General features: G+C 37.6%; 1 long non-coding RNA gene across 3 annotated transcripts; it reads right to left on the reverse strand.

The window, feature by feature from the left end:
• Positions 1-1595: 1595 nt before the first annotated feature.
• On the reverse strand, positions 1596-15655 carry LOC103667702. Of its 3 annotated transcripts, XR_569840.2 has the most exons (6): positions 15185-15655; positions 13665-13768; positions 8675-8761; positions 6766-6895; positions 6230-6357; positions 1596-4226 (listed from the first exon to the last, which is right to left on the reverse strand). It is a non-coding gene; the product is annotated as an uncharacterized LOC103667702 (long non-coding RNA). The 3 variants fall into 3 exon arrangements; XR_569839.2 differs by lacking the exon at positions 6230-6357; XR_569841.2 differs by lacking the exons at positions 6230-6357; positions 8675-8761 and having other exon boundaries at positions 1597-4226.
• Positions 15656-72089: the final 56434 nt, after the last annotated feature.

Consider the following 72089-nt stretch of genomic DNA (forward strand, 5'->3'; position numbering starts at 1 on the left):
AATCTTTTGAGGGGGATGCCGATTACAATTGATACATGAAAATTTTGCTCTTATCTCTCTCCAGCTGAAGAAGTTTTAATGTGGCAACATGAGATGTAAAGTCAAGTTTTATCAAAGGCAATCAGGACTCCATGAAGGGTGGAGTTTCAAATTTATGCCAATAGGTGCCAGTCAGAGAACTTAAATGAGTGGCGTCAACACAGTATAGGACCAACCCGGAAGGAGGAAGAGTTCAGGAATCGAAAGAATGGATACCTCATTGAAAGCACAGCTGCTATGAAACCCACTTACTTGCTGTCAAGTAAAAATGTGTGTTCACTGTTGCCAGCTCTTAAGACTTTTTTTCCCCTGGAAATTTAGATTTTTTTTAATAATGTGAAATCTTTCCATTTTTAAATGTTTGTAATCATTTCAATATTTTTTGAAACACTACAGTTAACAAATGCCCCATTGCTGTGGTCATATCTGGCACACAGGCATCTAGTCAATAAATTTGTTTGGAGACAATCTCATTTATAAGATCGAGTCACAGCATAGGGTCTAGCAAAAGTTCCACGTGTTTGTAATTGAAAAGCTCTCTGCTTACAGGTTCTCCACCCCTTACATCAAATAACGTCAAATTCTCTGAGGATATCACACAGGAAAATAAACGTATTTTAAAAACTGCTTGTGTCTATGATTTCAAACTTAAATATTTTCTTCTATTGACTCCCTCTTCGCATAATTTCCTAATGAGAACTGGCCCCTTTAAAGATTTCACTTGTTATATTTGTCTCTTCTTATCCATATTAAATGCTTCACTGAGCTGCAAAAAGAAAGCATTTTTCCTTCCTTCCTGCTTTACCTCTTACTATTTTCAAGATGTATGCCACATCAAAGATGAATTAAAAGACTTTAGGTTGAAAATGCGACATGCCAGACCCATAATCAAGGACTACACTCAGATATATGTCAGCCATAGTGAGAAGTGCCCAAACAACCAGACTATAGGTTCAAAATTACAGTTGGTCACCTCTCTTTCAACCGGCACACAAAAGTTTAGCCTGCAATTACCACACATAACGTCCTATTGATGAGTCTGGTAACAGAAGCCATACAGGCAGACTGGATGCTTTTCAGATTACTATATATTTTTTTTCAACCTTGCAGTCCTAGAGCCCTGAATGAATTTGTTTGGGCAATTTAGCTCATTTGTCCCCTCCTCTTTTCCTATCAATTCTCCAGCTTTGGAAAACATCCTTTTACTTTCTCTGTACCTCCCTTCTCTGGCTTTCTTTCATGTTTAGATTTTACTTAGGATATTTCTTTGTCTGGAGTAACATAATTTCTTTCAAAGCTTAAATTCTGCCTTCTTTGAGAAAAGTTCAGTATGTTGTTGGCTCACTGCTTCGTTTACCATTAAAAAAAAAAAAAGACTGTTATCGTGGGAACATTCCAATCATTAGTACTCTTACCAGATTTTCCATAGTTATTCAATATCTTAAGCTTAAAATTATTCATTTCCCTTCTGAGTGCATTTTTTGGACTAAAGTAAAAGATTTGATATAAATATTTACTTTCCCATTAAATTAGCAATCATTTATAAACAAAGTAAAGCCAATGCATACCTACATTTCCATTTCTTACAACGCAACTAGTATTTCAGATTTTTTTCTCCTTTCAGACAATTAATAATGCTTCACATTTGTCTGGTACTTTCAAAGACAGCCATACCCATGTCCTTACTTATAGTCCCCAACTATTGTTGGTAGAACAAGAAATCCTCACCACCACTTTTCTGAAGGGAAGCTGAGGAGCAGTGGATGGACGCTGTAGTAACAGAGACTGTGAATGTTCCAGGTGAACAATCAGCCACACACATACTCAAGGACAAGATACTTGGATGTTAAAACAACCTCAGAAAATTTCACACGTCCGGCTGAATGAGGGCATTTACACGGCAACTTACAGTGGTAACAGCTGCAAGAATGCTGGGTTCCCAAGCCAGAGACATGGTTCTCCACTAACTTTTCAGGTCTGCTTTAGTTTCTTCTAGAATTGACGTGCTCCCCCTTTAGCCTCTGCGACACCATGGCACAATCCTCCCAAAACAGAACTGCCATATGTTTACCTTATATTTCATACTTCTTTTTTTGGATTAAGACCTGTATCTACCATATTAAATTCGAACTCTTCCATTGTCTACCAAAGATACAGGACATTTGCACCACCATATGTTCCCATTTCAGATTGTTTATTCATGTACTCATTCATAAAACTTCCTACTGATAACTGTAAGCCAGAAATTATTTGAGTAACAGGAATGGAAAATATAAATAATAACCATCCCATAACTGTCAAAATTACCACTTCTAGGGATTTAGACATGTCAATAATATGTTACGATACAAAGTGAGTCTCCTAAAAAATATTAACTGGTTGCAAAGGGAATAAAAGAAGGAGAATTATCTGTGTCTTGAAATAAAATGAGAAAAGTTTTACAAAGCAGTGAATTTTCTTTGGGTTTCCCAGGATGAAAAGGGACTAAAAGCATGAGAAAAAGACATTTCTAGGAAAGAGAACAATGGGGCAAAAGACTCTGTTCGAAAGAACAGGCCATAACCAGGTATTAATGAGAATGGCCTAAGGTATAGGAAAATGAAGTGTAAGCTGAAGTTGGAGTTTAATGCTGAGACATTTATATTTTCTCCTAAGGACAATGGGTAGCCTGTGAAGGCTACCAAGAAAAGGGGGGAATGAACCATTCTGTACTAGGTCATACAGCAAAGAGGCAGCAAAGAAGATAGAGAAGAAGAGGAAAAAGCATCCAAGGACACCAGTTCGGGAAGATGTTGCAAGAAATTACCCCAGTCCTTACCAGCTTGATTTCCAAGGTCTGTCAGTGGAATAATTCCCTTGTTTCCAATCCCAATTCCCTTGCCCCACTTGCTGCTTTTTGTACTCTCTGGCAAAAACCACAATGGTGGGTCAATTTAACTCACTTCCTGCTCTATTCCTGCCCATGGTTGGATAAAAAACACAAACCACTCCTGCAACTTGTTCTTGCTTTAAATTCATAAACAAAAACCTTAATATTGTCAGACAAACATGCTATGTTTTTCTCATCTCACTTTGCTAGATTACTGCATCCATTTCTCCACCCCATCTCAATCCTACATTCAACTACATTACCAGGCTTCCCACTCCGCTGAGAAACATGAAGTGGTAAAAAGAAAATTTTCTCAAACTCCAAAATACTACATCTACCCACCTACCAGCAACGGAACCACATAGTTCCATTATTAATAATATGTGTGTGATGGATGTCACGTGTGGATACATAGAGCAACATAGATAGAGACATAGGCTTAGCTATAGATATAACAGTGTTTCTATCTGAAGTCAACCCCTCCATCCGTACACCAGACCCAATCTCTCTCACCCAATATACCACACCATCAATTCTCTCTTACAGGCATCAGTTTTGCCTCTCTACATACTTCCACCATTACACAAACCGGCTGTATTTATTCCGTCTTAATCTCTTTCTAAACCCTACTTCCCTTTCCAGTTACTACTCCAGTTACTACCTTGCTACCCTTTACGGGAAATTTTCTCTTAAGTGTTGTTGAAATTTGCTTCCACCAGTTGTCCTACTCCCATTCTCTCTGAAGCCCACTTGAATAAGGTATTTTATTAGAAACACCATACACACTGTTTTGTCAAGTTCATAGATCATCTCCACATTGCTGTGTCCAATGCCTAGTACTCAGTTTCTGTCATGCTTCATCTAGAAGTTCTTTCTTCACTTGGTGGCTTCCAAGATGCCACACTCCCTTGATTTTCCTCCTCCTTCACTGTTTCCTTCTTCTCGGACTCTCATGATTTTCTCTTCTCCTCGACTTCAGAATGCGGGATGCCGTAGGACTTGTTCATAGTTATCTGTTCTCCTTGTGACCTATACTCACTCCCTTGAAGGTCTCCTTCAGGTTCATGGCTTTAACTATCATCTATAGGCCAATGACTCTCAAGTGTTCCTCCTGAAATTGAGATTCTATGTTTCAGAGACTTAATTTCAGCCTTTTACACCTACAGATGTCCATGTAAATAAAAGTTGGGGGTAGTTTGAAATGACTATAAACTCAAATGCCTACTAAATATTCTCAATACATAACAAGTAATTCCTAGTACACCAAATTTTCACACCAAAGTCGTTATCCTATGTTTTTCTCTCCTCCAGATTCCAGCTACAAAGGAGAGAAGAGGTAGGAAAAAGAAAGGGTTAAATTTCCAAGGGGAGAAAACAACTTCTTTCATATGATGCACTATTTTCCCCATTCCTGAAAGACTTGCACAGGAAATGGAGTTCGAGCTCTGCACAAACCAACTTAGAAAAAAAGAACTATTCTCACAAGATACTTAGCTGCTGACAATCAAAAAGGAAAAAAAAAAAAGAATTAATTGAATGGTCGAGAATTCTTTGGTGCAACATACATAAAGCATGATAAATTTGCATACTTGCTATTTGAAAAGGCTAGATAATAACATTTTCTAAGAAAATAAATGAAGAAGAAAAAGCCTTTTTAACCCTACGGCTGCATATACTTATATAATCTTCAAACTGCAAATCAACTATGAATTACTCATTATTTCAGTATCTATATATTCCAGCAGATATTTTCTATGGCCCAAATGTCTTTTTCATACAGTTGAAGTTCAACTGTATTTGTATTTCATACAGTTTTGCTGTCCACATGGATACCCATTGAAAAGTGATGACTATTTAGAAATTAAAAGGAAAATTTTTTCCTAATTTGGCTGACCAAGTTAACAGATGTCTCATATAAGACTTTTTATACTAATTTGTCCTGATGTTAGCAACATTTCAAGTTAAAGACAAAATTATGTTCTGCCACCTCTCAGCATGACAAAGCTGCTAATCCCTTTTTACTCACTTTCTGCATTTGAAATTATTTAGATCTCCATCACCTTCTCTGTTTCCTTATTAAGAAATGTCTGATCTGTTGTCAATTTTAACTAATTCAATATTGTTGACTTGATCTACACTTTAATAGATAAGAGTCAAACAATACATAACTTAAGCTGTTGATCTTAGTATTGTGTAATTTCTAATAAATTAACTGTGGGTATGTATATGAAGAGAGATGGAGGCTTCTAGATTATTTAAGTGTTGTCTTCTGAGTTTGTAGATAATAAAACCTAATAAGGTCTTTTTGTCCCTCCTTTTATCCTCATTTTCTGTCACCTTTTGTTAATTTCAGTTATACAACTAATCAAAGAAAAAAATGTATGTAATAAAGTTACCATTTCCATGGGGCTATTTACTAGCGGCTGATAAAAAAGCTTCACAATAGGAAAGAGGTGAGAGTTCCTAAATGAAATGTTTGGACTGGAAGACATTTTAAGTACATACACTTAAAAATTTCTGTTCAGAATTATCCGTTAAAATTTCTGTTCAGAAGTCTTCTGCCTCTCTTGAATTTAGGTCTGCTCTGTGCTTTCATAGAATTCCCTCATTCCCTTAAGGTCTCATTTCAACAATAACGAACCAAGAGATAAAGTGTTAAATACTTGATCAACCAAGTGTTTTAATTTAGGCACAGTGCCAGGTTACCAATTTCTTACTCTTATCCCCACTTAATTGACAGATGGAGCCGCAATGGACTAGTTGATCCAATCTCAATTAAATATTATTTGAGGTAGGACAGGCACCATCATTTCCATGTTCTCAATAAAGCAAGCCAATAATGTAAGAAATTATTGTGGCCTAATCCTACCAAAAAATCACTGCAGCCTTCAACTCTGGAACTCAAAGAGCACCCATTCATCTGTACTAGAGAAATAGTTCATTAGCCTTTTGGAAGGCTACCTACGATTTTCAGAAGTTCTGAACAAGAAAAAGACAAAACAAAGAACAGAACAAACACTAGATGATTAGTAAATGAAAACAAACCCATAAAGCAATATCCTCAGTGTCAGGAAGGAAAGATGCAAGCAAATCCTAGGAGATGCTGCTGCAAATCTGTCCATATCAAGCCCCTATGTTGAGATGTTCTTAGTACAGACGCCAATGGGGTTCCATGCTGGCTAGCATAAGGCTTACCACAGAATCAAGCTTTGACCTCAAGAATTTTTATCAGAACCTCCTTATGGAAGAGAAAATTAAACTTACTAAGATTATGAAAGATTAAGGGGCTGACCAAGATGATAGGGAATGAGGCATAGTTACCAGGAGGGCCTCTGGAATTGGACTGCTGGGTTAAGATCCTGGGTCCTCATTCAATAGCTGTGTAACTTCAGGAAGTTTCCACATACACAAAATTGGAATGACAATAGTAAAATATATATCAAGTTTTCCTGAGGATTAAATGAGATCTAGTTTATAAAGCATGTATCACAGTGCCTGGCATACACTACGCTATCAATAAATATTGCTGATATCATTATTATTGAGTCAAGACTAAACAAATATTTGAGTTTCAACTCTATGTCAATCAGCTCTACCCTTTAATCATGGGTACAGAATGTTAAATAAGACTCTGTTCTGACCTCAAAAAAAGACAAGTAAACAGACAATTATAATGCAACAAGTTAATTGCTATGTTAGAGGTTAGCACAGACTCTTCTGGGAACAGAAGGGTATAGGGAATTTTTTCTGGATAAAATGAAAACGATGCCCCAAACACAGTATTAGATTTTGTGGATAGACATCAAAAATATGGCTCTGCCCCTTGAGGACATGGTGGAGCCTAGGTCAGCTCAAACCTCAACTCAGGCCTTCTGGTTCCAAGGTCACTGGTGTTTGGTGAAAATATGCTTAAATCACACTCAATTGTCTTCAATTCTCTCGTCCATTCCTTTTGTCTAAATTCTTTAATAGCCATAAAACAGTATCCTATGGAGAAAAAAAAATCAAAATAAGTAATTAAAGTAAAAGTAGTTATTCGAACTCCTCATTTTTCAATAGGATCTCCTTTATGTACACGTAAATAATAGTTAAAATGTGGACCCAATAACGTCTGGAAGGAAATTCCAGGCATATACTTTACTCTCTGGCTCTAAAATTATTCTCTCTATATTTCTGATATCATTAATATATTAACCATAATTAAATTCTTACGGGTGTAAAGTAGGTTTTTACACCTTAGTCCCTTTCAAAACTATATTTGATGAGTAATGTGAAAAATATATCCCCCCAACACCTGCTGAGTTCCAAATATAAAATAAGACCGGTAGTAGCAATTTTAGATTAGCATTCAACAATTACCTTACATTTATTAGTTCTCTTAAATGTTTTATTGGAATTGAAACAACCAATATTTGCTCATGTTTCATTAAATCCCATTTTCAATGTTCGGCTCAAACCTAGTGATAAAAGAGGGTCCTTTGAGCTTAGTGGTAATATCATCTAAGCCTGAAAATAACAGAAAAGACTTCAGAGTCAACATCTCTTTGGTCTAAGGTAACAAGAATACCTGAATAATTACTCAAAATTATAATACTAATAAAACATGAATAAAGAACCACTTACAGTTCATCCAGTATGAATTATTTTAAGCATGTCTAATAAAAGAAAGCTTTAAAAGAGCATTAGCAGAATTTATTTAATTGCAATGTGTGCAGGGCAGTGTTATATTATGTACCTGTGGCTTTTCAGAATCACACACGGTCTTGTACTTAATGTGTATAATCAAACAAGAAAATAATAAAACGGGAAACTATTCTTCAATGGGAAATTTTTGCCCACTGAGCTGTCAATTGTGGATGGATTCATGATTGATCAGAATAATACACAATGGCACGGTGTAATTCTTTAGTGTGATGTTGTAAAATGGAGTATTGCTTCTGTTATTTTATCCAGTTTGCTTTTATATGACAGGGTTTATTGTGCGTTATGTTGTAGCTCATTCCTCTGTTCACAATGCCTACTGATGTGTAATTATGACTTGTCTGAACTGTAAGAAGGAGCAGTAAGTGAAAGGAAATCTGCAAGCACGCTTGATTTATGAGTCCTGATACTATATTACAGTCCTAATCTGCCAGCTTAACTTCGCTTCAGGCTAACTTACTGTATAACATGCTTACGATTAGCACTGTAGCAAGTTGTGGAAGATTTACTCTGAAAGAGCTACTAGACTTTTTTTTTTTTTTTAATGATTTAGTCATTATTACAGTTACAGGTAAGGCAATAAATTATTTCTTTTATAAAGACTTCATGTCAAGGAATGACCATTATAAAGGCATTTTTATGTGGTAACAAAAAGCAGCGTGTGGAATGTTTTCTCCATGCTAAATATCATAATGTTTTTGGTTATGTTTTATGATGAAACCAGCCATAATCCTCTTCCTCTTCTTCTTCTTCCTTTTTTTTTCCCCCCCGTATACTATAGCTTTTGCCTGGTGTTACAAATGCACTAGGAGAATATCTATTTTGATCCAGGACATCTGATTTTTTGCAAGAGTAGCCAAAAATAGAAATTACTATGGATGAGCAAATGAAAGCAAACCCATAAAGCAATGACCTCAGTGTCAGCAAGGAAAGATGTAAGCAAATTTGCCTTTTTAATCACCATTCACAAAGACAGATACAGCTGGAGTTAAGCATCACAGTAGCATTATTGAATCCTAGCATATTCAATTCACATGCTTTTAGAAAATTAAAGTTATAAATTACCCTTTGTTTCCTCAGATCCAATCTAAATCACCAATAAGAAAAATCGTCTGCTCCAAAGCTTATTTGTGACCAGGTTTTGCTAAATGTCTAGGAGGAAAAAAAAAACTTGAAAAATCATCTGTAGCTCATAATTTGGTATGAAATAAACAGCTTTGTGCATAAGGACATGCAAGCGTCTCTGAGTCACTACAGAAATATCCTTAAACAATATCAATGAGATGGAGATTCCAGATTTTTTAAAAAATCCTATCGTTTATAGCATCTTAGTTTTTCAAGTGGCTGTTTGTTCAGATTGAATTCTATTTCCCTATCTGCTATTTCTCCTGAATATTGCTTCTATAATCAGCCAAACATTGGTTTTGGGATCCAATGAACTGAAATATAAATTATTAACTGATTACTTCATGATAAAAAACAAAGTTCCAGAACAGTAACATAGAACTAAGCTCATGGTGGACAACAGAAGCTGTGACTGTGAACACAAGTAGCCTCAAGCTTATACAACTTTGGAAAAGTTCGTCAGAACAATGATCTTTTATAATGAACAATACACCCCATTACATTCTGGAATTGCAAGAAATGCTTTTGCAATATTTTTGGTCATTCCATGCTGAATAATTAGTTCATTTTCTATTTCTCGGCACAAAAAGTCAGTCTAATTTTAGGCTTCTTGAGGTGAATTCATGCTAAGAACCCTTTAACTTCTCTAATATCATTTAGTAAATGTATAACTGACGAGGGGGATTTTTCTCATTGGGGCATCATTGCACATAGTGTCTGCCAGAATGTGCCGATGATAATTACCGAACTAAAGGTCTACGTTGTGGGAGATAGCCTCAGATATGCACTTCCTTTACCAATCATCAAATTAAACCTGATTCTTAGCCTTCTGAACGGATTATAGTTGGAAATCAGAATGGTTTATATGCGCCGTGGATTCAAGTCGACTTCTTTTAATTTGGTACTTGTGAACTGTTTCTTTAATGGTTTAACTATCAATGGAAAATGAGGAATGGAACTGCATACCATTAGAGTGAACCCATAAACCATGTACTGTTCTCGCTACACCAAATATTTCAAGGCTGGCACAGCTCACACTCAGAATAGACAACAACAAATCTCCTCTATGCAACCATCCTAATCAGTAAGAACATCATTCTCTTGAATGGATGGGTCCAAAAGCACAGTTATCAGTTATTCTGATGATAAAATCATGAACTAAAAATAGAAGTAAAAGTGTTCTGGGTAGGAACCGTTGGTTAGCATATTTTTAATGACAATTTCTCCTCTCTTACACCCAGAGTGGCTACATAGAGATAGTCTCAAGTGACCATATATTTGACTACAACTCAAGGCATACCTTATTAATTGACTTGAAATGGTGATATATTTAGGACTCTGAAACCATCGATATTTCCCTGCCTTTCATGCACTAAAATGTCCAATTGTAGTCTCTGTACAAGCTTGGGTCTGATTCTCTAGTCTTCACTCAGGCAAACTTGCCATTGGAATCAATGCTTAACACAATTAGGTTGTCGTTATACTGTTCAGGAGGCTTTCCTTGGTGAAAATTCATACAATGTGCACATTTGCAATAATCCTTATACCAATAGGCAAAACAACAACCACCACAACAACAACAACTTCATGAGGTAAAAACTTTAATATTTGCCCTGAGTTTTTCTTCCAGAAGATAATTAAAATATTCCTTGGTTTTCTTTTGGCCAGATTTCTAAATAGACAAATTTGAAGTATCAAGAAGCCTAACAGGCAGCAACACGTTCTCTGGTTGATAATGACATTATACAGGAATAAATGAATCGCCAACCTTAGCAAAGTCATCTTACCCAGCTGCTAGATTAGCAAGCATTGCTATTTTCTCTCCAAAAGAGCCTTGAATCAGATGTTAGAAAATCTGGGTTCAGTTCCCTTCTCTATTACATATTTCTGAATTTTTGACATAAGCCGTTCCATATGTATCTATCTTTTAAAAGGTCTTAATAATTGCCTTAAATAGTGGATTTTCTGAAAATTAAAAAGAAAAAAAGAAGTGGGAGAATTTTATAAACCGAGACCCATATAATGTGTGTGTATGTGTCACCGTCACCAACACGATCATTGCCGCAACACTGACTCATTTTATCATCTCGTTGGGTTTTCCATTACAAATTGCTCCCCTTATATAATTGCCATCACAGCAGCCACCCGGTTGCCCAAACCCTAACCAAATCCATCGTTGGTCACAGCTCGTACATAGTAATCTTGCTTACAGGCTTCAGGGCCTCCCACTACACTCCCAAAGTGCATTTCCTCTCCAAAATGCCTCATTTTTGTTTCTTGTTCCTTTATGGAAACAAGCTAACACCTGGAAAAGTCTCTTCCCCAATATTCTTACTCAACTCCTTCAGAGAGGAATTTAAAATCAACATCCTTTGAGAAATCTTTCCCAATTAATAGAGATTTGTTAGGCCATTTGCATCATCCCGTGCCGCCTAATCAAGTCTAAGCCCTGTGTATAAACAACGATAGCAGAGCAGCTTATAAATCCAATATTATTTATGTTTCTTCTTACTCAATTTGTTATTTGATGTGTATTATAGTCACGCCTGCATTTTTGCTAAGTCTCGAAGACTAAATAAAGAACTAAGACTAACCACGCTCAGGGAGCTGGTCATATTACACTGGAGCTCTGCGTTTCCAGTAGATGCTGGTTTTCCTTTTCCTGGTAATTACTTGATGAAAAGACACACTTACTAGAAAATAATGAGATAACCAACATGTATTGACCATTTACTTGAATGACCTCTACAAATAAAAAAAAAGTTCTTGATATCAGAAACCTACAATTTAAGCAACAAGTTGTACAGGTGAAAATCTTTATAAAATTATATGCCGTAGACTTTCAAATTTTATTTTTCAATAACCATTGAAAGTAACATATTACAAACTGAAGACGTAAGTTTTGGCAACACAAAGTAAAAGTCAAGCTACTCTAGGATGATGAATACAATAAAATAAATCTAGTCACATTCAAAGCAAACACTCTGCCATAATGGTATACGTGTACCGTTCTATACAGAAGTAAGAGAATCATGGCTTTACACTAAGGAAACATATAGTATTTACGGTGAAACATGTATTTGTCATATTGTCTTTATTAAGGATGGTGATCTTTAGCATCTGTGTCTATTTGAGAATAATACTGTGCTAAGTACTGACCTTAGTGGCTTGCAACACAATAGGCATTCATTATCTGTCATTCAGGTTCTCTGTACCTGCTCCTGGGAAAGGCTCTCTGCACCTATATCTATGCATCTGAACATCTCACCTGTGTCCTCAGCTCCCCTGCTGTTAAGAAAAAAAAAGGATATGCCCCCTCTTATTTGACGGGGGTATGTTCCAAGACCCCCAGGAGATGCCTGAAACCTCATATAGTGCCAAATCCCTAGATACACTATGTTTTTCACATACATACATATAAATGATAAAGTGCAACTTATAAATTAGGCACAGAAGAGGTTAATGTCCATAACTAATAATAAAATATAACCATCATAACAATATACTGAATAAAAGTTGTGTGAATGTGGTTTCTGTCTCTCAAAATATCTTATTGTATTATATTCACTCTTCTTATGATGATGATGTAAGATAATAAAATACCCACATGATGGGGTGAAGTGAGGTGAGTGACACAAGCATTGTGACATAGCATTAGGCTACTATTGACTTGTGACAACATATCAGAAGGAGGATCATCTGCTTCCGGGCCACAGTCAACCATGACAACTGAGACAGTGGAAAGCAAAACAGCGACTAGAGGGACTACAGTATAGTCCTAAAAGGAAAGGGGAAAAAAAAAAAAGAGAGAGACTTTTGCAGTATCATTTTTTTTCTTTTTTTTTTACTTTTTACTCCCCAAATAACTATGTCCTTCTTCTGGTCATCACTTTATGACCAAAGTGGGAGAAAAATCTTTGCTAGATGGTGTGTATGTCTGCACACATGCATGTGTGTGTGTGTTTGCGTGTAACAAAAATTCTTTGAAGATAGGAACTGAGTCTTACTCAGTTATAAATCCACAAGGCCAGGGGTGCCCGGGTGGCTCAGTAGTTAAGCAATAAACTCTTCATAATTTCTTTCTATTCTATATTACGTGAAATCTGTTCCACACTAACAGTGTAAGAAATCAATGATTGACAGAACTTTTACCAGTTCCGTGCTAGTGGTGTTAAATGCTTCCTGGCTTTTCTGTATACAGGAAAACTTCAACATGAAAATTCCTACAAAATATCTTCCATTTTCTCATTTTAATTTCTTTATGGAAACTTATGAATCAAAAAACTCTTCCAAAAAGATTTAGAGTGAACTAAAAATCCGTATGTCTTAAAAAATAATATGCCTATCCACTTATAGATATATGGATATGGATTTATGTGCGATGGTTATGTGAAAACTGTAATTTAATTACACATCTTTTATCATATGTCTCAGCATTATCTTTAACCAAGAAGGGCATGTTTTTCAATAGCATCTCTTTGGTCTATTGGTTTCAATAATAAGAATGCTGAAAGAATCTTTATATGTTATGCCATCCAAAATCTTCCCAAAGTCTCCCTTGATCAAAATATAATGCTGCTTAAATATGTTAGGCAACATGTATTCTACCTATTTGCATTTTGTCAAATGAACTGGATCATTCCAATATGGTATCACATGTGCATGGAAGCCTGTAGCATTTTATAACAGGTGTTGAGGAAATGTACTTGACAGAGATATTGACAGTAAGGTCATCTGTAAGCATAAACACTGAAAATATCAAGAAAAGTATATATTCATTAGTGACACAAGAGGGGAAAAAAAGTAATATATAGTAGGAATCAGCTATGGTTTCTCCCAAAACAAAAACAACAACAAAACACACACACATACGCAAATATATATACGTGTATATATTTGTTTGTTTTTAAAAACATTTATTTTGACTCACAATGCCATCTCTCTGTCTCTGTCTCTGTATCTCTCTTCTTCTTTTCAAATACCGAGAGAGAAGTCTGGGACAGAAGGAGGTCATTATATGGCAAAAAGTAAAGCCTACGAAGACAAAGGAAATACATGAAGCAATATAAAAAATTGTTTTCTTAACATTGTCATCACCCACTCACCTCCATGAGAACATTTAGAACATTCTGCGGAACATTTTGGTTATTGATAAATCTCTCCCTCACTGGATAATATACTCCCTCTAATTTATTTCTGAATTCTTCAAAGACCTAAAATAATGCCATTGAACATAGTATGTGTTCAATAAATATATTTTCCAGCTGAATCCTAAATTGTAATTCTGTTTAGTTTCTCAAGAACACTGATTGCCTAATGTTTTATTGATAACTAACTAAAGATAGGTTAGGAGGAAAGATTTTAATTGTGACAATTGCATGACAGTTAACCTACAAATCAGTATGACAGTTGTATTCCAGCATTTACAATCTAAAACTTTCGCCTTTCTATAAGATTTCAATTATATAGTCATAAAATGCAAACGAAAAGTTCGTGAGATTAAAAAAAAAAAAACCTTAGCTCTATTGTGTACACATAAATTTTAAAATATAGTTGCAAAGTATAACAGCACACTGTCATAAAATAATTATACATATGTATCTATAAAAGTCTTTTCCATTGTTCTAAATAAACTTTAGAAATGTTTCCAATTCTCAGTGAGGCAAGCATTCCAATTTTCTGCAATATTAGCAGGGGTAACTAATGATGGCTAATTTTCGCCTGTAGTATTTCCTTCAATCTGCTTGTACATTTCCAGCTTCTCTGGCAGCAGCAGCATTTGTAAATTTTCTGGTCACTAAGCACTCAAGTACAATTGTAAGTGATCAGTTTGCAACTGGCCAACAAGGAGAAAATATAGAAAAAAGAATGTTTGTATATATTTATAAATAAATGTCCATAAAAATCTTGGAAGCTCTACGTGCACAACATTTTTCTGTCTACCACATTATTTTATTTTAAAAGCTAAATAAGAGAGAATATATTTCTTTAGGTTGGGAGGATAAAACCATACATTTTGAATGAGCTTTATTATATTCTGTGTTTGAGAAATGTTGTGCTTTCAATGATTACCCTATTTCCATTTATATTTATTTATTTTTAATACAAAGTGCTACTTATATTACAGTAATATACAGAATGGCATCTTCTCATTACCTGCCTTACAAGTCAAATATTTCACATAATACACATCAGAGATTAAAATAATCTTTCCAAAACCTGATATTTTTATAATACATTTATCCAACAGCAGAGATGATAGTAAAGTGCAATTTTAATGAGAATATGTCCAACATTTAGAAATTCAAGAAATTAAATGTTTACACAGAGAGTATTTAGAAAAAGTAAAACTGTGCCATATTTTTAACTCAAGGAAAGCTGATACCGAACCAGTTTAATCATCACAGAGTCAGACCTAATTAAATCATTGCCCAGTAACTTTCACAGTACCTTCTGGTTAGGCCACATGGGAAAAGCTCAGCTCCACCGAGAGACCCATGTCACAGGACGCCCGCAGGCACCCTTTCACAGAAACGAGCCTCTGCTGCCCTGAGAACGGCCATCCTCGTTCCACGCCCTGCAGACCCGGCGCTGAAGGAAGTCGATTCATTGTTGCAGAAAGCATGGGGACTCTGGTACCTCAAAGTCCAGTGTACCCTAGGACAGTCGCGGGGACCATGCTGTGAGTGAAGGAGTGAAGGAGAGGTGTTCAGTTTCCAGATAATTCACAGATAAGCTTCTCTTCAAACTCCTTAACGCTTTTCAAATATGACATTTTGTATATATACTTAAACTGTCCGTCTTTGTCACCGGCCTTTGAATTTTGTGCAACGGATAAGTCCTCGAGGGTCCATTATTTGTCTGAGAGGAACTCTAAACGCATTGGGCTTTGGTGCAACCGAGATGCCAAATTAGCTTTAAAAATATCTTACGTTATGGCTTAATTTCGTGTTTTCATCGAAGCCCAATCATGTTGGCGGCCATTCAACAGGCTACAGAAATCTGATAGCTGATGAACACAGGGATATTACAAGTGAAGGAAAACTTGCCAACCAAAGGGAAGCACAGCGGTTATTTTTACCGAAGCAGAATGCGAACGTCCCCTTTAGCCTCCTATCCATAAAAAGCGCATATCCTGATCCAAAAACTCTTTCCGTTTGTTTGAAGGAATTCTGTCCTAGTGCATATTTTTGGGATATTATAAATGATCATCCTAGTGTAACAGAGCCAAAAGCAGAGCCGCAGAGAGCATAGAATGCCCTTGGCGCTCTCTAGAAAGAGGATCGCCTCCGGGCAGCACAGGGAGCGCTCCGGGAGCACAAGCTGGCCAGCAGAAGGTGTCTTAAGAAGAACCTACGCCTTCTCGACTCAAGGGCTGCCCTGCTCCAGCGCCTGGCAGGTGGAGAGCAGTTTAACCCTCAGTTGCGCCTTCTTTCTGGAGATCTTTCTGCCACACAAACTCTGCACCCCCTTAAAAGGTGGCCCTAGATGAAAATAAGAATAGCTTTGCAACTGCTTGCTCATTGCTGCCTTCTAAGTAAGACTCCTTGCCGTGCTCAATTCTGGGACCTGAATCAAAATCCTAGAGGAGAACATAGACAGCAACCTCTACGACATCGGCCAAAGCAACCTTTTTCATGACACATCTCCAAAGGCAAGAGAAACAAAAGTAAAATGAACTTATGGGACTTCATCAAGATAAAAAGCTTCTGCACAGCCAAGGAAACAGTCAAAAAAACTAAGAGGCAGCCCACGGAATGGGAGAATATATTTGCAAAGGACACTACAGATAAAGGACTGGTATCCAAGATCTACAAAGAACTTCTCAAACTCAATACACGAGAAACAAATAAATCAAAAAATGGGCAGAAGATATGAACAGACACTTTTCCAATGAAGACATACAAATGGCTAACAGACACATGAAAAAATGCTCAAAATCACTAGCCATCAAGGAAATTCAAATCAAAACCACACTGAGATACCACCTTATGCCAGTTAGAACGGCAAAAATAGACAAGGCAAGAAACAACAATTGTTGGAGGATGTGGAGAAAGGGATCCCTCACATTGTTGGGGAATGCGAGATTGGTACAGCCACTCTGGAAAACAGTGAGGAGTCCTTTAAAAGTTAAAAATTGAGCTACCATATGGTCAGCCATTGCAATCTGGGTATTTACCCCAAAGATACAGACGTAGTGAAGAGAAGGGCCATATGCACAATGTTTCATAGCTGCATTGTCACAATAAGCTAAATCGTGGAAGGAGCCGAGATGCTTTTCTTCCAAAACAGACTGAATGAGCCATAAGAGCTGAAATGTCATATATACAATAGGAATATTTACGCCCTTATTTCAGAAAGAACCGAATTTTCAACATTTTTGCCTGCAATATGGATCGCACCTGGAGGAAAATGGCTAAGAATAAGTCAGCAGAGAGAAAGTACAATTATCATATGATTTCTCCATCTATGGAATTCATAAAACTAGGATGATCAGTAGGGGAAAGAAGGGATAAAGCAGGTGAGGGGTAATAAGAGGGGAATGAAACATGAGAGACTATGGACTTATGAAAACAAACTGGGGCCTCAGAGGGTGGTGGGGATTTGGGAATAGACCGGTGATGGGTAGCTATGGGGCACGTAGCAGGTGCACTGGCTGTTATACGCCCAACTAATGAAGCATCGAACTGCGTCGGAATCCGGGGATGTACTGTATGGTGACTAACACAATATAATAAAAAATCATTAAAAAAAAAAAAGAAAATTGGGGAAACCAAATCGATTAACATTAGAACACCACGGTAAAGCCAGGGAAAAGCAAAGGTGAAACAGGTCTTTTGGTGGAAGGGAAGGGGCCAAAGGTAGAAAAAGGGGAGTCAGATGGAAACACCAATGAGTCTCACTAAAGAGCAGACGGCATTACGAAGGTGGGATGCTTGGCCAGTGACTTGACAGAGGTGTGGGCTCGGAGCGGAGTGCAAGCACAGGGCTAGTGCAAGAACTCAGCCCTGACAGCGCCAGAGATATGACTCGCCCCTGGCCCTGAGCGGAGCAGAACAGAAGAGGGAGAGTCCGGAGTCCAGGCCCCCAGGCTGCTCCATCCATATGGCCTGTTCGAGGTGACCTTTCAGGAAGGGAGCCAAAAAATAGGACCCTAACTTCACTCTCCCCCTTCCCTCCAATCTCCTGAGACTGTTTCCCACGGAACCAACCCCCAAAAACCAAGGAGCAGGGGAGCCCCACCTGTCAGCCTTGCGGGCTAAAAGCAGGATGGTGTAGGGTTGGAGCAGACAGAGTACACTCCCATGGGGCTGCTGCTTGCTTGTTTGTGTTTACAGGTGCGGCTGAAGAGAAGAGGGAGAATGGGGGCCCTGCCATCCTGTCAGACACTGTGAAAACCTAATGAAGACAACTTCTAGGATCTGTCACTCTCAGTTGTGTGATTCTTCCCTTCGTTATCCTCTACTGCCTAACAGATTACCCCAAAACTCAGCCGCTTTAAACAGCAATTGTTCAGTGTCTCACAGTTCCTGCGGCCATGAACCCTGACTCGGCTTATCCGGGTCCCTCAGCTCAGGGTCACTCATAAGGCCGCGTTCAGGAAATGGCCATGGGCTGCAGTCACCCCGAAATTTGACGGAGGGAGCTTCTTCGGTCAAGCTCATTCCCATGGCTGTTGGCAGACCTCTGAAGATCTATTTCTAAAATGACTTATGGAGCTGTTCGTGGGACACTGGCTCTTGCTGGCTGTTGGCTGGAGACGTACATTTTTGATGTATGTGCTTTCACATAGGACTACTCACAACACAGCAGCTGGTGTCCCCCAGAACGAGGGCTAAGAGAGACAGACAGAGACAGAGATAAAGAGAGACAGCAAGAAACAGAGAGAAGTAACAGGTCTTTTTGTAAGCTGATCTTAAAGGTGACATCCCATCAGTTTTTTAATTGAAATTTGTATTGTAGAATGACATGCAGTTTGTAAGCGATTCCGCAGAGAGATCTCGTGTACCCTTTATCCAGTTTCCCCAGTGCAAAACTACAATGAAATGTCACATCCAGATTATGGACATTGACATAATCTGTTAATCTCATTCAGAGTTCTCCAGTTTCACTTATACTTTATTGCCTGTGTGTGGAATTCATCACAATTTTATCATCCGGGTAAATTTTTGTATCCACCACCACATTCAAGATAACAAATGGTTTTATCAACACAATTATCTCTTATGTTGTCCTTTTATAATCAGACCCACTTTTTTCTCCCCATCTTACTGTCCCCCTTATCCCTAGCATCCACTACTCTGTTTACTTCTGTAATTTTGTCATTTCAAAATTTTGTCATATCATACAGTATGCAGCCTTTTGTGGTTGACTTTTTTACTCATCATAATTTTCTGGATATTCTTCCAAATTGTTTATGTCAACAGTTTGTTTCTGATTATTGCTGACTTATATTCCATAGTACCTCTTGACACTGCTCGTGTCACCATCCACCTGTGGGAGGACATCTGGATTGATGCCAGTTTTTTAGTATTATGATTAAAGTTGTTCTGCACATTTGCGTACAGGTTTTTGATCAGAAGTTGCAATTTCTCTGTAATAAATGCCCAGTGGTGCAATTGCTGGCTAATTGCATGTTTGATCTTATGAGAAACATCCCAACATCTTTGCAATATTCTTTTTCTTAGAAGTGAGTCACTAGGTCTACCCACACTCAGAGGGAGTTCATTACGAAAGGGCACACACAACATGAGACGAGGATCACTGGGGGTCATTTTGAAGGCTGGAGGCTGCCTAACCCCTCTTTTTTTTTTTTTTTCTTTAACCTAACCCTTCTTGCTACCCCTTCAAGGAGAGGTTTGGAGTGGTGTCTGTGTTTCTCTCCGATACGAAAGCTTATATAAAATAACCTTTTTATTAGGTTATATAAATTAGTTATATAAATAACCTAAAATAACCAAAGAGGCCCAGATTGATTCAAATTTGTGGAAATGTTTTGATGAATTCTCCACTATTCCTAAATTTGGTATTTGAGCTCACTCATCCGCCTTCTGATTAGAAAAAGACTTAAGTTGAGTCTATTCAAATATGGAACAGGTCTGTGCAGGCTAAAATGATCACACATAGCAAGTAACCATGAAGTCTTCAAGATGAGAGCTGAGCTTTGATCAGAGACAAACTTATTCTCCCTCCTTAATATGCCTCTTATTCTAGCCTCCAACTCTTTCTGTCCACGTTAATGATTTGAATCACACTGTTGTTCTGCAACTCCCATCCGCTCCAGGCGGCATCCTCTGTCTCGCCCCGGAAATCCTGGAGAAGACCTGAAAGAGTAACTCCACCCTTGCTTCCCACACCTACTTCTCTGCTGGTTTGAAGAACTTAAGGGCGTAAGCACCGAGTGACATTGTGCACTTACTAGCTCCCGCTTCCGACCAAGGAAAATGAGTGACAAGGAGTCCCATTGCTATCACCCGTAATATGTACAACATAAGGATTCATCTAAATATCACAATCAGAAAGGCCCAGACAACACTACATGATTGAGCTCCACATTTTAATGACATTCTTAACTTTTAAAGAAACGTGAAAAAATATGTTAAGAATAAATTTAGAAACACATATTAAACTTAAATGTGAACATTCTGTTTCAAACAAAGATATGACTGGAAACAGTTATTTTTGTCTATTCATTCCTCTGATTGCTTCAGCTTGACAAGGTCTAACCTCACTAATGGTGAGTTCTCTTAAGTCCTCAGCATTGCCCACTCTATCCCTCACAGTGAGGGTCTCCGGCTATTCTTTTTTATAGAACATTTCCCACTGCAAACCTAATCCACTGACGTACTGCTAACTCAGAACACCTAATTTAGCTTCTCACCACACTCTGCTTTTGATTCCTGTTTCTTTGCTGATTACCCTCAAAGATACCTTATATTCATACCATGGCCTCAGATAACAATGTAATAGGAACAGTGGAATGGACATAAGTGGAAATAAAGCAGGGCAGGTAATCATGGCAAGTTCCTGGGCAATAAAAAAAAAAAAAATCAAACAGGTACAGCCCCATTTACAGTTCAGCCATCATGATTTTTATTTTTCTCTAATCCACCGTATTTTTGATCTTTATATACGTGTCTGTTTCTGCTTAAATGTTCTTCTGCACATTTCACTTAGCAAATTCCTATTTCTGGTCTCTGCTTAAACATTGTTTCACCAGAAGCCATTCCTGAATCTTCCAGATTAGGGTAGGTATCTGGACATACACATCCATAACCCTATGTCATGGCCCTTTGCAGCATCCAACGCTATACTCATCACATATCTAACGCCAGCCTTGCGCACTAGCTTGTAAGCCCCAGGGAGGTAGATAGCACATTCTGTTTTATCACTACTATATCCCTACATTTTAGCACAGATCCTGGAACCCACTGAGGATTCAAATAATAAATTTTAGGTAATCATATCTGAGTGATTCAATGATAAAAACCAATGAATTTCTCATGAAATTGGCAAAATTCCAAGCAGAGATCTTGTCAGGAACAGTAGATCCAAGAATGAGTAGCAGGAATCCAGCCACAAGCACTAAGGTTCAAAACCATATCTCTAAACACTAAGAGAATTGCATCAAGGGGAGAACGATTTCTGTCACAGAGGGAATGGCAGTGGGTATTCTTGTGTGACAAGTACTGAGCTCCTAAAATGTGGAATATAAGCCACAGATTTAATTTCAAGGAACTCTTAAGCATAGTTATGGGAGGCATATATTCCAAATAAAAATATTTGTTTGATGCTGAGACACTGTATTTTTCCAAAGGCCAGGACGGTTTTGTTTCAAAGACCAGGACAGTTTTGTGACTGAAGTTGAGAGTTTAGTGAGCCAACCCTGGGGATTGAAAGATTGTGTGTGAAGACATCTAAGCTCACCAGGATCTTTTCTATTAATCAGTCATTCTTCAAGTCCCTCACTGCACAGAGGGATAGCTAGGGATAACCTCTTAGGGAAATCTCAAAACTCATCCTCCCTTTGCTTTCAACTTCTACAGTTCCTTTTTTACGATATCTCCAAAATTTTCCAGTGATATATGCATCATACATAACCTTTAATTGGTGCATTTTTTTTTCCATTTTGGAGTATAAATATTCATCAGAGTTACCTATTTTTAGCTGGTCAATCTCTCAAATAGGTGTGTACAGCTATTCTTGTGTGAGACAGTGGTGCCAGATGAATTATGCTATTGTGTGTAGAAGGAGAGCTTTCTGGAGATGCCAAAGACAATACAAAACAAACACTATTTCCCTAACCTTGGGAGAAGAGTGCCCCCATTATAATTGGCATGAAACATTTAAGCTCTCCAGGGAAGCCTCATTGACATTCTCCCACTAATCTACTTTAACTTCAAAATTTTCTTGTTGTTACAATCAACTACAATATTATTTTGATAACTTAAAGTTTAATTTCCATTTCCAAAACATCTTAAGTTAAGAGAACAAGAAGGGGACGTAATTTTCCATCTACAAGACTAGACCAATAGAGACTAGATAGGAGTTCAATAAAACCATTATAGTTTTGTAATAAGATTAAATCAGCTCTTGATTGAAGTACACAAGGCACTTTTTGCCAAATTATATTAGGCCCTTGGCAATTGCCACCATTTTAAAGGAAGGATTATTTTTGAAGGCTATTTTCCCATATTACAAATGCTACAATTTGATGAATCTTAAGTGCCTGCAAAGTATCTCAATGGGCATCTTCGAGAAATGAGTCACTTTTCTTGTGGTAGGATAGTTGGTTGTCAATTTTCCTGTAAGTTTTATATAGGGTTGTTAAGTTTTTAAACTGAAACACTAATAAACTAACCCTGTGCTAGTTCCAGTAATTTCCTAAATATCAGGCAGTCCCTTCTCCCTCAGGGTCCCCCATTAGTCAGGCATTACTCTTTTTTCCAAGCTATCTATATTGTATGGAAACTAGATTTTTCCCCAAACCAAGAGAACTGTAATATGTCATTAATATTTATTAAATCACATAACATAAATCTCCTTGCATATGGAACATATACATTTTATCTGTTAGTGTCTATTCTTATTTCTATAGATGAATCAATGTCTTTTAAAATTGTTAACCCTTACATTCAGATCACCTGCTATATGATAAATAAAAAATAAAATCCAGGTTTATTGAAAACTCCATATATGCCCATAGTATTATGACTTTAACTAGCCAGTATTGTATTTTAAAAAATCACTTTTATTTCTGGGAAAAAATGATCCTAATTGACTTTTGAATTAGTACCCCTTTATTGAATAGTTACTTTACAAACAATACTCCTTCATTACCTGTAATTACAATTTGCATAGGGAACCACATTTGTCAGTGGCAAAAATGTTATCTCATTTTAAGAGAAAAGATTTTGAAAAACTGGTTATAATAAAAATTTTATTTTTGTTTAAATGTAAGCTTACTCTGTGTACCAAAAAATCTTCAGATAAAAGAATTGAACTGAAAACAAATGCTGGTATAAATGGTTTTTAAAGCCGTACTGTATTTTTAATGTTTCAGTTATTTTAATTGTTTGTTAGAAATAGCACCAATTTATGAAGATCATCTCTATTTGGGAGAGAGAACTTGGAACACAGATAGCTGTGGAGCTTGAGGGGCAGTTTTGATTTTTGACGTAAGTTGAGAGTCCAGAGCTTTCTAATAGACCTCGCACTCCTCTGTAACCTGGTATTTCTCTTTTTCTGTGTTAAAGATCTCGTCTTTTTGGTGGCTGGGCTTATTGCAGCTTCTTTTGAAGGAGGCATCAATGAGATCTTCAGGGATTTTTACATCAGTTTGGCGGAGGTGACAATGACGAATTTCTTTTGGATTCAACACAAAGAAACTAACCTGAGGACCAGACACCAATTCACATGTAGCAAGCCCATTCAGCTGCTTCAGGAAAACCATCTTTTTGCCTCTGTGGTGATAAGTGGGAATGAACAGCATGGTCCTGGCGGGAGCACTATCTTTTAGGTTTCTCACCTGCTGACGAAGAAAGTGTTGTTTTTTTGTTTGTTTGTTTGTTTGTTTGTTTGCAGTGGTTCAACAACTTTTGAGGCGCATTTTCAATCGGATAATAACTAGGCATATTGCCAAATTTGAACATCTGGGTGCCACCATTCTTGTCACTAACCAACTGGCTTGTGACCATAGAATAAACATCTCCTTTCTTTCTTCAATCCTAGATTTAACTGCTGAACATTTCCTCATGGACATGGCTTTCCTTGGATTGGGAATACCTGCTGATTCCCCCCACAAACACAGGGTTTCGTCTGTAATGGGACTTCCCTTTCTTGGGCATTTTTGGCCCTGATTTTTATTCTTAACCTTTCCTCTGGCATCAGCCTTTCTTTGTTTCTGGTCTCTCCTCCTTAACATCTGGTTTGGGGACTTATTAACCACTATATTTCAAGACAGGGAAGCACAATACACTTTTTGACAGTCTTCTTAAAATTTTTCATAATTAGAATTTTAAGTAGTATAATATTAGTAAAACGGTTTCCATTTAGTTTTCTTTTTCTTAGTAAAAACTATGTCAAGCACATTTTATTTAGTTAAATCTTGACTCTTAGATCCATTCGCTTTATTTTATGTTGCTGCTACCCAATCAACCTCATTATTTCCCCATACGACTATACCTATCCATATGACAAAATCCAATATAAAGACAGGAGATGGGAGATGCCAGGGTGGTTCAGTTGGTTAAGCATCTGCCTTCAGCGCAGGTCATGATTCCAGAGTCCTGGGATGGAGTCCCACATTGGGCTCCTTCCTCAGTGGGGAGCCTGCTTCTCCCTTTGCCTCCCACTCTCGCTGCTTATGCTCTCTCTCGACAAATATAAAAATAAAATCTTAAAAAAAAAAAAAAAGGTAGGAGAGGATTTACAAATTAGAACCAGAGATTTTCACCACCTTTAGTGGTGCTAAATGCTAAATGCATTTCTTACAATTCATATCATTATAATTCTTCACAGTGTTTTTTGGAACAAACAGTTGTGACTATACTGTCAGCATTGTAAGAACCTTTCAAAGTGAGTTTCTATTTTAATAAAATCTTGATATGCTCAGGGCACCTGGGTGGCTCAGTCAGTTGTGTCTGCCTTCAGCTTAGGTCATGATCCCAGGATCCTTGGGATCAAGTCCTACATCAGGCTCCCTGATCTGCGGGGAGCCTGCTTCTCCCTCTCCCTCTGCCTGCCACTGCCCCTGCTTATGCTCTCTCTCTCTCTCTCTCACTCTCTGTCAAATAAATAAATGCATTCTATAAAAACAAAAATCTTGATTTGCTCTCCATCATATACATGCTACATAAAATAAATGGGCTCTACTAGGTTTCTTTTTTTCTTTGTATTTATAAGGAGTAGGATTACCAATAAACGATGGAGTTCAATTTACTGTTATTTATTTCACATGGGAGTTTGCAGAAAGCATAGAAAGAACATCAAAAATAACTGATGTTTATAGTACTTGGAAAGTTTGTGATGAAATTACAGATTGTCCAATCAGTTAATTGACAAAGTTGTTATAACACCAAGTTTGAATTTTATTTTTTAAGTACACATATGCAAAAGAAACTCCATATATGAGGTAGTCATGAGATTGATATTTGCACCTGCTATTTAATGTAACTGTGAGATTTTATCTCCGTATGTGTTATTTTCAATGCTCTATACTACTGTGTATCCAAAAGGTATACAGAACTATATAATTAATATTTTTGTTGGCTGGGAAATATCACACAGGTACTTTATGAATCATTATAAGCAAATTGAGGAGAAGACGTGTCATTCTGTTGTTGTATGTATACTATTCCTTTACACACTTTGTTGAATGAATTTCAAATAATTAAACTTAATGCTAAAAGTACTCTTTACACTAAAGATATAAAAAATAAGGCTGGATTTATCTCATGATTCAGAAGATTCTACTAAATTTCAACTTTGGACAATTGCAGGCAATCCGAATGGATTCCTTGATACCATGGAAAAGGTACTTCAAAAAATCTCTGCTATCAAAGTTGGTTTTTTTTAATATGGTATTTGCTTTTTTCCTGAGAACCTAGAATTCAAAAATGATTCCAGTTTTAATTTTGTTTCAGAATCATGAGGGAAATGGCAACCATTTTTATTTTGAATTCCCAGTTCTATAAACCCTGCCTCCAATACAAGTTAAAAAATCCTCAAAAGTATCAATGTGGGTTATTTATTAATAAGGCTTTTAAATCACAGAGGCCTATCACCCATAGAGCCTAGAGAAAAAACAGCATGGCACAATAGAAAGAGCTGGGGCATTTTTAAGCATAAGTGCAAATTGTTGCCCTGACACTTAACAGGCATGTGAATGCGTGTGTTAGTCAACCACAGGATTACAAAGTCAGCCTCATCCCTGACCCATTTTGTTCCAGATGGCTCTACATAATGATAGAGGGTATGCAAATCATGTTTCCGTTTAGAGCTAATCCATTGTTGCCAAGTTCAACTCTTATTTATGTTTCTATAAACCATATTTCTTCCTCAAGGGATGTGTCAATATTACAAAAAAAAAAAAAAAAACAAAAAAACATGATGTGGAATTCACCAATTGTAAAAGGAGATCAATGTAGAAAAACAACAATAAAGAAAGGAGTGTAGATAATATCTAGACAACTTCACGAAGAGCAAACTACCCAGAAAACGGGCTAGTGGTACTGGTGTTATAGTCCCCCTGGGGCAAGTGAATCACACCCTTATGAGATAGATTTCTCCCTGGGATACGTTTTCTATGACACACTGTGCTCCACCTAAAATTTATTCTGTTAAAAAAAAAAACCACATCTAACATGGTTTAACTACTTACTTAGTTAACTTGGTTTAATGTTTGAGTTCCGTGGTGAATATTTCAAACAGAGGAAGTTGAAGTCCTTGCACAGTTTTCATTATTAAAAAAGACATCTTCTGGAAAGTTATAATAATGGTAGCAGTAGCCCTAGCTGTTCTCTGCCAAGTAAATACCGATAATATTTTAAAAGCAGTCTCCTGAAGATAGTTCTAATCCATGATGATTTACATGGCAAAAATTTCTTTGAGTAAAATTTCAGTTTTGGGTATAGAGGCAGAACTAAGAAAAGAACAAAGCACTACAATATGAAGTTATATAGACCTGACATCTCAGAAAGAGTGGCTGACGGTGGCATAAGCTTGACTTAAGGGTATTGCTGTGTGCCTTCTTCTTTCCAAATGCTTCAAACAAGGCAAACAGTTTTTATCAGTAAAATACAGCAGAAACCAAAAGTTTATACAAAGTTTTTCATTTCATTAGCTGGGAAGCTGAAGGAATAGTCAGATATGATGATTAAAACAACAAAAAATAACCTTCTAGGATTTGTTCATCTTCTTATATGTGAGCTCAAGCTAAGTTAGGTCTAATCACAATTAAATCAGCATACACTTCCTATCTTGAAAATACTCTAGCAAGTTGAAACCAATAAAAATGTACATTGGGTTTGTATTCGGATTCTGCCCATGATGGAGTTATAAGACAGAGTTATATACTTAAGCCATTAATAAATGGGCTATCAATAAGGAAATCACTACATCGAAAGCACAGTCATATTTGGCAGAAATGTGTTCTTAAATCTTAAATGCATTGTTTTTCAGGTCACTTGGTCCCTTTTTGGGAAACTGCAATTTATTGCCAGCATGTTTAACAATCAAGTGAATTGTCACATTTCTAAATAATGTACATATTTGAGAAAGTCATTTCACTTGGGAAGAGAGTTACTATTTTTCATTCCTCACAGTTTGCATCTAAGGGTCATTTCAATTTCTTTTAATTGTACTTAAGTGGTTCTCCCTCCACCCCCCTCAGTGTTTGTTACTTGCTTTTAATGTGATTTCAGAATTATAAATGGCTCAGCATATTGGTAAGTGAATTTTTGAGGTTTTTCCATATAGATAAGTGAAGGAAACAGGGTGAAGTGGTGAGTGGCATTTCTTTCTAACAGGTTTTCATGAAACGGGGTACTGAGTTAATGCAAATTTTTCCTGAGAGCATAGTTTACAGAATATGCATTTCATCAATACTATTAACTTGTTTGTGCTTTAACTAATATTTTCTTAAGATCCATGAAGCTTTATCAGCATGATGCTTTTACTACTATTATTTGCACTGCTATTAGGAGTAAGGAACGCTGGCTAAAGATTTTCATAACCATTTTATGGGAGGCAAACTCAAATGTTAACAGGGGCTAGGCAGATAATGTAAGGGGTGAAATGGCTCATTGTAAAAGAATAAGAAATAATGGGGACTGAGAGAGGAATTCTCTTCCAAGGGGATCAGCTGTCACTCAGTCTTGACCCATAATAGTCACCCATCAGGTTGAACAAAATACGTCTCTGGGCCGACTTCAGCCTGCAGGCTCTCAGCCTGCAATCTTGGTTTTGGAGATCGATTTGTCGAGGGTTGGTTAAGTAACATAAACCAAACTAGACTAGTGTTTGTGGTGAGGTTGAAGTGTAGGAAGATAAACTATCCCATCAAGGGTGTACAAGGCTGAGTAGTCGCGAGAGTCCCCACACTAAGAAGGGCCCCTCACTTGGTTTAATGGTCTGCTGTTGTTGTCTTGAAATTCTTAATTATTTTTGAACAAGAGGCACCACAGATTCGTTTAACACAGTGTGCAGTAAATTACATAGCTGGTCCTGATTCCATTCAAAGTAACATTTGAAGTATTTTTCTCCTGAGTGAGTTAATATACCTCTCGGCAAACTTAATTAACTACTGGGAAGCGTTAAAAATGGAGGGATTCCTGTGTTGTCAATTCGCTCAACTTGTTTCCTTTGCAGATTTTGAATATACTCCTTCCCTCTCCCTTCCACTCCCCGCATTACCTCTCTGTATTACCTGCCCTCAAAAGAAAAGGCGAATGGCCTGATTCATCAAACAGAGACTAAGGTAAAAAGTCAGTAGTTTTGGCTTCAAAATTACCTGCTTGGTTTGATGAAAAGATTTACAGGTTTCCCAAAGATAGACCAGAGACTTCCATTCTTCCTTTGAATTAAATATAAAAATAAGATTTCATTAAGAAAAATAGTTCAATGATCAATGATATTGACAAACACGGCTGTTTCCCTTCTTGGTTGTTACTTATTTGTATGAGAAATAAATTATCATTTAAATTTGTCATTAGAATTGGCCATAGCAAGTGATTTACACTCAATAACCTGGTTTCAGAGTCATCTCTCTGCAGTGTTGGCATAAAGTACAGCACAGACTTCTCTGGTGTTCACTAAAAAGCCATCTAACCTTTTTGTAGATCCCTAGACACCTGTAATCCACCAATTTCCAGCTCATAGAAAAAAGTACGAGCATTTAACTTTGAATCTTGGGAGCAGAACTCTTAGCTGGATTAATTTATTTTTCTTACCTATCAGTGGTTTAGATTTATATGCACTTTCCTGTTACAGTTGATGCCAGCCCGCATTCCGTCGCTGTTGTGCAGGTATGACTAAGTACTGTCTCATTCCATTGAATAGGGCATCGTTTGTCTTGGGTTCTACAGGCTGGCTGCATACATGACAGCACACAGTGACAGTAATTTGCACTGATCTGCCCCCACTGCTAGTCCTGCTGCTACAAATAGCAATTGATTATTATGCTGTAGTGTTATTGACTGTCACTATGAACACAAGCTTTATTTCATTTTTAAAGTAACATGCTGCAGATTTGTTTAGTATAAGAGCAAAACAGGGAAATATTCATTTCTAAGAATTATTTGCAGTCTCAAATGTAACTTTAAATCCTGGTCATAAAACATTTACTTTACTTTAAATCATAGTAAACAAAAACTTTATTGTGGTATTTATTTTAGTGTAATGTAAATAAATAATTTCCAAAAGCCATAAGAAAATCAGTATAAAACTGAAATATTTTTCCTACTCCCAATTTCAGGAGAGATATGCGCAGAAAATGACTAGATACCTTTTCATCTTTGTTTCTTCCATCTGTAACTGCTTTCTCTGTTTAAAAAAAATTGGAATCCTATTTTGTGCATATGTGTTTATTGACTTGTCTGGTATTCTAAAAGTCTCAGTTCTTTTGGGATCCTATTGTATCTCATACTTTGTACTTATTTACCCCTACAAACTGACCAGAAGGGTTCTTGGGTTTAAAACTACAGTTATGCAAACTTGCAGTGTTAATATTTATTAATATTATGTTGGTGGAAGATAGATCTTAATTTATAAACCTGTGCTTTCTTAAACTGCAAGTTTAACTTTCTAAATCCTTTAAAGCATAACATTACTAGGTAGCAAAATTGATTTATTTTATTATGGTACGCCATCGTGAGTTTTAACGTGCTTGACTACTGCAGTAAGTATACTATTTCTGACACAAACTAAAAATTTGAACTATATATAAGATAGAGTTCGGAAAATAAAAATAAAAACAAAATTACACAGAACCTCAAAGACCTTATTTTGAACAACTCTGCCTTCTGATGGCCATGTTGGGACCAGCAGAATCCATGATGGAATGGTAGAACAAGCCACTGGACTCTTCAACATCATTCCTGAATGGCACAGCCAATGGGTGGGTTCTTGTAGTTTGGGAAAATAGAAGAGTCTTAGAGATCCCAGTTTGCTATTTATTTTGTATTCCTTTGGTACTTTTTTATTCAAGTATTTTATTTTATTAAAAAATGAATAGAAATTTTTTATGTAATCAGAGGTAACTAAAAAAACAAAATAAATTCCATATATATTTTTGAAAGGAAATCTATTCCCTGGTCTGAAGTATACTGTCAAAAGGATGGCTCAGCTATCTGTGGTTAGAAAGTGAATTTCATCTTCTCTCCCTTTCACTTTGAGACCTCCCAACATTTAAATATCTGCCAAATGCAAATTTCAAAGCATACTTGTGTTAAAATTACTATTATCTATAGAAGATTTAACTTTCTTCAGTATAACAGAGGAAAAACATGTAGAGGAATTACAGAACAGAAGCGGGGGTGGTCAGTCTTATGCTTTGTGTTAGATTTTAGCATTTGTCCCTGTTAGACGATACTCAAAATCTGTTAAGAAATAGGCAGGAGTAAACTATAAATGAATAATACAAATAGTCATGTATTTTGGATAAACCAAGGTTGTCAGATATTAGTAAAAGGGACTTCCACCAATATTGTAAGAATTGGAACTATCAGTGGTCTAAAGAAAATGGGTAGCATTTCCAAGACAGCCACTAAGACAATACGAAGTACAACGTCCAGGAAGTTATCTTTCAAAAGGTGTGTGTGTGTGTGTGTGTGTGTGTGTGTGTGTACGTATATCTATATATACACATGTGAAAAGAAAATAACAGGTATTATTCATTTCACAGCCATGACATAATTCACATTAATGCTAAACAGCTATGTATTTATCAATTAGCATTACTTTTCCATCTCTCTCTGACTCTCTGTATTGTTGTAATTCCATCAAATAGTCATTTGCTTTTTTTATGCTAATAATCCCTTCACATTCCTTCCTTTCATCTGTATCCTTGTGTGCTATTTGTTGTTCTGCTAAATCCCTATTATAGAGGCCCATGAGTTCCAAGAGCTTGATGAATAATTGGAAATGTTTTATCCCTGAGCTTCAAAAAAGTGCTAGAAATAATTATAAGCAAACATCTTCTGTAGTGTCCCATATCAATCCAATCCCTGCTTTATGCTGTTTGTACTTTAGATAGAGAAGGAGACAGTGAGATCTTGGCTACCAGCTCTTGCAGCATAAAGGGGACAGATGTTTCGGTTTCTATCGCTTTTTCTTCTGTCTTCTCTGTTCTTTCTGGCAGCTTGGGCTGTTCACTACAATACGTTCCACAGTTAGTCAAGCCTGTAATTTCACAAGGTACAGTTAATTATTGATCAATCAAAATGAACTTCGTAATCCTTTTGGCAACTTGTGTTGTACTTGAACTTCTCTCTTGCCCATAAAATAGCTTAATGGTCTACAGTATAATGAACATGAAGGATATGAACTGATGTTCAAAGAAGCAGGCAAATCCTACCTTTCTTGCTCATGCCAATTCAGGATTTTTCTTCACATCATACTACAGACTCCTTATTTTTCTTCAGGAAATCACTTAAAGATTCAAGCCTCCCCCCTAACCCATCCTGACCCCAGATGCGGAGCTCTCACATCTTCTCCAAGAATTCGATTCAATTTAAGATAGTTATTTAATATTTGACAATATATATTTTTATCCTTTCATTTCTTCTCCATAAATCAATTCAGTCAAATCATTAAGTAGTTCTCATGAGCCATATGGCTGTGTTTTCAATACAGTTATGTGTTGTTGTTGTTGTTGTTGTTGTTGTTGTTGTTTGAACAGGCAGTATACCTATATAAGAAAGAAGAATGTCATGCATCAAAGAATACCGACCCCCCCCTTCTCCTAGTGAAAAACAAACTAAAGGCGAAATAATTGCCCAGACCCTAGTAGCTTACATATAGTGTGTATAAAGATAGTACAGCTATCTTCTAGCCACCTATTCATTCAGTCCTTATTGAGAGCCTACTATGTGCCAAGAGTCTTGTTCTGAGGGAAACATAGAGACTGAGATGAAAATTGGAATATGAAAGTCTGGAAACTAAGCCTTGGCATAATACATAATGACAAAGTGTTCAGTGGAAAGATTGCAGTTCTGGAGAACAGAGGAACTATCAGAATGGCATCTTCCTCGAAGAGACACATTGACTCTACAACCCTGGAGACCTTTGATCCATCCGTGTACCACGTGGTTAATGCTCCCTGACCACTGTGTTTGCAGTTCTAGCTCGCTACTGTATGATGAATGAGTCGTGGTTCCTTTCTGCAGGGTTTGTATGATATCAGGCTCAACCAGTTCATGAAGATGACTGCCAAACCCACAGCTGTATAAGTTCAGATACTTCTCAACTTCGTTTCCATCTGGGAAGCTCAGTTCTAAGGCTGCCCCTGCCTCCCATGAGATTTCAGTGTGCCCTTTTGCCTTTTACAAGTACTAATAAGCAAACAGAAACCCACAAGATTTGGGATAACCTGAGTGATTTCGTAATCCTTAAAGTGAAAGAAGCTAATCTCAATGTGCACAAAGTAGCCACACTGCTAAGTGACAGTGGCGGGTCATAAAAAGAGGTAAAGACAAAATGCTCCAGAAAAGAAAGACCATTTATGTATGATTGGGGGAATCAGTGAAGGTTTTCAGTTTATGGCCAGTTGAGCTGGATCTCATAGAACAGATCAATTTCATCAAATGCAGATAGATTACAGAAGAGCAGATGGTGAGCAAAAAGAAAGGAACTCAGGAGCAAAGCCTCAGTGATACGAAACGTAGTGATGTGTATTTAGTGTTTATTTGCTTTGACTGTATGTATACCAGGTATCAACAACCTGTTCCTAAAAATCTTGATGCATTTGATAAGTACACAAATTCGAGGGAGTGTGAGACCCAACAGAAACTTATTTCCCCTTCAAATGGTCCACAGTTATTTTCTGCAAAATGCCATCTCCTCTCCGCTCAGGATTAGGTTCCTCCTGTACTTTGACTCTGGCCAAAGCGTCTTATTCCTGCCTCTGTGGTCCATGGGCCTCTGAGGGTGCTGCTGCTCCAACGATTACCACTTCACAATGCCTCCCGTTACCACCCATCCTAAGTGCAAAGCAGGCTCTCCCCTGGATTCTTCACAGAAGAGCAGAAGTTAATCTGCCACTCATCTAAGCATTCCTCAAGTTTGAAGATAATGACAGAAAAGATCCCCCCGAGTCACCATTGTTTTCTTTGCAACAGCTCTCAGAGCTGGAGGTTTAGATTCAGCCTTGGGGTCTCTATGTGGCACTAGCCTGCTTAGATCCCAGTCTTTGTCCAAGTGACAAAACTCAGCCCAGCTCCATGGCCAGGTGGCTTCTAATGCATCTGAAGTTTGGCATCTGGACCAGCCTCCAGAGATCTGAGAGAGAAGGCAGATTTCCTCTCTCAAACAGCCTAGGATACAACTTCAGTTTTACCTCTTTCCAGGACGGCTGACAGTCAGGCTCCTGGAGATACTGTTCATTTACCTGCCAGGGCATTCGGTCGCAACAGGAAAATTAGGTTACAGTGTTCAGCCAGAAGCAGATTTCCTATGAAACTGAGGAAACCTAAGATTTAAGGCCTCATCCAAGACTCTGTCCCTAATTTTCTGTTTTTAGTTTTGTGTCTTTTTTTTTCTTAGAGGCCCCCCAAAGTGTGCGAGTTTCAGGTACCACTGAACCTGGATCTGACTCTCCTGTCAATACCAGGACATTTTAGGGTTTTTCATCTGAAATCAGACCATCCCAGTCCCAGGCTAGAGCAAGCTCCCAACTATAGCCAGCTCCCTTTTTACGTCCTACCTCTACCCTATAGTGAGGATCTTTTCTCATAACCTTTCTGCTATACTCTGTCTTCAGGTCCTCGTCACCTGCAGGATCTGATCAACAAGAACTTAGACAAACACACACACGCACATAGACCCCATATATGCATGACCTCTCTGATATATTATAAAGACTGCTTATATGCACAGAGAACATATTCTCCAGAAGAAGATAGAACCAGTGGAGAAGTAATTCTGCCTATCCACCTTTACTATTAATCATGCAGATATTTGGGAAGAGTGAGATTATTTTGATTCAGCCTGAAAAAAAAATGGCTCTGTCAGAAAGATTTAAAACTTAACCAACAAACTAAAAATGAAGACCAAACCATGATCCACACCGCTAGTAGTCTTTAGGTGACAACTTCTGCCATCCCACTTCAAACCTCTTGACTTTCAGGCAATGTCCCTCTCCCCTTCTAGAAGGAAGACAAGTTGGGAAGGATATAGCCAATGAGATGTTTGCCTGAGAGCACTAGGCATCATAACTTTATTCCTTGTTTTTGGAAAGTTGATAAGGAAGGAAGTGACCTGGTCAAAATCAAGTTTTAGCAAAATTAACCACAAGCATAACTTTCACCAGGAAGGCAGATGAAGAATGAATGCCCCATTTTTTTTCAGTCCAGATTCCTTTGGGCCCCATAAGAACAAGCTTCCATGACTTGCATCCCCACTGATGATTTCAGCCCTTGGCCATGGAAGGGTAAGCACTCTGACCCTGGATTCTGGAAAATAAAAGCTTCACTTGGGGTCCTGCTTGTTTCTCATGAATTGCATAGGACACATATCCCAAGGTTCCAAACCCCAATGACCTATGGCAAAGCAAATGAAGATTTTTTTCCCCCAATTTGTACTAATTAAATTTTCAATGGAATAATCAAAGCTCCTAGGGCTCTTCTAAAAGAGTGTTGGTCTCTCTGTCCTTCAATCCCTAGCCCTAGTGAAACGGGTCTCTAAGAGTCATTTAAAATCTGCATGACACAGATATCTGCCCTCAGTTAGGACCACTTGGTTGTGTGGAAGGACCTTGAGCTACAGAATCAACAGACCTGCCTAGATTCTCTAGTAACTTCAATTCTGAGACTTTGCCTCCTTAAATCCAACCTCCTCACAGAATTGACAGGGAGAGTAACTGAAATGTTGTACCTAAAACCTTGATGCTTAATAAGTACTCAGTAAATAGTTTGGGAAAGGTCATGCCTGAGAATTATTGCTTTAGTTAAATTAAGTTATAATTTTCTTGCCTATTTTCATTGATTCTAAATGCGGAAAAGCTTAAATATATATTTATGTAAGAATTACTGTGTTACAAACTGACTTTTAGATGTTATCATATTTTGCTAAATGTAGAAAAGTCTATACTTGGTTTAATATATTGACCAGGATCTGGAATAAACGCTTTGGAAAAGATTAATTTTAGAATGTGTATTGCAAAATATGGATATATAACAATATACCTTCTCTCTTCAGAGGCAACCTCATACTTAAATATTTTATGGGGCTGGAGGTGTCAGGAGGAAATATTTTAAAAATTAATTTATTATGTCATCAGGGAACATGCAATAGTAAAATGTATAGATGTACATTTTCAGCAATTTAATATTTCCTGAAACTGAGAACATTATATGAAAATATAAGCAGAAATGAGAGTCCAATACTTAGAACTTTAGAAATGGGATACGGAAAATACAATTATTACCAGAGAACAGGATGGTATTTTGGGGTGGAATTGAATTTCCCTTTAACTTGTCCTACATAAATTTGTCCTTTTGCTCTGGAAATAGGTTGATCTAACAGAGGAGTTTACAAACTTTTTCTGCAAGGGCCCAGAAAGCAAATGTTACTGCCGGGATAGTCTCTGTGCAACTATTCATCTCTGCCATTGTAAAGAGAAAGCAGTCAGGCAGGATTTAAACAAATGGACGTGGCTGTGTTTCAATAAAACTTTATTTACAATAAGCAGCCAGATTTAGCTCATGGCCCTTAGTTTGCCAAGCACTGTTCTAAAGTAACATAAGACAAAAGGAAGAACTGGAGGGCCTGGGGGGCTCTGTTGTTAAGTGTCTGGCTCTTGATTTCAACTCAGGTCATGATCTCAGGGGTCATGAGATGGAGCCTGGGGTTGGACTCCTTGCTGAGGAGGGAGCCTGCTTAAGATTCTCTCTTTCCCTTTCCCTCTGCCCCTCACCGCCCTCGCTCATACTGTCTCTTAAAAAAAAAAAAAAAAAAAGAAGAAGAAGAAGAAAGGAGGAACATAAGACAGGGATAAAAAGAATATGCAGGAGGAATGATAAAGTTACAGAAATAAGAGGGACCACAGAAAAAGGAAAGTGGTAGCAAAAAATGGCATTCATGTTCTGTACCCACTTATGTCTACCACTCCGTGCCAGGAAAATCCCATCTCAGAAGGTAACACTGGGTGTGCTGATGCAAGGTAACTTGTATTATTGGAAATTTACATGTCACAAGAAGGAGTGTGTTATTTCCAATCCCCAGGGTTTGGACACTTAAAATAGTCTGAAATCATTGAAATTGCCTCATCTGCTTCAGGAGTTTCAGTTCAGCCCTGACCACCACAATCCTAGCAACTGACCTCCGAGAAAATGCCGTGTTTCCAAGGAGAGATAAATAAGTGTTTTATCCCAGCCCTTCCACAGCCAGCATTAAGGCGCCACCACAAACTCCATGAACCTGGTATAAAGAGACACATTTGCTGCTTAATGCTAGTTTGTGTTCTTTAAATCTAAAGCCTGAGCTCTGTGAATTCGTGGTGGAACAACTTTGGCAAATAGAAAAATAAACTTTGCCTCAGTGGAAGATTAGTTGGGGAGGCCCAGTGGACATTTCACAGCAGTAAAATCCATGCAAAATGAATTTGGACAAGAGTAGTCTGTCTAAGATATCAATTTGCCCAAATAATATATTTATAGACTATTATTACATCTAGGGAAAAAAAAGCACTAGGTTGAAACTGTAAAATTTCACTGATAAAAATGATCCATTCTCAAATGTCAACCAACATTAAAAGGGAGAGTTTGACACTTTTAAATAAAAAATGATGCACAAATTACACAAGAAACCTACGGAGACTCCTTCAGTCCTTTCTTCTCTCTATCCTGCTCTAAAACACGCAATAAACCTTTTTCAATTGGAGAGGTTTAATCTATGTGTATAAGGAGACTTAAAGGCAGTGCCTTCTCTTCCTGGAGGCCTGCGTGCAGGGCTTTTTTCAGATATTGATTGTGAAAGTGATATCACACCAGAAGGTACATTGATATGGTGTCGGGTAAAAGAAAACGGCAAAGAATCCTTATAGTCTAATCAAAGCTCTGTCCAAGCCCCACACTCAGATGAAATCCAATCAATAGAGACGATTAAATGACACATACAGAGTCATCAATATTAAATACACTCCATTTCCTGTACAAGAGCTGGATAACACAAAGTGGACAAGATAAAACTTGACTCTGCAGGTTTATTTACAGGATCTGTGCTATATTTACAGATGAATATGAAAGTGTGACTCAGTTGCCATTTGGCCAACAAATTAAGGTGCCGCAAGTACATTCGCGAACGACCTTATGCTGAACAGACTGCGTAGGTGACCATATCACAGAGGGTCTGACTTGACAATAATCAATCGGAGGAGACCAGCATTTACTTTAATATCTGGTATTTGATCTTCTGATGGAAGACACACAGGAGACAAGGAAATAATATGAATAACAATAAAATAGGTACAATTTAATGAGAGTTTGTTATAAGCCAGCCAATGTGCTAATTGCTTTACAATTATTATCTCATCTACAAATATTATCTCATTATCTTTGTCAGGGTGGAGGGGACTAAGATTAAAATGTCTTCAGTGGTGTGGAAGTGAGGTGGTTGGAAACTGAACTCAGCACTGCTTGACTCCAGAAGTCACGCTCTCCACAAGGACGGCCCAAATCCATTGCTAATTGACTATGATCTTGGAAAGACTATGCATGTCTGTTTCATTGAAGTCTCTTTCTTCTTCTGTAAAGTGAGAGGCTTGAACTAAATAACCTAAGGTCCCTCTCTTGATCTAAATTTCTAAGAATTGGTGGGAGCACCATGCCTGACCGCTAGGTATTTATAAAGTGTGAATAATATCACTTCATCAAAATTGCTCATTTATTGCTAAGAAAGGGTATGCTTTCAAAGGTTGGGATTTTTTTGCTTCTTAGTTTAATAGGGACGACAGACTAAGAAAATAAGCAAAGGTATATTTGGAGGCAAGGCTTAGTTCACTTAGCTTCAGGAAGGATCTCTGGGGCAGGACTTTTAGCGGCTTTAGTGATTCACTCTAGTGCAGATTAGAAAAGAAGCTGGCTGGTGTCGGCTACCAACTTCTTACATTCAGGCAACAGGCTTCAGAATTTATCCTCATCAATCCCATTTTCTCACTTTTTAAAACAAAATCACTGTGCTATCAATTTAGTCAAATTCTGAAAAATAAATTGAAGATACACATTTCACCTTTTAAAAATATGCCACAAAACACATATAATGCTTACCATGTGCCAGGTACTATTTGAAATACTTTATTATTTTTTTTCTTTAGATTTTATTTATTTATTTGAGAGAGAAAGAGAGCAACCACATACGAGTGGGGAGTGGCAGAGAGAGAGAGAGAGAATCTGAAGCCGACTTCACACTGAGCACAGAGCCCACTCGGGGCTCAATCCCACCATCGCGAGATCATGACCTGAGCCAAAACCAAGAGTGGGACGCTCAGCAGACTGAGCCACCCAGGTGCCCCTGAAATACTTTATAAATACTAATGTATTTAATACAGCAACCCATTGAGGTATGTACTATCATATTACCTCCATTTCACGGACGCAGAAACTAAGACTGAGAGAAGTAAGTAACCTGCCCAAAGTCACCCAGCTGAATGCGTGGATAGAGGCGGTATTAGAACGAAATGTCTGGCTCTAGAGAAGCTGCCCATAACCACTAGACTCTGCTGCCCCTCTCTGCATCAGTACTGTGCTTAGGAAGAAGTTTTATAAAGAAGATAGGCATTTTTAAAGGTGTTTACAAAAAGTAAAATGAGAAGCCTTTTATGCTGTTGAAAAGTGTGGTCGGAAGGCAATAAACATATAGAAAATGTTCCCCTTGAAGAAAGTCAGGCTAAATTCATTCCTGAAGAAAGGACAGAAACAGGTATGGCCACAAATGCAGGTCGCACAAGTCCCCAAGCAGCTGGCAGGCAATTATGCGTTTTGACTACTGCTCACCACTGCTGACATTTCAGACACACAAACAAGCATCCGGAAATTCGCTGGCACAAGTCAAAGTATCAGGCAGCACTTCCGGTCAGGGGCTTCCTTTAAGACAAATCCTGTTTGCTGATCATTCTCAGAGTAGCACATTTTTATGCTTCTTAGAGTAAGAGTAAGAATGAAAAATACCCGCTGTTTTAAGTTAGTGTCCTAATTCTATCAAGAGTAACTTAAAGCCTTTTCCTGTCCCCTTTGCTGAAGAGGCATCATAGCTTCTCACCTATGTCATGACTACTTTTTCTGTCTGTCCTTTTTTTTCCGGCCCTTTCCTCCTGGTAGGTAATCTCACTGATTTCCTTTGTCTAGTTATGCAAAATAACAAATGTCAAAGCTTGGGAGCTGGTAATTTGGCAATTTTAGACAATCGCCTCAGAACCACATTTTAGTACACCTTTGAAGCAGCACAAGTTCAAAGGCTTTGAAAAGACGACTATTGCCTTGCCTGTTACTATGAGTCATTTGAAGTAATTGGTCTTGTCTGATGTATGTTTTGAACTGAGGAAGTAGAGCTTTATTACCACAATCAGATACAGGTTTTTAGCCGAGGAAGTGGGGTTTTCCTCGCAGATGTAGATGCATGCTTGATAAGGCAGAAAACAGACAGATGTGCCTCTATGCACCAGGGAAGAGGTGTGGAGAAGGAACAAATAAAACAGTTGAGAAAATTCCATGAAGCTCCAGTGAAGTGCTTTTGGAAACAATCCCAGTTAGGAAATTTCTCACAAGCCAGCAACTCCTAATTTAGACGCAGACTTTAGACTTTATTTTGATACCTACTGAAACCTCCCTCTTATCCTCATCATGTTCAGAGTGGGCCAGTGATTCGCACACAAGTAAACTGGGTAAAGGAAAATCATCTTCTTAAAAGACGATTAACCAGTCTTTTTACTTTACTTTTACCAGTAGTGCTTCTGATGTAAAGCCAGTTTGGACTTCATTAGTTACTTACGACGAGGATTGTTGTTTCGCCATCTCTCTCATGAAAAATAAAAAGCAAAAATGTTTAACTCCAGAGAAATACCCATACACTTCACTTCTTTTGGCATCTTCCCTCAATAACATTTGTTAATGGTTTTCCATGTGTGTATATGTTTGTAAATAAAGGAATAAGACCAAAAATAAAACAAAATGAAGCGAACACACACAGGCACGTGAACACACGCCACATTTCAGGATTTCAAGCAAGGTTTGGTTACTTTGTAAGTGTTTCTCATGAAACATTCAGTCAACGACTATTTATTGAACGCCTACAATGGGTCAGGCACCTGGCAAGCAATTAGAATACTGAGTTCATTGTAACCCCCTTTTTAAGGAGTTTACAATCTAGCAGGTAAAAAACAGAATGACATGTGTAATAATAAGCCTAAGGCACTGAAGGGAAGCATACACAGAACAAAGTAAACTAAGGCTTCCCAAAAGAAATTAGTTCACTGCTTGGATTTCGATGGAGTCAGTGCCGATGAGGAGACTTTCCAGAAAAAGGAACTGGTCTATGCTAAGGTACAAAAACATGAAAGAATATAATCCATTTCCAAACCATCCACAGTTAATGAAGCTAGAGCTTGGGAGAAAACCAATGAAAGTTAGTTTTATTCCACATGTTTGTAGTTATTCATATAAATTATGTTTTCCTTTCCGAATACTTGCTACAATTTTTTCAATTATATTTATTGTAAAAATGCAACTGATTTATTTCAGTGACCTCGTATTCTCGGCTTTGCTAAAATCACTTATTATTTTCAGTAGTATTCTACAGACTATCTAGCATTTTCTACAATATAATCATATCACCTGAAAAGAAAGAATTTTACTCTTTCCTTGCAATCACCCAACCTGCTATTATTTTCTTGCCTTACTACACTTGTTAGGATCTCTAATAAAACACTAGCTAGAAAGAAAGTAAACTGTTGCCTTGTCTCTAATCTCAGCAGAAAACATTCAAAATTTTACAAATGAAAAAAGGTGTTAAGTTTTACATAGGTGATTTTTATCAGATTACAGATTTTTTTTTCTGTTGCTAGTTTCCTGTCCTTTTTTTTCTCCTTCATGAATGAATATCTAATTTAGTCAAATGCTTTTTCTGCCTCTACTAAGAGTGTCATGGATTTTTATTTTTGTTTTTTGCTGTCTATTAATATGGTGGAATGATTCAATTGATTCTTGGCTATTAAACCAACCTTGCATTTCTGAGATAAACTTCACTTGGTCTTGATGGATAGATATACATATATAATCACTGCTGGTGAGAATACAAAATGGCACAAGCCCTGTGGAAAAGATTATAGCAGATCCTCAAAAAATTAAACATACAACTACCATATGTTCCAGCAATTCCACTTCTAGGTATAGATCCAAATTAATTGAAAGCAGGAACTAGAACATACATCTACATACCAATATTCATAGCAGCATTATTTACAATACCCAAAAGTTGGAAACAAGCTATTTGACTATGGACAGATATGATATATAAACAACATGTGAGACTTACATATAGTGGAAAATTATTCAGCCTCAAGAAAGAATGAAATTCTGATTCATGGTACAACATCAATGAACCTTGAAAACACTGCTGAGTTAAATAATCCAGACACAAAAGGGAAAAAAAAAATGTATGACTCCACTTATATGAGGTACCTAGAGGAGTCAAATTCATAAAGACAGAGAGTAGAATAGTGGTTACCAGGGGCTGGGAGCAGGGTGTAATGGGGAGTTAATGATACATAGTTTCTGTGTGGATGAATCAAAATTCTGCAAATGGATACAGGTAATTTTTGTAAAACAATGTAAATGCACTTAAATTGTACACTTAGAAATGGTTAAATTTTATATTGTTTGTATTTTCCACAAGAATAAAGAATAATACAAATAATGAAATATTTTAAAATAATACAATAATAAAAAATTTAAAAGATGGTGGCATGCTTGATAGAATGTCTTACTGAATGACTGTGGGAGCAGGTCCCTTACCCCCTTACCCCACCTCTACCTCTCTTTCTGACCTGCATGGTCCTTGTAAAGTGGTTATTACAGCATCCATCATCTGCTAAAAGCTACTTGAGAGAATCTCATGAGCTAAACATTGATTCCTTGAAAAATGTTTTCATATGACCTTCAGCCAGACCCTCAGTCCTTTTTTTTTTTTTTTTAAGATTTATTCATTTATTTGAGGGGAAGGGGCAAAAGGTGAGAATCTTCAAGCAGACTCCACACTGAGCATGGGGCCCAACACAGGGCTTAATCTCATGACCCATGAGATCATGATCTAAGACGAAACCAAGACTCCGACGCTTAACCGACTGAGCCACCCAGGCACCCCCCTCAGTCCTTCTTAATCATCTTTTTATTTCCTCTTCTTTTGTCATTTTCCAGAACCAATGCTCAATTTTGCCACTTTCTCCAAATTTCGACTCCATGCCTAACCACCTAATTGTCAGAAGAGAACTTTTCCTCTGATTTCTTCACTAAGTGGATTTCGGTAAAGGATTTTCTCAAATTCCCTCCCTTATCTTTCACAATTCTGTTATTCCTTTGTCTGACTTCCCCTTAATCTCAAAGAAAATGGTATCTCCCTTTTTTATAACAATAGCTCTTACTTTTATTGCACTCACGATAACCTTGGGACACATATAGTAATAATCCAACATCCCAGCCATCTAAGATAGGTCCTACTATTTTCCCCATTTTACAGATGTGAAACTAAGGCACAGAGAGCCTTAGCAGCATGCCTATGGCTACAGCTAGGAAATGCTGGAGGTAAGGTACGAACCCACAAGATGTTCTTAACTGCCTTCCTAACACTCAGTCTATTACATAGTCCTTGAGGAAACAGTCAATCTAATATAGTCTTAATTTTAGATATATACATTCTATTTTCCATTACATTATATTCCCACATTACAACTGTGCTCTCTCGTTCTCACAATTCCAGCCTCCTTTCAAAGTTATCTTGTCCCCTGCTCCGTCCTTTTTCCTATCAGAAGAGTTGCTAGTAATTCTTCACTTTGTATTTAGGTTTTAACCACTGGCTACAAACTAACTTCTGTTGCAAGTCTACCTCAAGACCAATTGAACAAAAGTCAGTATTGTCCTAATGGTATAATCAATGGGGATCTGTTTTCACCCATCATCATGCTGATGTCTTTACCACTGTTGGCTTGTTATCCCTTGTTACTTTAACCCGACTTTCACCTATCCTTCTACCTGTTTAGGACATTCTTTCTGGTGGTCTATTTTTATTGCCTCTCCCATCTTTTCCTTAAATATTGATGTTCTTCAAAGTCCTGTTTTATTTTTTTTCTCTTTCTTTCAAGTGGCTCTCCTAATATCCTCAAGTTCACTGACCTATAAACACTTCATTAATGCACACATATTGGAAGAGGAATGTTTATCTTCTTGCTCACTTGCAAAGGATAAATAAAACAAGTTTTGGTAAACTACCTCTAAGAGTAAGCCTAATCCTTGCTCTAATTTGACAATATTAGATACAGTTAGCCCTTATTAATTCATTACTAAGTCCCAGATACTGTTCCAAGTGCTATGTAATTTTTAAATCATTTATTCCTCACAATAATCACATGAGATAGATACTATTATTTTTAAATTTATTTTTGATGTATAGTGGGCATATAATGTTATATTAATTTCAAATGTAGGGCACAGAAATTCCCAAATTCTGTGCATTATGCTATGCTCACCCCAATAAGTATAGTCACCATCTGTCACCATACAGCATTATTATATTATTGACTATATACCCTGTTTTCCTTTTCATCTCTGTGACTTATTTTATAACTGGAAATGTGTACCTCTTAATCCCCTTCACCAATTTTGCCCACACCTACCCTACCTGTCCTCTGGCAACCACCAGTTTGTTCTCTGTATTTAAGAGTGTTTCTGTTCATTTCTTTTGTTTTTTAGATTACACATATATGTGAAAGCATATGGTATATGTCTTTCTCTGTCAGACTTATTTTACTTAGCGTGATACTCTCTAGGTTCATCCATATTATTGCAAATGGAAGATCTTATTCTTCTTTAAGGCTAATATTCCTGTGCTATGTATGTATATATCACATCTTTACCCATTCCTCTATCAGTGGACACAGGGTACTTCCAGATCTTGGCTACTGTAAATAATGCTGCAATACCTGTAGAGGTGCACACAGCTTTTTGAGTTAGTGTTTTTGTTTTCTCCAGGTAAATACCCAGTAGAGGAATTACTGAATCATGGTATCTCCATGTTGTATGTTTTGATGAATCTCTATACTGTTTTCCATAGTGGTTGCACCAATTTATGTTCCCACCAACAGTGCACCAAGGTTCCCTTCTCTCCACATCTTTACCAACATTTATGATTTCCTGCCTTTTTTGATACTAGCCATTCTGATTGCCTTGAGATGATATCATGTTGCAGTTTTAATTTTCATTTCTCTGATGATTTGTGATGGTGAGCCTATTTTCCTGTGTCTGTTGGCCATCTGTAGGTTTTCTTTGGGAAAATGTCTATTTAGGTTCTCTGTTCAATTTTTAATCTAAAATTTTTTGCTGTTGAGTTGTATAAGTTCTTTATGTATTGGGGGTATTAACCCCTTATCAGATTTACGATTTGCAACAATCTTTTCCCAGTCAGTAGGTTGCCTTTTCATTTTGTTGATGGTTTCCTTTGCTGTGCAAAAGGTTCTAATTTTGGTGTAGTCCCAATAGTTTATTTTTGCTTTTGTTTCCCTTGCCTGAGGAGACTTATCCATAAATATATTGCTAAGGCCAAAGTCTAAGAAATTAATACCTATGTTTTCTTCTGGAAGTTTCATGGCTTCAGGTCTTACATTTAGGTCTTTAATTCATTTTGAGTTGATTCTTTTGTATGGTGTAATAAAATGGTCCAGTTTCATTCTTTTGATTGTAGCTTTCCAGTTTTCCTGCACTATTAATTTAAAAGATTGTCTTTTTGGGCACCTGGATGGCTCAGTCCATTAAGCATCTACCTTCGGCTCAGGTCATGATCCCAGGGTCCTGGGATTGGTCCCACATCAGGCTCCCTGCTCAGTGGGGAGTCTGCCTCTCCCTCTACCCCTCCCCCTTGCTCATGATCTCTCTCTCTCTCTCTCTCTCTCTCTCTTTCTCTCTGGTAAATAAATAAAACTTTAAAAGAAAGGAAAGAAAAGAAAAGATTGTCTTTTCCCCACTGTGTGTTCTTGGCTCTTTCATTGTAGGATGTTTCATATTTGACCACATGGGTATGGGTTTATTTCTGGGCTTTCTATTCTATTCTGTTAATCTGTATGTTTGTTTTTGTGCCAATACCATACTGTTTTGATTATTATAGCTTTGCAGTATATCTTGAAATCTGGGCTCGTGATCCCTCAAGCTTTGTTCTTCTTTCTCAGGATTGCTTTGTCTATTTGAGGTCTTCTGTGGCTCCATACTAATTTTAGAAGTATTTGTTCTAGTTTTGTGAAAAATGCTTTTGGCATTTCAATAGAAACTGTGTTGAACCTATAAATTTATTAGGGTAGTATAGATTTTAACAACATTAATTCTTCCAATTCATGAGCATGATAAATTTTTCCATTTGTTTGTGTCATCTTCAGTTCCCTTCACCAGCGTTTTATAGTTTTAGAGTACAGGTGTTTAACCTCCTTGATTAAATGTATTCCTCAGTATTTTATTCTTTTTGGTGCAATTGTGAATGAAGTTGTTTTCGTAATTTCTCTTTCTGCTTCTCCATTATTAGTATATAAAATGCAATAGATGTCTGTATATTAATTTTGTATCCAAGACTTTATGGAATTTGGCAGTTCTAATAGTTTTTTTGTGGAATCTTTAGTGTTTTCTATATGTAGTATCATGTCATCTGCAAATAGTGACCATTTTACTTCTTCCTTACCAATTTGGATGACTTAAATTTATTTTTCTTATCTGACTGCTGGAGTTAGGGCTTCCAGTACTATGTTGAAAAAAATGACAAGAGTGGATATCCTTGTCTTACTTCTGATACTAGAGAAAAACTGTTTTTCACAATTAAGTATGATGTTAGCTGTAGGTTTTTCATATATGGCCTTTATTATGTTGAGGTATGTTTTCTGTAAACCCATTTTGTTGAGAGTTTTTATCATGAGAGGATGTTATATTTTGTCAAATGCTTTTTCTGCATCTATTGATATGGTCATGTTTTGTTGTTGTTTTTTAAGTGGGCTCAACACAAAGTGTGGGGCTTGAATTTATGACCCAGAGAGCAAGAGTTTGCATGCTCTACTGACTGACCCAGCCAGGTGCCCCCACAGAGTTTTTATCAGCTACTATAACATGTGAGAGGTGAGAAGCCTGAGACATAGAGAAGTTAACTAACTCACCCAAGGAGCCCCAGCTAGTAATTGGCAGAACCAGAATTCAAGCTAAAACAGTGTGGTTCCAGAATCATTCTCTTACCAACTATGCCACATAATGTTTTAATCAATAAATAATGTTACTGGCAGGACTGTGGCACTAAACAAACTGTAGTGGCTCTTTCCCATAAATTATGCAGAGGCCCTGACCAACAGAAAGGTGATTGCTGTTGTTTACTCCCACACAGACAAGAGAGAGACAATGGCATTTTGCACTAAGTCTTGTAATCTCATATATCATGAAACTATTGCTTTTCTACTGTTCCATGGATAAGAGAAGGCCATGGCATTCAAGCCAAGTAAAGGATCTGAAATAAGGAAAGAAAGTAAAACTCATTATCTGACTCCATCCTATCAGATGTCATAACACGGAGCTTTTAGATATATTTTCACTTCCTAGAGGGCTAGAGAGATTCATTCAACAGCCATATAGGTTTCTTTTTAATGCAAATCCTATCATATCACTACTCTGTATCCAATTCTTCAATTGCTTTTCATTACACTTAGAATAAATATCAAATGTATAATGATAGCATCATCAGACTCCTGCCATTTCCCCCAATCTCTTAGTGTACCCCTCTCTCCCTTGTTTGCTTTATTCCTTCCACCTGGTCTTCTCTTCTCTTCACTTGGGACACTCACCTTCTAACTCTTGCAGGGCTGGCTCCTTTTTATCCTTCGCGGTCTCAGAATAAATGTTATCTCCTTAGAGAGATCTTCTGTAGCCACCTGATATAAGTAGGTGACCTTCTCCTCCCAATTACTGTCTAGTATGTCATCTTATTTACTTCCTATCATGATCCAGAAGTAATTAATTAATTAATAATGAAGTTATTAATTATTTAATTATCCATTCTTTATCTACCCTATTAGGATGTAAGCTCCTTTGTTTGACATTACATTGATGATGTTAACACAGAGCCTGGCATGTAGCAGAAGTTAAGATGTTTATTATACTAAGAAATAAGAAGTGATATATTTCATGGAATTTCCCAACATTCCTTTGCCTGCAAACTCATATATGCCTCACATTCCTATATATATTTACCTGAAAGAGCACGGAATTTGGGGTTAGAGAGACAGATTCCTATCCACCTCTGCTGCTACAAATTGCATGATCTTGGCCATGTTTGTAATTTAAAGACTTTTCTCAAAAAAAAAAAAAAAACCCAAACAGCAAACAAACTTTTCCCTTACATTAATTAAGGAAAAGGTAATACTTATCTCATGGAGTCAGTGTGATCATTATGTATAATAATATCTATAGAAATGATCCACTCTATTCCTGACACTTAGCCACCAACGAATAAATGTTTGTTTTCTTTATGTCTCTTTCACCTGCAGTGCCCCTCTCTTACAAGTTCATGGATCACACCAAACATATTAGAAAATAAAAGTTAACAAAAAGCAATGTTTTCCAAGTTTCAAATCTCTGAGCATTAAGCCTCACTTTTTAAGTTACAGAAAATTTAAAGAAGAGAAAAATTACACAGAAGAAGAAGAGAAGCAATAGGCATAGTATGGAAAGGTGAAGAAGGTGAAAAAAAGGAAGAAAAAATACAAGGATTTGCATTTTGCAAGGATACTGACAGATCATTCCAGTTCTGGCCTGGTCGTCACTAAAGACCCACACAGAAGGTAGAGGCAGTTCTTGCTGATTGCTTTGAAACCGTACCTGCTGCCAGGGTCCATGTGCCGTGGCAAATTGACATTTTCCAGAAATGGACAACTCTTTCTTATGTGTTTTGGCCAATGTGACCATTTCACAAATGTTATATGTTGGAGAAACATCCAGTTTCTTCCCCCCTTTTTTTTTTTTTTTTTTGAGGGTATAGAAAGTGTGGACAGTTAAAGGCTGACCCACCCAATATTTAGCATTTTAGAACTTGGTTATATTCCAACATTTGTTTACTTATTTAAAAAATTTAATGGCATATTGGAAAAGGAATTTTCTTAAAGAGAAAGCCTCTGAGGTATTTCTGGAGGCATATTTCAGATTTTCAGGGAGGGTTTAGTAGGAAATATTTTTTGCTACAATGTTTGACGTGAGTCCAGACTATTCCTGGAACTCTCTTTATGTAGAAGCAATATGTATAGATATCTTTAGAGGTTACTAGTAGGTTTGAAATAAAATTTAAATGTTCTCATTTTGAAGGGCAGGGCTTCTAGTATTAGGTGAGTGCACCAGCCATTTTATTTCTTCACAGTATCCCTATTCTGTCCCCATCGGTATATTTAGAACATTTTATAACAGGGGAAAAAACCTTGTATGTCCTAATAGATAAGACTCTTGGGCATCATTTGCCAGGGCATGGGGTAGGACCAGAATAGATGGCATTGCAAGTAAAAACAAGGTTTCAGGATACAAAATGAGATCACATAACAATATCTTGACTTCAAATGAGCTTTAGCTGACCTATTTCCATAATGGTTTAAAAAATAAGTATTTACTGTTATCAAGTTGATCAGCAATGTTATCTTAAAATATCTCTAGAGTGATAGTTTTGTAGTGGAAGAATTTTTAAGAATCATCCAGTGAGTTCAAGTCAGATTTGGTGAGAAGCAGTGCACAATCTTCAGAAATGTGCATCTGTTCTTAAGTTTAAGAACTGTGAATCTAGAGTGCAACCAAATGGGGTAGATTGAGCAGCAGTTGGAGGGATTTCAGTTCATCGCTTCCAAGGTGGATTACACCCATGGGGATTCACCTTATCCAGCAAGGCTTTTTACACAAGTTCTTCCTGCAGTCCTCCTGGCAGGAACACTATAGGACCTACCAAGACAGTTTGCTTCTGTCTGCTTCACTTCTTTTGGGACTTGATCTCTACCTTTGAGGCTCCCTCCAACGTCACCTTGCTTCTCCTCAAACTTGCCTTGGCTTTAGGGAGACCGGCGATAGTGCATTTTTAGAACTGACGTTAACACCCAAATCATGGAAAGATGGGATTACTTTCTCCATCTTAATAACAACAACCCATCATTGTCCTTTCCTTCTGTGGGAAAGTTCATAATGAAAATGTTCACACATTAGTACTTTAATAGGGAGCCCGATGGATGTCTTCTACTATTAAGTGTTCATCAGCTTGTGATAATTCTTTTAGCTGAGGGCTCGAGAACCCTGTGACTTGGCTATCCAGATGTGGAGGAACAAGGAATGCCCTAGTAAGAAAGCCAAAATCCTGTTCACACAGGAATTTGGTGGAGAATTCATGGCCTATTTCATTTCTACCCACCCATGGCCCTCATGAATCCTGCTGTTGCCTGACCAAATCGGGTCTGTTTATGAGGCCCTCCCTTTTAACGTGAACTCCTACTGGTTTTCCTTCTTTATTTATTTATTTTTGTGGAGGGGATCCTCAATTTCTTTTTCCCACACACTTAGCTGAACTCGAGCTTGAGGCCAAATAAGACTGCCCCAAGTGGATTCCACAGTTCTCTTCCTCAGCTGGCTGGGTCCCCTTATGATGGCATTCCCAAGGACCCATTGGCTGGGATCCATAACATTCCACTATCAGGACTGCTGACAAAGGTTTATTTTTTTTAATGCATTGTAATCTAATGCTTAAGGAAGGGGGGGGTGTTTACTGTATGAGCCTTAGTTTGTGGTGGGTTTACCTAAGATTCCCAGGGCATTCTGAACACATGGGATTTAATGCTGTGCAGTCTCTGAAGGTAAAACAAAACAAAACAATAAACTTATTTCCCTTCTGTATCTTCCCTTCCAACTTTTTTTTCCCCTCCCTTTGGGAAAACATCACTCTTTCCAAATTGAAGACTCTCTTCAGAAAAGGAGAAATCAAGTGACTAACATTCTTTCTTTTGCAAGAGAAATAAAAATAACACACACACGAAGAGAACATTAAGTGATTTCCTTTCCAGTGATCTTTGACATGTTTTTTATGAACATATCTCCAGACTTCCCTTCTCCCAAGATACAGCTCCTCACATCAGAGTTGGATTAAAAAATAATAAAATTAATTAATTCTGTAATAAAAATAAGTCGGAAATGTACATTGTTAAGCTTTCCTTAAAAAGGAGAACCTTTAAAAAATAAATAAGAAGTAGGTTTTACATCTTTCCAAAAGAGAATGAATTTCAGTTTTACCTAACACAAGATAGTATTTACAATAGGACAAAGAGATGACCCAGAAAAAAACGGGACTTGACCAATTGGTGGCCCGGTTAAGAATATCAATATCATTTTCTTACTAGTATTACTAAAAATAATAACAAGTGACATTTACTAAGCCCTTTCCATATACCTGGTATCTTGCCAAGCTCTTTACATGCGTTATCTCATTTAATCTTTATGATAAACTCTGTGATACAATTTAGGAGTTGGAAAACTTATCTGTAAAGGGCCAGATAGCAAATATATTAGCCTTTGCAGTCGCATAGGGTCTCTGTTACATAGTCTTCTTTGCTTTTGTTGTTTTCATAACCCATCGCAATTATAAACACCGTTCTTAGCGCCTGGCTGCAAATTGAATGTGGTCTGTGGGCTATCGTTTGCTGGCCCCTGATTTGATCTAAGTAGAGCTTTTATCATTTCCACTTACAGAAGAGGAAGTTAAGACTTAGAGAAGGTAAGTAAATCTGCCGAAGTTGTATACCTAGGAAGTGGCACAGGATTTCAGCTAACCACGTAGACCCAGCAAGAGTAAGTGAATTGCAATTAAATCTGAGAAGTCGTGGAAACAAGAAATAAATATAGAGCATTTCTAAAAAGCCCTATATAGTTGATTATAACTAGAAATGTCACTGTAGTGTCAGCTAGTTTAGAAATGCCTTATTGGACGTACTGATAAATACATACTATTTCCACTTATACTCTTGGCACAAATAATATCAAAGGAAGACTGTTTCATAACCATAAGCAAATAGAAGGATTTCATTTTATTTTCCTTTTAGAACACTGTAATATTTTCCAGCCTTAACTAACCTAGTTCTGATTTTAATTTTCCCTGGTCTTTACCATCTCCTTTCCTGAAGTTATAGACAACTAAAGTAAATATACATTCAAAATTTCAAAGGCACAACTTAGCTTCACTAAAAAGGAAAAAAAAAAACCCACAATGGGCCTAAGATTATTTCTTTATTACATTCCTGAATCCAGAATTTGAATGTCAATCATTCTAAATTTTTACTGATTATCCAAATTGGCAAAAGAGGAAAAAAAATAATGAAACATTCAGAAATGTAAGATTTTTTTCCATAAAATTGGATAGATCAATTCTGTGGTTTGAATGTATAGTAAATTTGAATTGATTGAAATCAATTTGAGGTTAAAAATTATTACTGCAGAACGTGTACATGTGGTACTTACCAGCACTAGGGCTGCTTTCCTTGCAGAAGTAAAATTATGCTGACTGTTAAAGACTTGACCTAAAGTATCAACTGTAACTTTTATTTTTTTTTAAGATTTTATTTATTTATGTGACAGAGAGACAGCCAGCGAGAGAGGAACACAGCAGGGGAGTGGGAGAGGAAGAAGCAGGCTCCCAGCGGAGGAGCCCGACGTGGGACTCGATCCCAGAATGCCAGGATCACTCCCTGAGCCAAAGGCAGACGCTTAACGACTGCATTACCCAGGCGCCCCTCAACTGTAACTTTTAAATGCTCATTGTTCATTATTGGGCATTGTATTGCAGATTTTTTTCTAGATAATAATGTCAGCTCCAATGATAACAATAGGAATCAAATCAAATCAAATCTGGGGAATTTGTAAAGGATAGGTATGTCCAAAATTAAGAAGAGAAAATATATCCAAAAGATAAAAATCCTTCTTACCTATATTCTTTTTAATATGTCTGTTTAAAGCATCTAAATTCAGGCTCATCGACTAGTAAAACTGATGGAGTAACACATTTTGAACATTTCCCCAAATATGTCATTTTCTCACTGGAGTGAACCAACTCCTTTTATTCTCTTGGGTGTATATGTTTTTAAAAATGGCCTGCCTATAGTTTTATCTAATATCCAGAGTCCTATCAATAAACTATATACATTAAAGAACCACCTTGGTTGATTTTTAAGAAATTTTTTTTTCCTTTGGAATAAAACTAAGCAAAAGGAAACTTAGACGTGAATATATACAAACTGGCCACGACCAACAAAACACAGGAAATTAGACACACTATAGATGGAGAAAGAAGTTCAGATTTCTATCACAGCTCATTCTGCCTGTAACACTGCAGTGCATTGTCGAGCACAGGAGGGCCTGGGGTGCTTGGGAGAACAGATGGCAGCTGGGTTAGGCCAGACAGGAGAGAAAAGGAAGGTGTGGCCACCCAGGAAGTGATGGTAAATTGGGCAGCTTGCTCTTCTCACCTTCAGGTGGAAAAAAAAAAAAAAAAGTACTTAGGAAGGTGTGTGCCAACGGTCAGCACTGCGGCCACACTGAAGCGGTTCCCACCCAAGGCACAAAGCAAGGTAGAGAGCCCAAAGAACAATCCGGGCGTCTTCACGGAAACGTTAAAAGACAATAATGGAGTAGTGCAGGGACGACCTTGGGACAAGCGGCATCCTTGAAAGAAAAATAAAACCCACTTAAGTTTGCAGATGCAGTTTTTCCTTCGAGAACCGAATGCTATTTGAAAGGTAGGTGAGATACAGGACTCTTTAGTGAAATGAACAGACCCAGCCGAGGAGAGCAGCTGTTCTTGCTTCTCACCGTGGAGTGATCAAGAAAAAAATAAATAGACTTCCAGAGAAGCAGAAGGAAATAAAGCTGAGATTCATAAATGTGAGACCTGTGAAACTCTGGGAAATGGTAACAAGGGAGATTATGGAATCACCTAAAGGATTATCTTTAAAAGCCTCAACTCATTATATCAGCATTATTAAAAACCTGGCTATTTTCTTTCTGGAAAAAAAAAGTGAGGTACTGGCATATCAAGGTATAATATGTCAGATAAATCTTAACTTCACTCTTTGCATCAAACAGCAAAATAATTTCTGTACATCTTGCCTGTGTTATTTCTATTTTGTGTATGAACAGGCACCGCTTGTATCAAATTTTCCTAAGTGCATTATCAAACTTTTGAGCGGTACTTTCAAAATATTCTCACAGTGCCTAAGTCAGCATTCTGCACACAGCAAATGGGCATCCACCAAAAATATAAAAATGGGAAGGTCATGAAGTTGGAGTCCATAATTCCTGTGCCCTTGAGTTCCCACAGGTGATAGAGCTCCGTCCATTGCCTTCTGCTGTGAGGGGCTGGCGGGGGAAGGGGTAGAAGGAGAAACTGTTGCAGGTTCAAGGAGTAACACGTGAAAAAGCTCAAAGCTGGGGAGGAGGAAGGAGAGAGAGAAGGGTATCAGGGAAGAATTTTAACACCTGAAAATAAGCCAGCAATGGCTGGAGGTAATAGTGGTGAGTGGGGAAAGACAGAGGGAAGTAGAAAGAGACTGCTTGCGCCTCTTGTAAACAAGGTGAGAGGTTACGTTTGGGCTTTCTCATGAGGGCAATAGGGAGCCATGGAGGGTTTTAAGCAGGGAAATCCGGGATCAGAGATAGAGTTTGAAATGTTCTTTCTGGGTGCAGTGAGAGCAGAGGTTGGAGAGAAAAGAATCTTGAGGCTTAGAGGTCAGTTTGGAGGTTTTGGCAGAATCCAGAAAAGAAATGAGGGCAAATTGCAACGAGATAGAAGAATGGAGTAACATGAACTAGGACTAGGAGATCCGAGGGGATGTGGGGAAAAGAGAGAAAAAATAGAGAAAGGGTGAAGGCCACATTTGTGGTTTCAAATAGAGACCACAGCAATTAGTGTAGGCTTGGGGGAAAGAAAAATTGTACATCTTCCCAAGTGTAGCTTCTGCTTTGGATCTGTCTGAAGATAGGCTTCCGGAATCCTCCACCTCCTCTCAACCCTTCCATTAATTATTAGAGGATTCTGCATAGAGATTGGTTATTTGTATTAAAATTGAAGTGTGCAAAATACAAAATGCCCTAAATTATCACAATCAGTAACTCTAATTGGTATCAATTAAGACCCTGAATTCTTTCCTACCTAAAATTAATCTTTTACTGTCAGAAAATATTTCTGAAGCAATATGCAAACCATTACCATCTTACGAGCTTGTGAAATACTGAAGTGTTTACCAAAGCATTTTCTTTTCCAAATTATATCTTCTGCTAAGTGAATACTTTATCTGATATTTTGTGTTAATCGAATAATGTGTCCATTTATATGTACAATGTGCATACACAGATATAGGTAAAATTCATAGCTTTCCTAAATTGCAAATTCAATATTTCTGTGCCGGTTCCAAACTTCCTATTCACTATTTAGCAGGCTTCCTGCAAGACACAAAATCCATTGTGCAATATTTTTTTTTTTTTACCAGACTGCAGGAGTGCAAAAGTATACACTGTTTCCTTCAAAAATGGAATCATCATTCACAGATGTAGATGTGTACTTGTTATGCCAAGATGAGACAGATGTGCTTCTATTCACTCAGGGACAGGTGCTACGGAAAAAGAGATAAAACATTTGTAGAAAGTGTAAGCAACTGCATCGCTGTTGCTAAATAAATAAACTCTCTGCCAAAAAAACTTTATTTGCTTATTTCTCCTGAATGTTTATTTTAAGATCTGGTGGAGCTGAGCTCTATTCAGTTTTTTTTTCCTGCATTGGTCAAAAATGTACAGTGTGTACATATGTGTTTGAACATGTCCCATAAGCATGAATGGCACAGACAGCCCCGCATGCCGTTTTATACTAATATTAATTAATAAAAAGCAAGCTCACGCCCTGACAGACACACCCACAATCTGACACCCTTAACTTCTGGCCAGATCATGTTCACCGTCCTTATGAAAGAAAACAGGTTAAAACGAGGGCCGTGAAAGCACTAGGTGTTTTGGAAGGAAAACCCAACTTCCTATTATTTTTCTGAGAAACATTTTGGTGAGCTACAGACTGAGAACAGTACCGGGAGCAGAAATGTGCAGCTGCTAGGCTAGGGCAAGGGAACAGAAGATGATTTTGATTTTAAATATTCGTATTAATTCCGACTCCAAAAGAAGGATCGGGTGGGAATCAGCAGCTGGGAGAGGGAAGGCGGGTGGAAAAGATGATTTTGATTTTAAATGTATTTAATCATAATGCAAAGTGGAGAACCAAGGGGATCTGCAGCTGGGCCAAGGAAGGCAGAGGGCTGAGCTGGAATCTTGTCTTCCTTTCAAATACACAGCTTTAGCTTTACTGGAACCCAGGGGGACCAGGAAACTTGTGAATACATAGAAAGATTTTACAGCTTGAGGGGGCTGCAAATAGAAAACTCTGCCTGCCCATGTTGACGTTAAGGGGGAAGAAATGATAATAAGGATAGTTGGTAAATAGAATGAGATTAATCCCAAGATTGAAAAAGCAACAGAAAACTCAAGAAAGTGTTGGATGTAGAGTGGTCTAATAAAAACAAACATTCTGATTATCTGATAGTTATCTCTCATATAAAAGTTTTGTTATCATTCTTTAAGAATTAGGAAACAAAAACTACAGTGATCATTGAAATTACAGTGAATAAAACGTACTTTCTCAGTCGATGGTTTTAAAGACAGTTTAGGGGCTCTCAGAACATTATGTCAGTACAGTTGGGGCTTGGTAAATGTTTGTGGAATGAAAATAAAAATTAATAAATGATCATTAACCCATATTTTAGGTATAGAAGGATGAAACATGTACTGAGCCTACAGTATTCTCTGAAAGCTGTTTTGTGTATTGGCTTATTATTTTGTTATTTGTCTCACAAGACAAAGTGTCAAGAAAAACTCAATTGAACTTTTTGGGGGGGCATTCTGAGTAATGTGGGCTTGAAGTGTGAAATTTCCACCTCGCACTGATGATATTTAAGATATGATTTAAGAAACCCAGAATATATCTATGAGTATGTGGGGGGGGAAGATGTTTAAGGGAATAACCTCAACTAAGGAATCATTTGCTTTTAATATGAAAATGTAAATATAACATACATTTCATACTGCCAAATTGAGAGAATCTTTGTTTTGCTTAGGGTTATTTGCTATTTTGAAATTATTTTATTTTAGTGAGAAGTGACTTCTCCTTAGGCCCAACTTCTATTTCCACAATGATAATCCCTTGGATACAATAGACAGCTTGTCAATAACAGGTCATGTCCTATTTTTTGACAAATAAAAATTTCAATTTAGGACCCAGTTAAAAGACTGTTTAAACATCCATCCACAGAATTGTCAACATTCTGAAAGAGACGGTGGTGGTTGGGCTGCAGAGTGGGAGGAGCCTTGCACAAGAATCTGTCTTTAATTTTTTTTTAAGTCAATTTTACTCATCAGGTGGGGGCTTTGTCCATGCTTTTCAAAGCTTGACCAATGAATCCAGCTTAATACAAATATTTCCCTTTGTAGGCAGAATAGTCAAAGCCTTAACTGGTTTAAATCCAAGTAAGAGATTTTACTTTGTCTGAATGCCAGAGAGCATACAAAAAACAATTATCAAGGGCATAAAATTCATCTTTATATCCATCACGAAGCACTGAGTAGCAATGGATATCCATTGTTCAATGTCATTCTGTGTATTCTTAGCAGCTTTCTGATTCTAAATATGCTATTTTATTTTTTGACAATTTCTGTCAATATGAGTCCTGAAAGTAGGTTGTATTTTTCCCTTTCAGTGAGGCTGGAAGAAGCAAGTATATAAAAAATACCGTTACTTCCTTCCATTTATATTTTGTACAACCCAGCATTGATTTGCTCCTTATTTAAGCAACATTTTCTTGATAAATTAAAAAAGCAGCAATAGCCATTACTGCAGGCTATATACAGCCTCTAATATCACTTAAGCATATTACAGAATATAATATCTGGTACTTAACGACTAACTTGCATATGAAAGCTCACATAATGTCTCATAAAACCCTTAAAATGGCTTCAGTTTAAGAGTCTCTTTAAAAAAAAACACCTTCAGGGAATATTGTAAATGAAGTAGCACTCCAGCCTCGGAAAAAAAATTCACACACTTGCAGAAATTTTTAATATAAATTGAACACATTAAAAATTAATTTTGCATGACCATTTCGCATTGCGGTGCCAATGCATAGTTAAGATAAGGCCTTAACTCTTCTTTGTTTAAAGTAACATGGAAGCTCTTTGCTTTCTCTCTTTGCTTTCATCTGTACATAATTATTATTTTCATTAATCAGAAAATGGACCCCCATTTTCCTATTCTGACAGCCTCAGCTGGAGTTGACGGAAACCCTACCTGAGTCACCAGGGTAACTTAACCATAAACTTCTAGAAAACTCATTAAAGAAAGGTGTGAGCTGACAATTAACCAAGGCGGTTTCCATCATCCTTCCCTTTTTTAAACTGAGGGACTTGGGAGAAAAGCTTACTCATCAGAAAAGTAGTTTTGCCCTGAGAAGTAAACCTGCACTGTTTTGCCATTGCTCCCCTCTTCCCAGACCCCTGATTTGTCTCCTCTTATTTGGTTTCAACTGAATCGTCTCTTTCTGACGATTCGTGCGGCTTTTAACAGGAGCCTTAAAGAAGTAACCCAATGTACATTTTCTGTTATGATGTTTATTTTTTGTTGGAAATATAAAGGGGCAAAAATAACCACCAATTACACCTTTTTGTATATGTGCAGATTTTTTTATTACTCTCATGGCCACAATTTTCCAACAAGAAAATTCCCAAAGAGGGCATCAGTTGCAATAAGACATTGACGAATGTCTTTCTCCGCGGAGAGCTGGCGTTGCACAGATCTGACATGCTGTAGTTTTCTGTGGCTCTGACATGAGCAGCCAGGGCACGATGCCAGTGGCAGCTCAGAGGGAGTCGCTGGGGTGATTCACAGATTACATCTCAAGTGATCAATTTTAAAAAGGTGGGGAAGGAGCTGACCTAAGAAAGTCTCCTAGACCTTGGGTCAAAGGTGCTATATAAATCTAGCAAACAAAGAAATAAACCCAGAGCACATGTTGCTCATCCTATCCTTTCATTGTTCGAATCAGACATTTTACTATGCAAATCTTAAAAGCCGAAAATAGAATGAGAAACCTCAGGCTTAGTTAAGACTCTGTGCTTTAACTTACTGGGGTGGGGATAGAAAGTTTTGGGTCAGGGGACAAGTTTTACAAGAGTATTTTCTTAGCTTATTTAAGCTTCCAGAAGACCTTGTGAAATATTACAAAATGTATCCCCTAGTTCTCTCCTAGTTCTTATACTCCATGTTAATACCATTTATAAAGTACAACAATGAGACAGGCTCCAAAGCTATTGAGAAGACATGCGTTACTCACTGCCAAAGAGGGTATTAGACTGGTGGTATCTTATCTCGAAAAAAAATCATTCAAACTGTAAAGATGTAGTGAAGCCAATCTATCTGGAAGAATTGGAAAGAACTATCCAACGGCTTGCAGACACATACTGCACTTTCTAAGATCCTCACCTAACACAATCATTATGTTACCCACCAAGGATGGTGTAATACAGATTTGTTTTCAGAAACCTGCAGCCTATTTTCCATTGAAATGTTTCCAGACAGACTTCAACCATTGGTTATTGCAATGCAAGAAACAATCCCCTATACTGTAACTACATTCACGAGTCCAGTATGTTTCTCCCCCATTTTTTAATGGGAAGGTTATGAACAAGATAAAGACTGTAAAAGCTAGATATTTTTTAGTCCTGGGTGAACAAAGAATCATGAAATATCCCCCAATGTACCAAATTTAGATATGTACAAAAGAAAGTACAAAAATCTATAGAGAAACGTCCTTCTTTGTGGTTTTAGTAATTCTCAATCAACAGCCATATAAACTTAGTTTCTCTATCATCTCTCTCTCTCTTTCCCTCCTTCTCCCTCCCTCTCTCTCTCTCATACACACACACACACACACACACACACACACACACACACACACAATCAGTGGCAATCCATGAAGCCCAAACTAGAAAAGAGTCATGTAAAATTACTTCTACATTTCTGGAGGATATCTTTGAATAATCACCTGGTACTAACATGCTCAGCTGCTACTGGAAGCAATGGAGATACAAGTATCTATACAGTTAAAATAAAGTTAATTTTTTATTGGATTATTACTTTATAGTGTTGAATCCACAAGGAAGTCAAAGAAGTCAGATAGCCAAAACCTAATTGGATACCAATACCCAAAAATCCAGTTTTCACATGAAGTTGAGCAAAACAAGTAGCAATCCTTTAGCATCATTTTGGACGTCGCAGTAAGTAACTCTGAATAGCTATGGAGCTACTAAGGCAGAGATGCAACCCTGAGTTCCCAAATGCCCTCCCCATTCTGCAGCTCTAGGATCGTATGCATTAGGCAAAAATGATGGCGTAATAAGCATGCCATGTGCCTACTACTACCACTTTTCTGCAAGCTTATATACGTAACCACGAATATATCCTTTTTATTATATAAACAATAATAGAAATTGTATCCAATAGAAATTTTTCATTAAAACATAAATTATAAGATCAAAAGTGACACATCTATGCGGACATTATCACATGTCCCAAGCTGCATTCTCTCTCTTTAAAACAAAACATAACCTTCAGTCATCTTCCTTCTAATGGAGGTTATTTTTTCACTTCTCTTCAAAATTGTAAGAGAAGTTAGGCCTTGGCCAGACACAGTAGGGCACAGAAGAAGAATGGGAAGATGTGATGAACGAACACACAGAGGTCATTTTGTAAATCTGCCCCACCTCCAATTTTCTGCAATTGACAATTGATAGGAAGGTGTTATAGGCTGAATTGTGTGCCCCTTGAAGTTCATATTTTGCAGCCTAACCCTCAGTACCTCAGAATGTAACCTTATTTAGAAATAGGGTACTGCAGTTGTAACTAGTTATGATTAGGCCATACTGGAGTAGGGTGGGCCCCTAAACCAATGTGACTAGTGTCCTTTTAAAAAGGAGAAGTTTGGGCACGCACACACACACACACACACACACACACACACAGAATGTCATGTGAATGTGACAGCACAGATAGAGGTGATATGTCTACAAGCCAAGGAATGTCAAAGATTGCCAACAAAGCACCAGAAGCTATGAGAAAGGTAGGGGACAGATTCTTCTTCACAGCTCTCAAAAGGAAAAAACCCTGACAGTGCCTTGATCTCAGGCTTCCAGCCTTCAGAACTGTTTAATAATGAATTTCTGTTGTTTAAGAACCACCCCCCACCCCATTGGTGGTGCTCTGTTACAGCAGCCCTAGGAAACTAGTACAGGAGGTTTCCATCATGAGTTTCTGGGTTTACTTTCCAATGAGGCCTTATCATAATAACAGAGCATAATAGCAACCTAAGCTTTTATGAAGGGCCTCCTATCCCATGAACATCTAAGAGGTGCATGTTAACAGTGTGGTAGACACCCAAAGAAGCAACTTTAAAAGCAACCCAAGTGTCCGTTATTGGATGAGTAAATAAAGGGGAATATTACTCAGCCATAAAAAAGAATTAAACCTTGCCATTTGCAACAATATGGATGGACCTAAATGCTATTATGCTAAGCGAAATAAATCAGACAAAGAAAGGCAAATACCATATGATTTCACTTATATGTGAAATCTAAAAAAAACAAAACAAGTAAAAAGCAGAATCAGATCTGTAAATATAGAGAACAAATTGATAGTTGCCAGAGGCAAACCCGTTTGGGGGATGGGGAAAATGGGTGACAGGAGTGGGAAACACAGGCTTTCAGTTATGGAATGAATAAGTCATGGAAATAAAAGGTACAGCATACGGACTATAGTCAATGGTATTGCAATAGTGTCGTATGGTGACAGACGGTAGCTGCACTTGTTGTAAACATAGCATAACAGAGAGACTTGTGGAATCACTATGTGATACACCTGAAACTAACATAACATTTTGTGCCAACTGTATTTCAACAAAAATATAGAAAGTAAAAATAAATAAATAAAAAACAAAGAAGCAATTTAAGAAAATTAACATGGGTTAGGGAAAGACAGCAATAGTACAACAATAGTATAAAACTCAACAAATGGAATGTTTTGTTTGTCTGTTTGCTTGCTTTTTCCAGAGCTTTTGTTTATTAAAAAAGCAAGAGTGACTATGCACATTAGGAGCAGAAGTTCAAGTTTTCCAATGGGAAACGACAGAGTTCACATTTGAGTATTTGATATATACTTGTTACAAGAAAAATTGAATGAATAAGTAATATCCAGCAAAGCTTCAGAGCGGAGGTTAAACTTTAGCCACTGATGGTCCTGAGTGGATGACAGGACCATCATTTTACACAAAGATAAATCAAAGCAAAAATAACATTTTACCCAAATATGATGTAGTGGTAAATTTCTGAGTAGGAAAAAAAAAAAAAGATTTAGAAGAATTTCACAACCTCTGTTGAGAAGTGGTATTACACAAAATACAAAACTTGTTATCAATATTCACAGTATACTGTGACCTAATTATATATTTTCATTTATTTTAAAATTTTCATAAACTATAATAATATACATGATACTCAATGATGTGGAATCTTGGAAAGATTCTCAGCGCTAGCATGTTATGAGACAGGATATATGCATTTATGTGTTCTTTGAAAGAGACAATGTTGATCATACCAGACAGGGTAGCATGATCTGATTTTCCTTTCAAGGCTAACCTGATATTTGCTTTCTCTATAAAGGCAGATTATATATATGTGACACACATACACATACTTGTATACATAGGCATCCATCTATATGGACATAGGCAATATGTCAAAATAATCTGGCACCTGCTGAGAACAAAAGGATGCTTTTCAGGTCCAATCTGGAGTGCTTTCCCCACCCCAAGGGGCCTGGTAAGGAAGAAGAAAATTGAGATCTCTTCTTGCTCTAGCAAACCACTGTGAAAGACTGCATGTAGTTATTAACAGGTTCAACATTCTGTTTCCCTTCTTGCCTTCCTCCTTTAAGGTCATTATAGATATAGGAAAGCAAAATAAATCAACCCTTCTCTTTAATTATTTAATGGGATATAAGGAGCTCCATGAAGAGAAATAGGATAATAAGTGGGGTCAGGTGGGATAGGATTCATGACTTAGATAACAGTTTCTACTCGTTGGAGCCGTATCTCACTCCATACTCCACAATACCACTCAGGAAATTTAATCATAGTGATGAACCAGGAAGCAGCTATAGGACCTCCATACAACATAAAACATTCATATATTATAAATAAATGATATATGGTATAAACATGATTGCTTAGTAATTAATGGCCTAAGCACAGGTTTAGTCTATGACATATGTAAAAGATTTTTGGCATTTAATGCAAAATGCACACAAGAGTATTTCCTTGCTTTAAAACTTAAAAAGTGTACGCTCATTAAGCAGAAACATCAAAATCAAGTTCAGACGGAAACCAAAAGAATGTCATCCTACCTCAGATTTTAGTTGGATTAAAATAGTGCTATTGCACGAATAGACACTCATGTTATCCAAAACGGAGTAAGATAAGGAGAAAGAATGCTCCTTTCTTTGTCCAAAGACAAAGTGCCTTGTATAAATAAATATACGGATAATTCACGCCCACACATGCACCCACACCCCCCACACACATCAATGGTTCTCTAACTTTAAAGCTCTGTCAGCTAACTGCCAGGGACAAAAAACTGGCAAATTTTCTCCAAAAATAGGGAAAAAAATTATACTAATTTGATGAGAGAATAATGCCATAATGTTTATCATTAACTAATCTTAAATATATTACTCATGTTGCAAATATTGTCACAAACCTCCCTACACCATAAATATTAAAACTTAAAGTCATTTTGTTGTTCATATCTACTTACAGTTTATCCAACTCCCCGAATTACAGACGACATACCTTTCTGAAAATAACCTCACATTTTTGTTTCATGGTAACATCTGAACCACAAAGTTAATTCAAACTTGATTTTAACAATCTTACATAGAATATCTAATTTCTTCTAATCCAAAGACTTCAAGGATTTCTATGTGCTAAACAACAGGCATTGAAGGAAAGCATTAGAATATTCGTCCTCCATGAGAACAGCCCAAAGGAGGACTCATCAAGGACCCATCTCATTTGAAGGCCCGCTTTTAACGGTTGTGTGTATGTAGTTAAAATAGAAACATCCGCCATAAGTGAATTATGATCCCTTGTAAACGTTCTGTCCTCTTGAGTTTCAAAACTTGCAAACTGAGAGAATAATGATTGCTTGATTTATCTCTCACCTTAGCTATCTTTTTCTTTCCTTTTAAAATTAACTTGGCACATTACATTCAAAAAAAGAATTCTGAAGTTTTAGGATATTTTCCCCCAAACATGTTTTTGAACACTGTGAAAATCAGGATTACCCACACATTGTCATTTTTAAGGCAAAAGGACTTGGTAAACTATACTATTTCTTATCAAAGGCCAGAGACTGCACTTCATTTGAGATTGGAATACTATGGAGGATGTGTCTTCACTTTTTTTTCAGTGCAAGCTACCTGCACTTACTGAAAGAAACAGTTCAGGCTGAAATGTGTCCTGGAAACTAGCATCAGAACTAGTATCTACCTTCCCCTATGTCTTACAAGATTCGGGAGTCGAGAAGGGGGTAAAACAATAATAACAAAAGTAGATTCAAAGTACTTATAATTCATAATTAAACCTCCAGAATGGTGCCCTGTTATGTCAAACTTTTTTTTTATTATGATTATTCCTTCCATCTGCCCACCCACCCTCCTTTTGCTAAGTGCAATAGACTCCTTTGCTTCAGCCAGTGCCCTCAACCTTGGCTACGCGTTACAATTACCTAGAGAACTTAACAAATAAAATACGGATGACTAGGGCTTAGGTTTGGATAGTTTTAAAAGGGCCTCAGGTGATTCCAGTGTTCACTCAAGTGAGGAGAACAGCTGTACTAAACCGATGGTTTCCAGACCTTGCTAATAACCAGAAACACCTGGGAGCTCTTTAAAAGTGTAGAGCCTTTTGCTACTCGACCCCACCCTGTTTCCTACCTATGAAATGGAATTTGGAACTGCCGAAATATCTAGTGTTTGTGTTTATTTGCACTCCTCTATTATTTTCATGAATCAACAGCTTTGAGAACCACTGAATGCGCACTATAACTTAACCAAAAAGGAAAAAAAAAAAAAAAAGGAGTTCTGATCAAATCTCTTCCTATTGCATCAGAATAAGGTCTCATTTTACCTGAATTTCATGGTGAAATCGTCTATGTTCTTATGTATCCATTCAATAAATGCAGTGTTTGGACGATGTGCTGAACTCCCATAGGGTTCAAGGGACCTATCTTCTGAGAACCTCCCTGTAGCCTCTCCACACTGAGTTGGTTACTCTCACCTCTCTGTTCCATTGCTCTTACACCTACTTGTCATAGACCTGGTCACCATGGGTTGTTTGCACGTCCAATCTGTACACATTCCTGAACAGGTGCTATGCTTTACGTACACTAGCGGTTTACCACATGCTGGCCTCTGAGGTCTCTATGTGCCTTCTCTCCCTGAGTTTTCTCAGAGCCTGAATCTCCTCATCCATAAAGTGGGCAGTGGGCCATCACTTTTTGCCACTTTAAGTAAGTTCATTCCAAACCGATGGGAGCCTTCTCTGGTAACACTAAAATGTTATCCAGAAAATGAGGCCCTGGGACCTCCAAGGTTGAGGGATGTGAGGACAAGAAAACAGTGGGTTAAATCATTCAAAGATTTCGTCTGCATCGTTGGGAAAAGTCTAACTGCTGCACATCAAACAAAAAAAGTAAGGGAAGAATTTTACCCACTTAAAGCAGGAGGATTCTCACTTTTTCTCCAACCCAGTGGAAACTTATACTATGGTTACATGCCTTGGAACTTTGGACCTATCTTGAGTAGTTCACAAGTTCTCAGGTGAACTACTCAAGCTAACCAAGGAGCCAGTTCATTCAAGAGAAAAAGAGAGTTCACTCAGATAATTGTTTTCTCATTGTGAGATCTAATTTATTTATAATTTGAATATAATATATTTATTTATAATTATATATAATATATATAATTTTCATGCATATTTAATAAAATCATCTTTTCTATCAAATGCCCATGTAGAAATACTGCTTTTATCCCATGCTGATAAGTCATGAAACAATTATATTCAGATTCCCTCTATGATTTTTTTAAACCAGGATTTTTTTCAAGATTTATTTATTTATTTATTTATTTGAGAGAGAGCAGGGGGAGGGGTAGAGGGAGAGGGAGGGAGAGAATCTTAAGCAGACTCCCCGCTGAGGGTAGAGCCCAACAGGGAGCTTGAGGTCGGCTCCACCTCACCATCTTGAGATCTCAGGACCTGACTGGAAACCAAGATTCGATGCACAACCCAATGAGCCACCCAGGCACCCCTGGGTTCCGTGTATGATTTTTTGACTGTAATGTCTTCCTCACAACTAGAACTGATTTTCAGAAAGCTTAGAGCTTTCCAAAGTACTTCATCTCCACGTCCCTCTAAGCGGCTTGAGATCCAGGACTTTTGAATCTACGTACAATACTGCTGCTGGATATATTATACTGAGTCACAAGGACCACTGGAGTGACACGAGGCCAGTTGCGCATTTCATTTTCCCTGGGTGTGAGGTCTTATAAAAATATAAAAACCCAGGCCTTATTCTCTGGAATTCTATTTCTCAGGTGAGGATGGCAAGTATGTCGGCTGGTGACTTGTCAGGGAAAGAGTGTAGCTCAGAGATAGAAAAATAGTCACTGTGGAAAAACCACAAGCTAGATTTCCCTAGAAGTAAGATTTGCAGTCCCTAAAACTTGAAGAAAAGGTGAAAAAACTCTTCTGTATGACCCCAATTTAACTAAAAAAAATATTCTAAGAAAATACTGCTTATAAGGTTTACAATTAATTCATTAATTAGAGGGAACTACAAAAAGCAGTATAGGGAACTACCTGGGCACTTGCATTTTAAAGTCACCTAATTTTAAAAGAATCCCAAGTCTCTCTCTCTTTCTCTCTCTCTCCCTCTCTCTCTCTCTCTTTCCCCCCACAGCAGGGCAATGTTGAAGCTAGTGATTCTCAAAATGTGATGCCTGGAAATCGGCTTCAGCATCACCTGGAAACTTTTTAGAAATGAAAATTCCCAAGCCCACCCTAGACTGTCCGACTCAGATTCTGCCAGGGGGGGCCTAGCCCTGAGGGGGTTAACAAGCCCTTCAGGTGATTCCGGTTCTTGAATTGTGAGAACATTCTGGTACAAACCAATCTGGGCAGATAGCATCTTTCACAGCTTAATAGAAATGTAGCAGAAGAGAAAGACATAACCTCCTTCCCCTGGTGACTGCAATTTAGCACCCAACTCCGAGCTGTTTCTACCTCCTTCATCAGAAAGGATGGAGAAGAGCGTGGGGTGTGAAGCCGCCATTACGCTAGTGCAGCAAGCCAAGCAGGCGCCATGCCGCAGCTACCTGAGGGCCTGCTCTCGCTATAGGTGCATTCGGTGTGCACGGCGACATCAGACTCCTTGTGCCTAATCTAGATCCTCTTTCTGGAAATTAAGCTTTCTTCTTTGTTTAGTTTGCAGTGGAAAGGAACAGCTGGTGAGTAAAATTAGTATGAAACATCTTTGTGTACTTAATGTCCATGATTTAAGTCTTTCCTGAGTTTTTTCCTTCAAACTACAAAAACAAAAATAAAAACAAAAAACCAACACGTTTTCCTCTTCAGTCTCTCTCCTGTGAACTATTATCCTACTATTTGAGCTAGGAAAATCTAAATTATCTATTTTTAAATCCATAATTCATTTCAAAAGAGTAAGACCATTAAGCCTTGCTATACATAAAAATTGCTGCTTGTTCAGGAGATAAACTTTCCAAGGGAACTCAGATGACGTCCCAAATATGCCTGCTTTTCACAAATTCCTACTGTATAGTTAACATTATATCAAGGTTAAAGTTTAACACCTTCACACTTTTATTTTTATTTTTTCTATATTTTGCTAGTGTTTAGGAAAAAAAGAAAAATTCAAATTCCTGGAATATTCGGCTAGCACCCACTTCCCTCTGTTGGTAAAGCACCCTAATTTTTGTGGTATTACTACTTCACAGTTCTCATTCTTGTGCCTTTAGTGGTTCTGACCTCACCCCTATTCCAGGTGTGGCTGTGTAATTCAGACCACCAATCAGGTTCTGACTCCTCCCACCCATGCTGTTCGAATCAGAGATAAGCACTTCCTCCAGCTCAGCCCAAAGAGAGACGCTAAGATTCAATTTCCTGACTTTTTTGTTTGAAACTTTGAGGAAGGGACACCTTTTTAGCTGGAATGGTTGAGAGAATGGGCTATGAGTTTAGAGTCTAGATTTGGCCCCTCTAATAGGTGAGCCTACCAACAATGGAAACAATACAGAGAGAAGTAAAGCTAAGAGTTGGAAAGACTTCAGAACGCCCAGGAATTTCCACCATAGAGCCGATTAGGACTGAACTTTTCAGGTAAATGAGCCAATGATATTTTTGTTCTTTTTTTTAAAGCAAAAAAAAATTTTTTAAAGATTTTTATTTATTTGAGAGCAAGAGAAAGAGCACCGGCAGGAGGGAAGGGGAGAGGGAGAACCAGACTCCCCACTGAGTAGGGATCCCAACTCGGGACTCCATCCCAGGACCATGACCAGAGCCGAAGGCAGAAGCTCAACCAACTGAACCATCCAGGTGCCCCCTTTTTAAGCAAATTTGTGTTGTATTCTCAATCATTTGTAACCTAATGTGTAGGGCATTGTGACTAATTGTTTTGTGAAAAAGAAAGAAGAAATCAACAAGGACTCCAGGTTTTTGGCATGGGTAATGAGGTAGATGGTGGTTCTTTTCCCTGAGATGCTGACAAAACTAAGCAGAAGGGCAGGTTTGGTGAATGTTGTATAGGGTTTGGTAGTATGGGTAGAAATATGTTTTGTTTTGAATGTTTTTATTAGACTATATCTGTGAAACGTTAATAAGGAAACACCTTGTGGATCATTGATTATGTAGGTCTATACTTCCTGTAGGAGGTCTAGGCTAAATGTGGGTATTGGGGAGTCATTGAGATGTATATGGTAGCTGGAGAAAGAAAACACCAGAGTGTAGAGGGTGTCCAACATTTATTAAGCCATATTTTTGTCTCCATAACATCGAATGGCTCAGGGAAAGTAAGATAATGACAGAAAATTTAGTTTGACTTGACAGCCAGAACTCATCAATGGAATGCATTGGCAAAGCAAGGTTGCTGTAGGTAGCAAAGTGACAGATAAAGAAGCAAAGATGAACACATATCATTCCTTTAAGAATCTTGGTTGTAATGGAAAAAGATAGTACTCTTCGCCTAAACATGATTTGCATAATCACGAAGAGTATCGCTGTTTGACTTCTGATCCTTCGTATGGGTTCGAGGGTGCTATTACCACTTTTACTTTTGCTGCCAAAATTGTCTGTTGCCATTTTAATTTAACGTTACTTATTAAAACGTGGGAGTAGTGTCCAAGCAGATGGTTGTCAGTAAACTGATGACTACAGTTATGGATTAGTGTCCAAATACAATACTCAAAACTTGGTACACTACATAGTTTCCTGAATGTGACTGCCAAAATAAATCTGGCCCGGAAAATAATTTTGAGGATTTTTCCCCTCTTGCTTAAATTTTCTTCAGCATTTTAAACTAAAGATATCCTTAAAAAGCTGACGCTGTGCGCATATAGACAAACCACAGTATTCATTTAATACATCTGTGGACTTTTCTGATAAGCTAATTTAGGAGAAAATATTCCAGTGCAAGGCTCATGTAAACTCCGATTCCATCCAGCATGTTTCTTCTCTTCCGGAAAAAAATCTGAAACCATTGTAATGTACTTACTCGCTGTATTGTTGTTGATCAAGTCTTAAAGTGAATTCTCGCTTGTATTCATTTTACCTTATTTGACAGTTCTACTCAATGACCAAAATAAGCACTAGAGTCTTTCCTGTCTCTAACCATAGCTACTCTTTTTTTTTTTTTTTTTTTAAGATTTTACTTACTTGAGAGAAAGAGAGACAGGCAGAGATAGTGAGAGAGCACAAGCAGGGAGGAGAGGGAGAAGCAGGCTCCCCACTGGGCAGGGAGCCTGACATGGGACTTGCTCCCAGGACCCTGGGATCATGACTAGAGCCAAGGCAGATGCCTAACTGACTGAGCCACCCAGATGCCCCCATAGTTACTCCTTTGGTTCATGCCTTAGCAGAAGACAAGTTGTCTTTTATTTGGGAAAAACTCCCACTAGGTCCTCAGTTCCTACACAGACCTACCCCCTACTCTTGCTGTCTGGAAAAACAAGTGGAATTACAATAAATTGGCTGAGCCCTGAGTATTTTCTAGCAAGTACAATCTCTAATACACTGCTGTTGTAAATCTATCAAATGCTTGATATTTATGAAGGCTTACCTGAGAGATAAGCAGTCCCTCTAAATCCTCTAAAATTTACTCAGGATTAAGTTAAACCAGCAGAGAGTCACATCCTTAAATAATAGTTCTTCACCCATGCCTTTACCTAGTGGTGTTTTCCTGGCATGGTGTCACTGGACAGTGTTGAGGGGCACCGTAGGAAACAGCCTGATGTAGCTGAGGGCTCTGTCTGAGATAAAGGTGTCAGTGAGGATGATTTTCATCCTGTTACACAGTGTTCTTTTTATAAGGACTCCAGGGAGAAATTTTTTTCTGGCTTTAACACCAGCAAAAGTCATTCTCCTAAGCATTTGGCTTGTTTTTATCTTACGGACCGTCCCATTTTGGCTTTAAGCAGAACTAATATGTTGTTTAAGATACCTGGCGGCAAAGAGGTCAGGAGGAGGTCAGGCTGTCTTCTCTGTAGTGAATTAGCGACATTCATTCATTATCTTTCCAAGTCCTCATTAGAACAGCTTTAATGTGGTGACCATTTGATGGTAGACATACGCTTTAATCTTGTGAATATCAAACCCACCTGGGTTACATTTCCTGTTAGGGACAGTTAGCAGAAGCAGGTTAATATGATATTTTAACTCCTTCATCTGCAGCACTTGTGTAGGAATCAAGCTCACTGGTCACGTGAATTTGGCTCAAACGGTCTATACAGAGTCCTAATTTATTAGGTTCTGTCTTCAAATCTCTGCTTGCTTAAGACACTTTTAATCATCTGTTTAATTTTGTACCTTATCTTTTTTTGCTCTGATATATTATTTTTCAGGTTACTCTTTAGGCCTGGATATGCCCTATTTTTCTTCCTCATCTGACCTAGATTCAAATTTACACACTGTGAAATAGCTAATAAATTCCCATTAAGGTTGTAAAAGGTGAAGGTTCAACCAGTGTATAAGTCATCAAATTCTCACGTAAAACTGAATGATCCTTGATATTAATAGCTTGGCAAAAGTATGCTACAGGTCCTTAGGATTTTATGAAAAAGATTTTAAGTCATTTGGCTGAGGGCAACCCACCTACTCTAAAATGACTTGAGCATTTCTACAATTTCCACATCACCTAGGGCAAGTCTCCCCTCTCCTAATTAATCTTAAAATATAATCTTGCCCTGGAAGTCTTCCCATGGTTCTGTCTTTACCTGTACTCATTGTATGATGTTTTCTTTGTGTGCATTTGTCTTTGAGGCCGGACATTAAAAGGGAAAGTTTCTGTTCGTGTTTGGGCAGTTGGAGTCTGGGGAAAGTGGGACAAGAAGCCCCATTGGGAGCTTTTTTTCCTCCCCCCCTCTCCACAAGCAATAGAGAGTATTACAATGATTTACAGAGACACGTTGAAAGTAAATTATGTTGTAAACGCCTGTCCCTTGGGCCAGCTAAGAATCACAGGAAAAAAATGTAAAAAGTTTGAAATTCCCAACAGCAAAGGTTGACAGGAAAATATGGTTTTGTTTTTCTATGAGTAAAAGTAACTTTTATGTTGTGTTTTCCCATGAGAAATTATAAACTTTCAAAGGAATTTCAGCCTCTTGCATGCACATATAAGAGCAATTTATCTGGTACTGCCCCAGTGAAAACACTCTTAAGACTTTAAAGCTGTTAGAAGTGGGGCTGAATTTCTTCAAGACCGCTACTTCTTATTTGTCCTTACTGTCTCCTCTTGTCAAAACATTTACTCAGACTTCGAAGAGTTGCAAGTTGGCAACATGTTAATAATATGAAAATGCATTTGTGCAGCCCATGTGGCTGCGATTTTTGTATATATTCATCCCTTACTTAATGAATAATGAATCC

The sequence above is a fragment of the Ursus maritimus genome, unplaced genomic scaffold, assembly GCF_017311325.1.
Source record: "Ursus maritimus isolate PB19 unplaced genomic scaffold, ASM1731132v1 scaffold_1, whole genome shotgun sequence".
In the NCBI taxonomy this organism is placed as follows: domain Eukaryota; kingdom Metazoa; phylum Chordata; class Mammalia; order Carnivora; family Ursidae; genus Ursus; species Ursus maritimus.